The 60,948-nt window shown below is 32.8% G+C and overlaps 1 protein-coding gene across 2 annotated transcripts; it reads left to right on the top strand.

Annotated features, from left to right (window-relative positions):
• The first annotated feature begins 2,213 nt into the window (after positions 1–2,213).
• LOC123694032 lies at positions 2,214–56,576 on the top strand. 2 transcript variants are annotated; one of them, XM_045639325.1, is made up of 8 exons: positions 2,214–2,333; positions 38,983–39,128; positions 52,343–52,554; positions 53,697–53,832; positions 54,202–54,335; positions 54,722–54,961; positions 55,412–55,583; positions 55,904–56,576. In XM_045639325.1, the coding sequence occupies exons 2-8, from the start codon at positions 39,074–39,076 to the stop codon at positions 56,047–56,049; spliced, it is 1,095 nt and encodes a 364-aa protein (XP_045495281.1). In that variant the 5' UTR covers positions 2,214–2,333; positions 38,983–39,073; the 3' UTR covers positions 56,050–56,576. The 2 variants fall into 2 exon arrangements, with proteins under 2 accessions (XP_045495281.1, XP_045495282.1); XM_045639326.1 differs by lacking the exon at positions 2,214–2,333 and adding an exon at positions 2,470–2,563 and having other exon boundaries at positions 54,722–54,949.
• Positions 56,577–60,948: the final 4,372 nt, after the last annotated feature.

Here is a 60,948-nt window from a genome sequence, read left to right as displayed (position 1 = left end):
ATTAATTTTATGAAACAAATCCGTTTCCGCCAAATATAGTAAATAATTAACTTCAAAATCAATATAATCGGGGAAAAGTATAATATTTTTAAAGGTATAAAGATTCTTTTACAAATTGTTATTTTATGGATAATTTGATAAAAATTTTTGTCCCTCTAACAATATCTACTTGTTTATAGAAGTTTGATACACCTACCTTCGCCTTTAAAATAAAATTAAAATAATGTAATCCTGTAACGTCCCAATTTGGATACAATTAAACATTTGAAACAAGAACAAGGTAATGTTTAACATCATGTTGCTTTAATCGCCATTGTAGAGCAATCAGTCTTGTGTTTGACGTTATGTGGATCAAAGGTGTATGTATTGAAGTAGTTTTAATTGGATTGCGATTAAATCTTACAATAGTTCTCAAATTGGTTCGAAACTCTGTTCGATCTTGGACGATAGACTTTGCAAGAAAAGAGGATTAAGTCATTCATATGGAAAGTCAAACAGAGACATGTACCTATGTACATTGTACATGTTATGGCGGCCTTATCGCTAGGCAGCGCTCTCTTCCAGACTGCCATTGATTTAAATAAAGAGACACATTTAAAAGAGGTCAAAAACAAGGTAAAAAAAGGTCAAAAATTAACTTTAATTATTTCTAAATGACTGAATGTTAATGTTTAAAAAATACTTATAATATCGAAATACTGTATTCTTGAAAAATAGTAGAGAAAGAGTTAATCAATTTTCCGACACACTACTAAACCCCGCCCGCCCCTTTTTATGCATACTTAAAAACTTGTCACAAATATATTTATTAGATCGTTTCTTTGAAGTCTATAGACATAAGCGGCATAAATTTTCAATGCTTTGGTTGTTTAAAAAATCATTTATGACGTTGCTACAGCAATCGATACATAATAACAGTCGCTGATATTTCAATTGAAGTTTAATCTATCTTCAACAGGCCTACAATAGTGTGGTATTTTTCTATTTTATCCTTGTCCATAATAGTTTCTAATCAAGACTTTCAGACTACTGTTCTCATCATTATTTATGTATAATCATGACTCCGGGGTCTTCAATGTGCGTACATCGAACATGTGTTAGTGGTACTTATATTAATAGCATTTTTTACAATCCATACTAATATTATAAATGCGAAAGTAACTCTGTCTGTCTGTCTGTTACACAATCACGCCCAAACTACTGAACCAATTTGCATTACATTTGGTATTGAGATATTTTGATACCCGAGAAAGGACATAGGCTACCTTTTATTGCGAAATATGTACCATGGGAGAAGCCGGGGTGGACCACTAGTATCTATCTGTATAAGTAGATAACTTTATACTATATTGAATTAAAAATATCCGTAAAAAGATAATTTTTGAGCTTTTGTAAAGCCTTTACTTACTTACTTCAACGGCGTAACGATCCAAAGCGGAATAAAAAAGGATAAGTAAATCCAATGAAAGCCTTTGAATGCCAATGAAACTAAATATTAAATTCATTCAAATTTCTCTGTTTAATTTTATCCAATCTAAACTATAAATTTAAAATTACAGTCAACATAATTGCATAACTACCTATATTGTTTATCGTCTGATGCCTACCCATTCGTTAAGCGACCACCACCGCCCATGAAAGAAGTCAAATCATGCTTGACTCCTGTATATAATTACCCAAAATCTAAGTAAGCCCTAGGGAAATTATTATATTATACTATTACAATTCAATAAAACTTCCAACGTAGTATATAGTTAGCAATGACCTGCCTCGATACATCATAAGACTAATTAAAAAGTGATTAAACTCACTTAGTTTCTAACTTTATTAATGTTCCTTCTAATATTAATTACTTTTCCATACCGTTGAGTTACTATCAAAATTACTTAAAACTAAAGTAAAGCCAAATAAAACCAAACGTAATTAGAAAATCCACAAGAAATTAACGTCCTAATGTTTACGATATTGTTATAATTTACAAATCTTACAGTTAAAATAACAAAGAGAGTAAACAGGTCCCATACAAATATGAAACAATAATTATTGAAAAATGCGATAACAATAACTAATTTTTAATTAAAGTATCACAAGACGTAAAACTTACGAAATTGGGCAAAGATTATTAAAAAGACTGTAAACGCATTCAGTAGGGTGCGGGTGCACGGTCGATGCGAGGCGCGCGGGGCGGGCTCGCCGTTCAGTACATCCGTGGAACTCTCGCAAAGCGCTCGTTCCAAGCCTTCCCGAACCGTGTAGTATGTAGCATCGCTTGCTCTACAGGTGCCGGTTCTGTATATCGCATGATATATGACAGTGATTACGTCGGTGGCACGGTAGGAAACGTTTAATTAACTTTATGTATTGTTTTGTAAATTTAGCCATTTGTCATTTTTTATTGTTTGTTGTTGTGTGTCATTTACTTTTGAATTGCGCTGTTAACTTTGCTTAATTAATTTTCGAGTAACGTAGAGAAAAAGTTTTTGAAAACTTTATTTCGTAAGGGCGAATATCGCGTGTGCGCGTACTGCGCATGATCTGCGCAAGAGGAACTTTATCTTTCAAGGTACATATGTTACCTATACCTTATACAAGATTGAACTAAAATTTCCTGTGACCTAAATTTTATTTTGCGAAGCGGAGCAACTAGGAGGCGTCATATATCACAAGTAGAGGCAAAGTTTCAATGAGTTTGCGGCATATCTCTATATTTTGATATTGAAAATTGGGCGGAGTGTTTTACTGTTACGGTGTACCTCCTTATGAAGATTTATAGGCATTCGCATTTGGGGTCGAATCGAGAACTTATTCTCTTTGATGCTCAAATATAGGTACCGAATATTATCTAGAGTAGGCCTTTTCGAAATTGAGGGATTTTACTATTTTTTGTTCAATTCGATTTACAATTTGGAGGAAATTGATTAGGCTTATTATTGTCTCAATATTATTCTTTTGAAATTGTAAAGCCCATAATTAATTATTGTGTAAAATATCAGTGTGTTTTAAAACCGATTATCACATTCGCGTTTCAAAATATTACATCAATTTTTTTTGTGAGGTACAGGCAAAACAAAGGCTATCAGCTGCTTCTAAAGTCGTTCAATTTTAATGTTTACATATATTACACCACCCTAATGTAAGAGATTCTGATATAATATCTGTCCATATCTGTCAATACAAATGCTTATCAAGAAACTCATGTAATTAAAACAATTATTGATAATTATGATATTCTGTTCCTTACTCCTTTTGACCCACTTATGTAAAGGTATGTTAAGTAGATAACTTTGTATGATAATTTAATTCCCTTAGAAGTCATGACGAATTATTTTTATTGAAACAAATCCTAAGCATTTTAAACTCAGAACCGTGATGATCTGTTTTAAACAGCTGTCTGTAAACTTCTGAACGATTATCGAAGAACGAATATAATAAAATTATATAAAAGATATAGTAACAATCTTAAAATAGCTTAGTGCTTCAGCTGTGAATTTGCAGTCTGACCCAATTAAAGAGCCAAAATTGATTTAGTAACGGGTCCACCCCGTTGCTTTCGTGATCGGCATTTAGGTCAGGTTTTAGCAAAATTTATATTTAATAAATTCTGATAATTTCCCTTCATATTATATTGTTAAGGTATCTGGGCGTTACTGCTTCCTTCCATTGTTTCTCTTATGGCAGCTTTTTCATTCTGGGATTGAACAACCATTTCAAAATGCCCTAATTGCTTGTCTTTTGACATTTCATAGGTAGTATTTTTTATAATTATGTAATAGGTACTTCACGAATAGGTTTACCAAGGATTGAAAAATCACCCTTATTGCCGAACCCATTCGTACGCCTTAGTCTTGAATTAGAACTTTATCGTTTTTCTCTTAGTACCCAGTCATTAGAGACCTTTTACGAAACAAGGCCAGGCGTTACATTTCACACAATTAATGTCCTTTGTACGCAAGTATCCTTTGACCAGATTGAGATTTCATGTATATCTCGGAGGATAAAACCCGGGATTTCTTTGTGCTTTATCAGGCTGACATTAAGTGCAGGGAAAAAGACTTAGACACTAATTGCTTCCTGATTTAATTAAGGTAAGGAACTTTTTATCATTTACAAATGTATAGAGCTATGTAATATATTTCAAAATATAGTTTATCTATAGGCGGGTACCCACAGAGCGAGCAGCCTTGTGAAGCAATTGCTGCGTGATCAGTGTGGACGTGGCTCTGCCGAGGAATGAGTGTGACGTAATTTTTCATGGCATAGCTGCTTCGCGCAGGAATTGGTTTCGCAAGGCTGCTCGCTCTGTCGGACAGCGTTATGAATATAAAAGTTATGGAACATTTTTTCAAGTCATACTTATGATTAATACACGATGATAATATTATAGTCTATAATCCATATTAATATTATAAATGCGAAAGTAACTCTGTCTTTCTGTCTGTTACTCAATCACGCCTAAACTACTCAACCAATTGTCATGAAATTTGGTATGGAGATATTTTGATACCCGAGAAAGGACATAGGCCCATACATACATATTTTATCCCGGGAAAATGATGCAATCCCGGAAATCCTACGGGAACGGGAACTATAATTTTTCTCTGCAATTGAAGGCGAAGCCGCGGGCGGAAACCTAGTATATTATATTATAGTCTTTAGTATAGTGACTAGACACTAATTTTATAAATGATTGTGTGGGACAAATTATAGGTTGGTATATAACCTGAATTTATAAAGTCTACAGTTATTTACGAGTACTCATGCAGGTCTTTCCGATTGTTAAGCATTCTTACTTTATTCGGACGTCGTGATTCTGGTCCTTAATGTACTGTAATTAAAGCAGCAATTCAGTTTGAATATAAAGTCATTTATTAGGGTAAGTTCGTGTTTGTAAATTAGATTTTAGTTATTGTGCCTCAGGATATGGTATACAGGCTCTCAAGTTCTGAAGAAATTATTGAGTAAGTTATTTAAAATTTGAACTCATTTGTACGTTATAGGTATTTGCAATTACTAATAAAATTGTGGCAGATGATGTATTTAATATTTCTGTATGTGCATCTAATAGTACTAACACTCAGGTATATTAACTGGTCCAATCCTTATTTTTAATAAAAAGTAAACGATTCTGTGGAGAAACTCTACATAAATAAATACAACTAATCTTATAAATTTAATCCCGGCTCTTATTATAATGTTGTTCGAATGAATCAAACTTTTACAATAATATATTATTTTATTCATTTATTTAAACGTATTAGTAGCACTTCTACTATTTTATAACGAGTTTGAGAAGCAACGTCTCTTTAGAAAGACCGACGAAACCCTTGTAACTTCTTTTAATTCCGATAAAGTTTTCGTTACTGAATAAAACAATTCCTCAAATTACAATAAAGAGCTCATTATAGTTGATTTTCGTGCAATACCTTTTATATTGAGTTCCATTCGTGTTATCATTAATTTCACTATCATTTAATTTATCTGAGTAGATAAATTAACGTGATTACTTCGTTTAAATTAATGGATTTAAGCGCTGTGCCGGAGAGTGGTTTTGTTAAGTATTGGAATATTTCAAGCACGTTTGCTATATTTGGAAATGCTCAGTATAGTCACATTTTTTACAGATTTTCCCCAATAAACTTGGTATTAATTGTGGTTTATAGTGCTATAAGGATACTGTTCAATTATTATTATTTGTTAAAATTTTGTGTATTAAGAAGTTAATACTCACATAAAATGTAAATATATCTTAATATATATAAATCTCGTGTCACAATGTTTGTCCTCAATGGACTCCTAAACCACTTAACCGATTATAATAAAATTCGCACACCATGTGCAGTTCGATCCAACTTGAGAGATAGGATAGTGTTTTAGAGAAAGCGGGCAAAGCCGCGGGCGGTAAGCTAGTAGTTTATAAGAAATTGTGTATCTAAACTTTTATTTGTTTCCGTTGCTTTTTGCCTTGAATTTGGACAGAATAATTCATTTCCAAACAAAAAATAAGAAAAAATATATAAGTACTACTTATATTATAGCACTTATCCACCGACCATGTACCAGAATACCAAAGCCCTGTGTCACCGCAACATCGCAAGTGTGTCCCAAACCTATCATTGGACATTGTTTCCTGCCAATTATTCAGTAATAATCTAGTTGCATGCTTGTGGATGTAATTCTATCATTGATTATAGTATGATAAAATCGACTTATTATAGTATTTTCCCAATTGATTTAGTATGATAAAGTCGGCTTATTATAGTATTCTAAATATAATATATACGGTATATGCGGTAACTAACTATATTCTTTTAGATTACAATATGTCACTTAGTTCAGGATACATCGCCCATTTTTGCAAGTGACTAGTTACTATCAAGCTGATTTTCCGTTTGTAGCTTTATTTTGATGAGACACCGAATAATTTCGTGTACGAATCTCTCGATTGTGGTAGCTAACAGAGATAACAAGGATAAAATTTTTTGATTTGATGGTTCTCAAATATTTATTACGCAATTTGTAGGACAATATGTCTGTTGAATTATATAAACATTAACTAAGTGAAAACAAAAAAAATCAGCTTGTTAGTAATCATTTATGATGACCTCGTTATTATATTTTTTTAAATAGTAGTTATGAAGTTATTCGTAAGAAATATGCAAAGTTTTTATTCATTTACAAAATATTCTATCTTCGTATAACTAAGATGTTATATTAAAATTCTTTGTCCTATTGTTTATGTCTTTGTAATCAATTTCAAAAGCTGATAAATTACTCTGGTAATATTTGATTCGTTTTAACAGTGGTAAATTGTAAAAAGTCTTTATTAGATTATCCCGTGTTAAATAAATACGTGCATTTCATACCATGACTGATATAAACAAGCAGTTTGTATTTGCAATTGGACCGTTCATAAAAATAAATACATGCATAAAATGTGGACCGAATATATTAGGTACATATAAGGAATAATTTCATCAAGTATTTTTTTCAGAAGTATTAGTTGAAGCAGAGTAGATAGGCTAATTGGGAAAATAATAGAAATTTATTGTTTTAAGTTCTAGAACTTTTTAAGAAATTACCTAAACAGAAACGTGACCTAAAGATAGGTATTAAGTATCATTATTTCTATAGTAAAGGAATGGAACTGTGTAGGTTCGTATTATGCAATCTCCTTTGTAAGAGAAAACCGGTGCTATCTGATATTATTATCTACCTTATTGAAATCAACTACTTGAATCAATCCGAGGTATCATCTCCCTAGGGTTTTAAGTTTTAGAGACAGGATTATATTATGCCTTATTTGCAATAAACATGTTTACGTTTTTATAATTTTGAAGTGAAAGTTCGCGTTAAGAGCAAAATTTTAAGGCAATACCGTCACGTCATGGAGTAAGGCGATGATTTTGGTATCTTTGAATCTTGTCAAAGAAGTATCACTTATGACACGTGTGCTCGGCACATACGCTGTTTTTTATTTACTTGGCAAACAATAATACACGGACAAAAAAAAAAACATTTTATTTACTACTAGCTGTGCCCGCGACTTCGTCCGCGTGGAAAATTGACTTTGGATAGTTTTCCCACGATAAAAAGTACCCTATTAGACCTGGGTAGATAATTTTTGAAACAAAAATAAATCGCAGTAGGATGAAACCCATTAGAAAAGGAGGGGAATATGATAAAAATAAAAGGAAAAATAAATTACAGTCAATCCGAGTTCTCGAGAAAAAATGGTTTCTCGCGATTTCCGACAAAACTACAAGTCCTACGGAAAAAAGTTCAATGGCAAAATTGTAGGTAATAAAAAGATCTACAACCTTTGTATTTACAATTTTTTCACATATCCTCAAAATTTAGGTTAAAAATTGAAAAAAACCTAGTTTTTGGTTTTTTATTTTAATAAGTTTTTTTATTAAATTTTTTATTTTAAAATTTGGTGGAAACTTACTTTATTATGTCCCAAATACACTGTAATTTATTTGATTTAAAATATTTATTTTATCGCCTTATTTTGAATTGATACCAAAAAAACAACCTAATTTTCAATCGAAAACTCACCCGTCAAAATATCAGCTTTTTTCAAAAACTTGGGGAGCCTTTTGTTTATTGAAATCTCTACTTTCATATTATGGTGTAAAAAATAAACATTACCTTCTTATTCTTATTCTTAAGCACAGACGATTTTTCCGTAAGTATTACAGATAACAAAAAACTTTAAACTGTTATCGAAAGTACTTTACCTAATGAGTAAAATGGCCGTAATAAATTTTTAAAAATAAATCGAGAAATAAAAAAAAAATATCTTTAAACCCTCCCATACATTACTTGTATGAAATATGAATATCCCATATACATTTAATATGAAAGATTTTAGCTTTCTTTTTATTTTTTTGGGTTTCTGCTTTAATTACTTCGCAAATTTGAAGTGGCATTTTCCACGCTTTTCCCGGACATTTTGAAAGTAAGAAAAAAAGAAAATACGTTTAATCACAAATACTTTTACAAATTTTTGACTTATAACTAAACACTTTACATGGAAAAAAAATTAAATCTTAAAATAAAATAAATACATACAAATATCTTATTATCGTATTCGTGATTAGGTGAACTACTCAGCATTTGCCTCTCCGTATTTTCACACAGTTTCCGGATATTTTCCGGGAATTTTCCAGGCATTTCCCAGGCATTTACCGGGGATTTTCCGGATATTTTACAGGCATTTCCCAGACATTTTCCGGACATTTCCCTGGCATTTTCTGGTTATTTTCCGGGAATTTACCAGGCATTTTCCGGATATTTTCCGGTCATTATCCAGGCATTTTCCAGGCATTTTACGAACATTTCCCTGGTATTCCCCAAGCATTTTCCAGGGTTATCCGGGGCATTTTCCGAGGATATCCGAAAAATGCCTGTAAATCATCCGGAAAATCCCCGGAAAATGCCTGGAAAATGTCCGGAAAATGCCTGGAAAATATCCGGAAAATGCCTGGAAAATCCCCGGAAAATGCCCGTAAAATATCCGGAAAATGCCTGGGAAAATAACCGGAAATTCCCTGGAACGTTCCCGGAAAATTTCCGGAAAATGTCTGTAAAATATCCGGAAAATGCCTGGAAAATCCCCGGAAAATGCCTGGAATATGCCAGGGAAGAAACGTCCGGAAAATGTCTGGGAAATTCCTGGAAATATCCGGAAAATGCCTGGGAAATGCTTGGAAAATCCCCGGTAAATGCCTGGGAAATTCCCGGCAAATAAACGGAAAATGCCTGGAAAATCCCCGGAAAATGTCAGGGAAATGTCCGGAAAATGCCTGGAAAATCCCCGGAAAATGCGTGATAATGTCCGGAAAATGCCTGGAAAATCCCTGGAAAATATCCGGAAAATGCGTGAAAATGTCCGGAAAATGCATGGAAAATCCCCGGAAAATGCCTGGGAAATGCCCGGAAAATATCCGGAAAATGCGTAAAAATGTCCGGAAAAAGCGTGGAAAATGCCACTTCAAATTTGCGAAGTAATTAAAGCAGAAAACCAAAAAAAGAAAAAGAAAGCTAAAATCTTTCATATTAAATGTATATGGGATATTCATATTTCATACAGTAATGTATAAGGGTTAAAAGAAAATTTTTTTGATATTTCTCGATTAATTTTTAAAAATTTATTACGGCCATTTTACTCATTAGGTTAACTGATAAGTACTTTCGATATCAGTTTAAAGTTTTTTGTTATCTGTTATACTTACGGAAAAATCGCCTGTGCACACTGAACGATTACACCCTGTATATTTTCTCTTGTATCGGCTTTTCGGTAATATTTCAAAAGAAAAAAAATAATCTGTTGTAAGTAACGATACAACAAATATTTTACAGCATATTCAAAAGCAAAATGAGGTCCCAGAAGGGATCTCGAAGTTCGAACCTCGGCTTGGGGCTTGGGCTGCGGTCGCTTGAGTGGAGGAGGCCGGAAGGGCCCTAGTCGGACGGCGAGTAGGAGCTGACCGATCGGTCTTTATAATATAACCTTTTGCGAACGAAACGATAGCGCGATTCGATAATTCTAATTCGATACTAACGCCATCTAGTTAGGTAAAAGGAAACATTTTTGTATGGTGATAAAATATTATTATGATTTATAATAGAATATATCTGTGGGTGTGTAAAAAAAATCCAGCTAGTTTCACACTTATGTTTATAATTAATTTTGCAACATGAAAATATATTAATTACCAAGCAATAATCATACAGATAATAAATACTGAACAAAAGTCAATGTTTATTTCGTACTAACAACATGTAATTGATGAAGAAATGATAACTATCAAAAACTTACCTTTTCTATGATACAATTAAATATACATGGCATATTTTTTAAATTATCTTGCAAAAATCTGTTCAAGATTATGATTTATGAGGGTTTTGTTGGAACTTGCAATTGTCAAAACTGAGTATTACATTAAAACTTTTATGCAAAAAAATGCACATTACAATAATTAATAAGATTACAAATTTAACTAACAACAAACAATTTAATTTTATCGAGCTGATTACCTTTTGCCCCGGTTGCCTAGAAGAAATTATTGCTTAGTAATAGGTGGCCTAATAAATATACTGTATTTTTGTATAAAATCGTAATATAATTTCTTTTTTGTATAGTTTGATTAAAATTAAAGAGTTAAATAAATAAACAAAATAAAAAATTAAATTATCATTTTACAATAAGTGATTTTAATAAAATCTCATAGATGGCGCTGTTACAAAATTAACATTATACAACTTCCTTTTTAAAACTATGTTTCTCTGCCCAAGTTAACTTAAATGGCATAATTTTTATAGTGTCAATCTGGATATTGTCAAACAACATTTATATAAGCGTCATTTGATTATTAATTTCCAATAGTTAACGTGTAAATTGATTTGATTTTAACGAAATCTCATAGATGGCGCTGTTTCAAATTTGTCTTTTATACTAATAAATTCATTAAACTGATTCTCTGCCCAAATTACGTAAATGACATAGTTTTTATTGTGTTAAGCTAGATAATAGCATGGCTTACCCGAAACCAACATTTAAACATGAGTCTTTAGATTGTACGCTGTCGTAATACACGGAATACGTAAGAAAAAAAAAGGTTCACAGCTCCTCCCCCGGAGGTGGTAGCATGATAATATGTTTAAAAAAGCCTCACCCGACCTGTTAGTAATATCCATGCAAAATTTGAAGTCAATCTATGCAGTACTTTTCGAGATTAGCCCGGACAAATATACAGACAAACAGACAAACAGACAAACAGACAAAAATTCTAAAAACTATGTTTTTGGCTTCTATATCGATTATAGATCATGGATTATGTATTCTTTTAAAAAAATATTCAATGTACAGTTTTGACTTTCCTACGATTTTATTATATGTATAGATAAAATAAAATCTTAAGTGAATAATCATTTATATTTTTATTTTGTTATGAATTCAAAATATAAAATGAACTTATGAATACAGCCAATCTTGTTATTCTCCCAAAATATCATGCAAACCAAGAATTTGGTATGTATTGAATAATTATGTAACGAAATATGAAAAAGCAGAGGAGTATGTACCCTTTTATCCGCTTAAATTTACATAATACGTATGTACACGTTGGTATACTATTTGAATATTTTGCTTGTGGACCGCAAAAGTTTCGCTTTCAAAGAAAATTATGTGCACGATGTTATGTTTATGAAATATGGTGTATAACAATTTATTCTAATATATAATTATGAGGAAGGTTGAATCAATACTATATACCTTTATTACATTTAAATACACTACTACTTTTACAATAACATATAACGATAATAACGACTTAATTTTATTCTCGTGGGATACGAGACAGAGTATTTAAAAGGTACTGACAACATGTCATGAGTGGGAATCCACAAAAACTTGTAATATATAATTATGCTACGTACATTTTGATGTTTATGAGTTTAACATTTCTTAAATACCTACTATCAAAGTGCATGTCCAATCAACGTCACTATACGTATAATATACTTTCACTTAATATATTATTTTCTTATTTAAAATCTATCAATACACAAACACTTGTCTTCTAATATATTAAATCTATTTTAAAAATACTCTCTCCGTGTTTCGTTATTTGTAGATCTTTCCGTACATATTTGTCGAATAAACGTTTCACCGTAAATGCAAATCCAGATGGGAGTCGTTAGAGTGAAGAGGTCGAATTTATACCACCTGGGTGATCCTGGCTTATGTAATAAAATAAATTGTTCTATAAATCGTCATCCCATTTTTCAAAATGTTAACAAAACAAAATATGTCATAATGCTATTATTTACGTTTGCTATTAGCTATCTATATACATATTAAAATGTGTGTGTGACGAATTTCGCTTAAATCTACTCACTGTGCTTTATTTGATCATACTGTGATGATCTATCAGTGTGACCAAGAAGATTTCAGAGTTTGTACGACCAACTTCACAGGGTACCATAGACAAAGCTGGGGTGCACAGATAGTCAACTCAAAAATAACAACTTGCCATCATACTTCACACTTGTGTAAACGATCTACAGTGCTACGACAAAAGCGGCTACGGCGTAGCATCAAGTAGCGTTGATATGCACGCACGCGTCGAAGTAAAAAAATATGAGGAATGAGGGTGTTTGAAAGCCATGGAACTGAACTATAGTTTTCATTATAATTTTAATTTGGTGAAATTCTAAATGCTCACTGGCCGCAGTACCCTTAACCTATATTAAACAAGCAGATAGTTATGTAAAAGTTGATCATCCTGCCTTCATAATATTGTTATCACTCTCATTTATTTTAATGTCAAATTTTCCGTCTATAGTGCATAATTATTAGAGCCATGTTTTAAACATCTAAATTTATGGATAGATACGTAGGTGAATATTGTATAAATGTTAGTTTATTTTACAAAAAACCTCTCTTATCCCTTGAAAAAGTTACTCGACAAACAAGCCATGAAATAAGATTAAACGCAATATTGCACTATTGATTGTAACAAAGAAAAACAACTATACAAAACCACGTAGACGACTCGACTGTTGCAACAAAGTATTAGTCTAGCGACAATGTTATTATGTTTTTTCGCAAACACAACACGTACGATGTACTACAGACTTCTTCACCTGACGTATTTACAAAGAGCGTCCTTTTTGTTCCCCCATTAGGAATGGCACTTGGATAAAACGGGAATATAAAGGATGCTTACACTATTGTTTTGTACCCAAACTTGCCATAGATATATAGATAAGACAGGCCCTGTACTAAAAGCATTGATAGATATAACATTTATATTAGGGAACGCAACACAAAGAAAATATACAATTAAATAGAGGAAAGAATAAAAAACATTAATACGAGTATAAGAAGATCTTGTTATAAAGATATGTTATAGATAAAAAATGTTGTGTGGTTTTATGAAACCACGGTAAAACTTTTTTTCACACTAATAGACATTTAACTAAAAATTATCATAATTGTACGATAATTATCGTACGTATCGTGCGTCACTCGACATGCGCTACACAGACAAAAAGTTTGAGACAATGTAGTAAAAGTTTCACTTTAAAAGTTGTGTCATTGCTATAATAAAATAAAAGAAGTGCATTATAATACGAATAATTTGTACCAAAAATTTCAACTGTAATATTGAATTGGAGATCGTATTTTAGTACCAATAACAGATTAATAATCTAGACTTTTATGGAACTATCTAAATAAATATTTGTCACGCTTTTATAAATAAATTTATACAAACGTAACAATTAAACTACGATTACTTTCACAACGGAAGGACATTTCCCGGTCCTTTTGTTTCTCGCCGTCATCTCAGGCTTTATAAAGCGTCCTGGCTGTCACGCGTCTCAGTTCAGGCCTAAGGAAGCGTGCAAATCCAACGAAAAATGTTCTAGCTATTTCACAAGTATGTTGGATGAATTTTTAAGCGCGCAAAGAGCTGGCTTTGTATCTTTGATATTATACAGCCGGTGTTTAATGTACAATTTTATTCATGAGCAATTTATACGAGGTAATATTAATGTGCCACTTATAAATCGGCAAAACTATATTATCTTGTATAAATATTGAAACAGAAAATAACTTTTTTCTGAATATAATTATTTTCTTAAATTATATATGAACGGTATGTCTACATAATATATATAGTAAAAATATTTCGATAACATGACATATTTTACGAGTCGGCCAAACGGTCGAATCAATTTTAACGAATCTATTCAATGTAAAAAAAAAATTATTATCATCTGTAAAAAAATTACAAGCCAGCCTTGACAATTTGACATAAATTAAACTGCATTTTATAAGTCCCAGTAAACTGCCATATAACAAAGATACAACTGTACCACAGACTTCAAATTGAAAAACGTAACACGGCTGTAAACAGGGCTATTCGAGAGGCCCTAATGACTCCCTACGCACTCCACGCCAATTTACATCCAAAGAGAATGGCTTTGGTTTTAATTCTCATTTCCTTTAGTATTCGCCGGTTAGGGTACCTTAATTATATTGTGAAGTTATTTAACGTAAGTCGAATTAACTATGTGCCTTATTAGTTTATTTGATAGTTAGTTATGCACTTATAGACGCATTTCGTCTTAAATATTTATTTGTTACTAGCGGTCCGCCCCGGCTTTGCCCGTGGTACATATTAACGTTTTCTCTACATAAGAACCATCCTCGTACTTCAAGGAATATAATAAAAAAAGAATTATCGAAATCGGTTCCGCCGTTCTCGAGTTATGCGCTTACCAACACATTTTGGGATTCATTTTTATATTATAAAGATTTGAACAAAGTCAACTTTAATCAAGAGAAATTAGGTATTACCTCGTGTATCGAGAATAGCTTGTCAAGAAATGTAGTAATACGTATTACCTACGTTATTAATTCTCATACTTACTTACGCTTATATTTTGGAAATGCTTTATAGTAATAAGAAACAACATCAACAAATTCTGAACTCGACTTAATTTACCATAATCTATTCTATCGTTTATATTTTAAACGTTAATTAATAGTACGGGAGCTAGCACCGTTTAAAAAAAAGTCATTTTAGTATAGTTGGGTTTTTGATATACTGTTTCTCTTGCTATTTCGGTTAGAGTCCGGGCTGTCTGGCTGGCCGCAGTGGTTGCGTTTATTAGTGCGCATCTTATCTGCACAGGAAATTATTCCTAATTTAAAGTCATTTTTAACGCGTAATTTTTAATCTTTTGCCTTTAGATAGATCCATCAGACATAATTTTTTTATTGCAAGACGTTTTTTTCGTTGTAAAATAGGTGCCATACGCAATTTTTATTTCAAAATAACTAAAATGTCATCGATATAAGTGAAATTACATCAACATGAGTCCGCTTAAAAGGTAAGTAATAACTTTATTATTTATATTATATTATCCTTTTTTAATACTTATATTGAATAATTAGTAAACTAATATTTTTAATAGATGGTTTCATATTTATTACACTTTTGGGTATAAATATGAATTTGATGATATTTGTATTTTCTAGTGTTTGATTTTACGCGAGTATTATACATTTTGAAATTAAAGACTTGGGAAAATAATACAATGAATAAATCGCGTTTAAAATCCGTTAAAAAGTCTTTAATTTCTTGATGATATTTGGTTTTTATCAAGTTTACATTAACGTCCTATTTGAGGTTCGTTGGGAAAAAGGAGGCGATATGGTAGATTGTTGCAAAAAAACTGTAAATAGTAAAATGAATATTATATATAGTATAAGTAACACAGTGATTACTTATCCTTCACTGGGACTCATGTTGATGGAATTTCACTTATTTCGATGATATTTTAATTATTTTGAAATAAAAATTGCGTCTGGCACCTATTTAACAACGAAAAACACGTCTTGCAATAAAAAATGTATGTCTAATGGATCTACCTAAAGGCAAACGATTAAAAATTACGCGTCAAAAAATGACTTTAAATTAAGGATATTTTCCTGTGCAGATAAGATGCGCACTAATAAACGCAACCACTGCGGCCAGCCAGACAGCCCGGACTGTAACCGAAATAGCAAGAGGAACAGCATATCAAAGAACCAACTATACTAAAATGCTCACTTGTCAACGTTGCTACCTCCTAGAATATAATATAGAACATAAATGCCAAATACATAAATAGAAATGTCATTAATCGGGCGTATAAATAGAACCTCTAGCCATTTACCCGAGTGAAATGGAACCAACAATTTTACCTAATATATTTATACAATAAGTCCAAAACTTGGACAAGATTTCGGTCGGATAACTCTTATTTCATTCTAATTGAATTCATTTCCGTCTGGAAATTATTATTCAATCAGAATCGGTAAAGTTTACCATTCAATAGCAAAGTTGGCTCAAACGTTCCTCGTTGATTTGAATAGCTTTAAGTAATATTAAAGTTGTTACAACATTTCCACAGCATATGAATACAAATGAATACGTTCAATTACTAGCTGAAATAATATGAATAACTATAGTTTAACGATAGGTTTATTACACTAGCTTTCCGCCCGCAGCTTCGTCCGCGTATCAAAGAAAGACTTATAGTTACCGTTCCTTTGGGATTTCCGGGATATAACCTATCCTATCGTTGCTCTGCTCTCTTCTCTTCTCCAGTTCTTAAACTATCCTTGTAAAAATTTAATCCGAATCGGTTCAGAATTTAACGCGTAAAAAGAGACGGACAAATAGAAACACCTAATTGTTGGTATTACATATTAATAATTAACAAAATTTCAATAGCACTTTGTTATAAACGTAACGTTGAATTAAAAGATTACAATAAATAAACTAATGTTACACTTTAAAAACCCAGAATAGTTTATTTTTCACTATCAAACGGACTAAATGTAAAATGCTCGATTTATGCTCACAGTCTGGCGCGATAATGTTAATGACATTGCAGATGGAATTTGTGTAAATTTAAAATTTATTTTACCAGATTTAACTATTTCGTTGATATTTTTAAATTTATAATTAACACTTCTTTTTTTCAATTATTTGGTATAACCTTTTTATTCTGACATTAATTTCCGATTCCGATTTTAGTAAAATACTATAATATAACGACAATAAATATAATAAAGAGTTTGCTCCACTATTAGGTACTTTTCTTAATATTTGAAAAACTTTAATAGCTTTCTTTTATTATAATTATTGTTTAGCGTGTTCTACCAAATCGCAAAAACTGTAATAAGTGCTAATAAATCATGCTGTAATAAGACTTCAGTTTGTTACGTCCAGTTAAAGAACTAAAGAAGTATTTAACACCTATTTAAGATCCTAATAGTATGAATGAATGAATGAATACTCTTTATTGTACATACACAGAAATACAGTTTGTTACATGGTTGAGATAACTTAACTTATAAATGATTAACAATGAATGAACTTAATATGATATAGAAAAAAAACTAATAGTAATTGACAGTCAAATCCTAACTTATGTTTTAAATAGATACGAAAGTAACTCTGTCTGTGTGTCTCCTCTTCACGCCTCAACCACCGAATCGATTTGGATGAAATTAGGTACAAATAGAGTTTGAAAAAGGCATAGGATAGTCTTCAATCTGGAAATTACACGGATACGTGAATAATGAGGGATTTAATTTTTTTTTTTACTACGCGATCGGTGAAGCCACAGGTTGAAAGCTAGTATAACAAAAAGCTCAAATCACATGGAAAGCTAAATTTACCAAAAAAGCACAAATCACATGGAAAGCTCAATTTAAGAAAAAGCTCAAATCACATGGAAAGCTCAATTTTACAAAAAGCTCAAATCACATGGAAAGCTCTTCATATCACATGGAAATCTAAATTTAAAAAAAGCTCATATCACACGGAAAGCTCAATTCAACAAAAAGCTCAAATCACATGAAAAGCTCAATTTAAGAAAAAGCTCAAATCACTTTTATAAATTACGTAAGATAATATTATATAAATGATATATAAAGATGATTAACCCGCCAATTTCTCGTGGGTGGCTCAGGTGTGCAACCCAAAATTATCCCATTTGACCGTTTCCTGTATATAATTAACATTTCACAATTGGACCCCTTTCCGTACCATTCAAAATACTCAACATATTAAAATTTTAAAGTAAAAATCTCATACAATTAGAACAATTCCGGCAACGAATTCGCTGCTATATTTAGTGCGGCTTTGACGAGAATACGTGCATAATGACGTCATTGTTAGCACTTCTGTCTTTCATTACAATGAAAGCATGACAGTTTCATTTCCGCACCTTGCCTGAGTCGCATATATTATCTGGTTTAACCGCACCCCGTTATTTGAAATGTATCGGCGAGTGACACATTGACGTCATAGTTTACTTTACATTTATTCAGATTTTTTGCACTTTGAAATTTGCCCGGTAGTGTAGTTTCCTCGCGATAATACAAGGTGGTTTTTTGAGACGGTTTAGGCCAAAATCCACCAAAAATCCATCCTGTATAAAAACGTACCGTATCTAATTTTATGTTTATTTTTATTTTCGCTGCTTCAATTAGCTAAACTGTTGAGTGATAATCCATCAAATCATTTAGTAGATTCGTTTAGATTTATCATACTATGCAATGATTTTCATTTCTGATTGATTCAATATAGTTTTAATAACAACATAAATATCTGATTATAAAGCCAATTTTATAGACTTTTTCGATAGGTATTATTGGTTATTAAATTATTGATAAAGTTTAAAATGAACGATAGAAAAAAAAAACATTATTTTGCCGAGTTCATTCATTTATTACTCTCAACTATTATTTGCTAACGTCCACGTAAGCTTTCTTAATCCCAAAGCGGCTTTGAAATTGATTGCTAAATGTTATTGCACAGCGATCTCTCAACTCATCGAAGTCATAATATGGAACGATATAGGTATGTCAAGGTAATAAACGATAAACCTGTATTGTTAGAATTTTATTGTACTTTAAAATAAACTTGTTGAAGAAGATGCAGTTCACATTTAGCTATGAATTCTACAAAAAATTACTTGAGAGGAAAATTATAGAAAACTTGATAAAAACAGGACAACTCATGCCTTCTAATGGTCAGCTCAATCATCTATATTTCAGACTAAATAGTAGATAGGTACCTAACAACTTCCTGGTGATGTATTAAACATAATATCATATCATAATAATATATTGCCAGCACAATGAAAATTTTATTAGATATATAAATTTTATTGTATAGCTATTTCGTAAACTTTTTATTAAGTTAATCATCTAAAAATTTGTTTACTCGTTGCTTCGGGAAATCGGTATAAAGATTTTTCAAGTTCCTTGTTAGATTAGTACTATTTTGTGCTGAAACTCAAACGTCATTTATTCAATAAGACTTCTTTTTTAAGCACTTTGGAATCGTCATAACATATTTTTAACATTTGCCACACTGATTTGGAAAGCAGTATCCATGGGGAAGAACCAGCAAGAAACTCCATAGCTCTTTTAACTTAATAGCATGACTTAAGCATTTAAAACATCATGTAAATTCCCAGCTCCAATATATAGGGTTGTAAATTACACCGTCGCGAAGGTCACAAACGTACCATGATATTGTAGCAGTCGCTCATTAATTAAGAAGATATTCTCCAGGGAAATGTTAATTATGTAACGACATGATTAAGTAAAATCTCTATTACTTTCCTTCTCTTTTACTCGACTCATTTCAGAAATTGTCCCGACCTCTTAGTGTATAATTGTTTTCTTGAACTCTTTTGTGTATTATGGAGTTGCTAGAATTAATCCATCTATTTGTGAATAGCTTTGTGTTTCAGGTAGTTGTACAAGGGATATTATTTATCAGAATTGTGCCAGAAGGTTAGGAACACTTAACACTTTTAACGTTTTTAGAACCTCACAAAATATAAACAGTATGTAAAACTAGCCTCATTAAATTATGGGGTTCAATAGGTCATTAGTTGTTTGCTTTGTGAAAATAATTATATTATTCAAATTAAAAAAGTTATATTTTGGAATAAACATTGTTCTCTAAGGGAAAATAAAACAATTGAGTTTTCAGTCAACCTAAGAACTTAATACATCTTTGTAAATAAATTTCTGGACTGTCTGCAGAACTTGGCACACATTTAGATCTCATTTCTTTTTTTGGAAAATTAAGTCAACGATTGAACTCGGCTCAAAATTTTACATTTATGTTTTTGGTGGGATTAACTCTTACCTTATAAGTTTACTATATACATACATTTATAAAATAGTTCATACTGTAAAAAGTCTCTAAAAGTGTTACCACAGGCTCGATATAATGTACTGTACCGCTATTCTTAGCTTCGTCACGGAAAAATTTATAACATTCTAGAGGACGGATAAAAAAAATAAAGTCTCGATAAGACAACGACTCACAAAAGTGTCAAAACAAGTAGTTATATGTAAAAATAAACACGCCAAAAATAACTTCCTTTTCTGAAAAAATGTAACTGATCTACAGATAAGCTAGCTGAAAATGAAAAAGACCAAATCTACCTCAGATGTTCGAACCGTGAACGTGAAATGCGCCGTCAAAGAACTTTATTAGACACTTAATATCGTTCATCCGACATTCACCCTTGTGTACACGATACAGGTGCTTAATTACCATGCACGAAGTAAGGTAATGGATAGACAGGCGTGTTTAATGGTCTGCCGTGTGGACAAATGAGTTAGGTCGGTTATTAGTTAAAAACACTCGGCGAAGTGGCTCACTATGGGTCGTGTGATCTCGCAATTTTTCATGATACGACCTGCACTTAATCATAGATTTACCTGTGGGCTACATGGATGTAAATTTACGGTGTTCGATCTCATTTTCCGGGACTTTTCGACACATAGATGATTGTATACAGAATCGTTTATTGATGTTGATATTCTAGGTTTTATATTTAATTACTATAGAGCGTATATTTATCTAGCAATTCATTTTTATCTACGATTGCCTTTGATTTTATATTTTACATACAAGTTCTTGGACTGAAATGCCATTTCATATTAAAATAACTGGAGAATAAACTTTAGAATCTCATATGTATCTTGAAAATGTTATAATGTGTTTAGAAATATGCTCACAAATTCAATATGTTTGGTCGCAAATGCGTGAAGAATGGCCTCATTCATGCCCTGCTTCTTTCATGCATCTGTTGTAAGCAGGAAAATCTTGTATCATATTATTTTGAACTGTTTAAAATATTATTATTTATTTTATGTCGAAGATGTTTTTAATACTTTTACAACTTTCCTTGTTAACCTAAGTTATAATATATTTGTACCTATAAAGAAGATTTACACCATGAGACTTAACTAAAAAAAATGTCAAAACCACAAACTTTTTCTATAATTATAAAACTGTTTGAATACATAATATTAAATCAAATAGGTACTCTATATTGTTGTTTATGTTAAAGTATTCAAAGAAATACAACACAAATACTCCACAAGTTGGCAATATCTTAACTTCATCTCAGCGGCTGAATACTTAAGCGCAAATGAGATTATTCCGGTATAAGGATGCAAACATTTATTATACCCATTATTATGTGACAAGATTAATTTATTAACATGTCTAATTAATTAAATGAAATCTCGGAATATATAATATTACAAACAGTATTTAATATAAACTTAATCCAAAACACATCACAGTAAATTAAGGAATATTAGAAAAAGAACTTGCTACATCTATTAATATCAACAAAACCAAAAAACAGTACCCACTTAGCGATGAGACAATCCAACTTATTAACCACAGAAAATCCTTACTGGCCCAAGGAAAAAACAAAGAAAACATAAAAACAATCACAGAAGTAAGCAAACAAATCAATAAAAATATGAGGAAAGACCGTAAATAAGAGATTAGAAGTGTTAGAGAGACAAGTAATGAGAACAGGTGGCGTAAGAAAAGCTCTAAAGGAACTGAAAGAAACAGGAAAAGAGTGGGTGTCCAAACTAAGGAAAAAAGAACATACCATCACAAACAGAAAATGTATACAAGAACTAGCCACGACATTCTACAAGAAACTTTATTCTAACAAAGACGCAGGCAACCACCCCATTCTACCACCATTTCAAAGTAAAACAGCAGAAAGCATACCAGAGAGCGAACCCGATATTTTGAAGAGTGAAGTGGAAAAGGCAATAAAAAGTTTAAAAATGGAGAAAGCTCCGGGACCAGACAAAATAAGGAACGAGATGTTAAGGGGCACTATTGACGAACTAGTACCAATACTTACCAAGATGTTCAATCAAATCCTGAAATCTGGGTATGTACCAACACAATGGGAAACTTCACATATAATCCTACTACATAAGAAAGGCGCAAAGGATGACATCAGTAATTACCGGCCAATAAGCTTAATGTCGAATGTGTACAAAATTTTTGCAAAGGTCATTTTGGGCAGGATAAGCGAAAAATTAGATGAAAGCCAACCAATAGAGCAAGCAGGATTCAGAAGAAACTTTTCTACAATAATAATAATAATAATCATTTATTTGCAGACACATGAAGTCCATAGTGAATAAATTTAGGTACATATGAATCAAAAATTATCATCTAACAAACATGCATATTAATAACAATGTCAAAAATTATAATACAAAAGTTAAAATATATTATACTTCATTTCTAATTAATTAATCATTGATAAATCATGTCCAAAAACATTAAATTTAGATACATATTATAAATCGAAAAAATTACTATTTTAAAATCAATAAATTAAAATATAATAAACATTTATTTCTAATTAATTAAATAACAGTTAATAAAAATCATTTCAGTCAGACAGCCGCAGAACAAAGCACGCATTAATAACTACCTATCTAGAGCCGAGCTGTGTGTGCAGTCTCACCCATCGACCAAGCATCGGGCAGTCCCACCGGTCACTAAGTGCCCTCAACATGCCGTGGGTGCTGGTATCTGTTCTGTGCCGGAGAGAAGCGCATCTTTTGCGAATTATGGCATAAAAATCGTCCACTCTAGCATCGGCAAACATACCAGAAGCGCTACAATAACGCGGCAGCCCAACAAGCATCCTGAAGGCATTGTTATATTGCACACGCAGGGCGCTGTATGCCTTCTGTGTATACTTGACCCAAAGGCTGCAGGTGTAAAAAGTCTGACAGTAGGCTCGAAAAAGCGTCATTTTGACGTCGTAAGAACACCGTGCAAACCTACGAGCCAACATATTACTTCAATAGACCACATTCACACACTAAAACAGATAATCGAAAAGTATAACGAGTTCAACAAGACATTGTATATAGCTTTTATAGACTATGCTAAGGCATTTGATTGCATTAGTCATAAAGCAATATGGGAGAGCTTAGGAAGGCAAGGTATACCTGCTACGTATATTAACATTATTAAGAATATATATACAAACAGCAAAGCAAGAATACAATTGGAAGCCTTGGGTAAAGAATTCAGGATCAAGAGAGGAGTAAGACAGGGTGACCCAATGTCGCCTAAGTTGTTCTCAGCAGTCTTGGAGAACGTCTTTCGTAATCTGGACTGGGAGCATCTGGGCCTCAACGTAGCTGGAAGAAAACTAAACCATTTAAGATTTGCGGATGATCTTGTTCTACTGGAAGAAAATCCAAAGACACTAGGGAAGATGATCAAATCTCTAAATAAAGAGAGCTCGAAAGTGGGTTTAAAGATGAACATTACAAAAACGAAACTGATGACCAACTCAGTAATGGATCCCATCATAATCGAAGATCAACAAATAGAATATGTCGATGATTATTGCTACTTGGGTCAGATAATCTCCACTAGAGACCAAATAACCAGAGAACTAAATAAGAGGATTGCCAATGGATGGAAAAGATTTTGGTTTCTAAGGAAATTGTAAAATCAAAAGATCACAGCATGGCAATAAAACGGAAAGTCTTCAACACCTGTATCCTTCCATGCATCACCTACGGCTGCGAAACATGGTCCCTTACGAAATACCATCGAGATAAATTAGCAAAGTGCCAGAGAAGCATGGAACGGAGCTTGACAAGAACCAAAAATAATCTAAAAAAAGATCGAATAAGTAACCTGCAATTAAGAGCGAAAACAAAACTTACCGATATCCTGGAAAGAATAGACCTCCAAAAATGGAGATGGACCGGCCATATGTTGAGATCTAGACAAGAAAAATGGAGCCAAATTGTCACCAACTGGTATCCAAGGGATGGCAAGAGAAGTCGAGGACGACAACATATGCGCTGGGAAGATGAGCTTAAACTTACCGCAGGACCCAAATGGAGGAGAGTCGCCAAAGACCGGAAGCAATGGAAATTACTGGAGGAGGCCTTTGCCAGAAGGCACACTGAGTTGAGAGATATACTTTAGCGATGAAAACATTATAGCCAAAAAATAGTAGAAAAACCATTCTCACCCAGTCAAAAATAAATAAATAAATAATCCATAATATAAAGTTAAAAAACTAAAACCCAACTACGACAATAACCGGCGCTGAAAAAGTATAAAACAAGATTTCAGAATACTGAACTGAACAAAGTTGCTAATGTAGTTGCAAGTAAATGGACACAGTAGACTCAACCAAGATGCTTTCGTTGTAAATTGACAATAATGTCATACAATACTATTCTGAAGTATGCAATATTCCACTATGTAAAGATAAATTTTCATGTTTGGAAAGGCGTAGTCACACGTTACATACCTAATATACCTATCTACCGTAGCACTTCAACAACGTGTGACTACGCCTTTCCAAACATGAAAATTTATCTTTACATAGTGGAATATTGCATACTTCAGAATAGTATTGTATGACATTATTGTCAATTTACAACGAAGGCATCTTGGTTGAGTCTACTGTGTCCATTTACTTGCAACTACATTAGCAACTTTGTTCAGTTCAGTATTCTGAAATCTTTTTTTATACTTTTTCAGCGCCGGTTATTGTCGTAGTTGGGTTTTAGTTTTTTAACTTTATATTATTTGTACTATTTTGGTGTTAAAGTGTATTTGGGGGCATAATATTAACAAAAGTTAAACTGATGAACTAATAAAGAAGCTATGGACGAAAAGATGTGAATTATATGCAATCAGCCCATGAATACAGGTAAAGTCACGAGCAAATGCTAGTAATATATATATATTCAAAATGTACAAGGAAAGCGCTTTCAAATGATACCAAACACGGGATATTTATCTTAACTTTATTTTTTTACTTTGTATGTTTTGTCCGATAGAGGACGCCACATTAGATTTTGTGAAACCCCATATAGCCTATAACCAGCGGACAATTAAGACGCTTCTAATGATATGTCATTTGTCAAATTCTGATAAGTAGTTTAGACGTTACGAGGGAACAGATGAACATACATACATACATACTTACATACATACATACATACATACATAGCCTGTCAAAATCATAACCCTCCTTTTGCTTTGCCGTAGTCGGGTAAAAACAAAACGTCCATGATAACAGATTTTCACAGCGCTCTCCTTAGCGCTCTCTTATAAAAATAAAACATGTCCTTCGATAGAGGTAATATTATGAAATTTAATAACGAGAACATATAGCGTGAGATGTATATTAGATATGTGTTTTAAAATACTCTAATCTCCCGGAAGCATCAATATCTTCTAACAGTTTTGGATCCGATTATTTGCAAATACCTATAGTTGATTCTTAGTTGATAAGTTATAAATTATAATACTTTTAAAGACACTTATGAAATAGACAAGACCCTTATAAAGGACCCTTATAAAATCTCATTAGTATCTACTAGGTAATATAAAATATACTGATTACATATGATAATGATTACAAGAGTTCGACTGCTAGCTAATGTGACGTCATTTCTTTCTCATTACCATGAATTTTATTCCTTAATATGCCGGCAAGCGAGGGTCGACGAATGTTATTATTTATGGAAGATACCGCTGAATACTAAGGGTTTGAGAAACGTTATATAATATGTTATTCTTATTTATTGTACATGTGTATATGATTAATGTTTATAGTAATATAAGACACATTTGATATTAAATACCTACAGGAACTAATATATAACAGTATTTCGGAAATCACTCTTCACTATTCCTTGCTTTGGATGAATAAAATGACTATAATCACGAAATAAAGAGGATATTTATGTACTGCAGTGCAGTTTACGCACAGGAAATTGCCACATAATTATCTGAAGAGAGAAAAATAAGAAAATCTTTAAAATAAACTTTTAAATGTACATTTTAAATGGAGATAGTAAGCAGTGTGTGCAGCCTTTTCTCATCGGATGCGTGTAGGGACACGGGACATAGGGATGTCTAGACTCTAGCCTTCAAGATAATTAATATTTTCATAATTATGTTCAAACAAAATGTTTATTTAATTCAGAAACAAAACAAAAGCTCCAAACACGAAAGATAACCAACATCAAGCTTTGTGGAGAACATTTGCTGTTTTAATTATAATTGTTCGTTTTATATAACGTAAATAAGTGTGAGTTGTGACTAAAACCACGCCACAATATCAACATACTTTAAATATAAAAGTTGTGTCTATTATATGTACCTATAACACGTATGACGAACTTCACTTTTGAGAATTTTACAAACATGTCATACTATCTTTTCGTCCGCAGCTTCGCATAGTTCCTGTCGCATGTGATAGACATAATATATAGTAGGTAGGCCGATGCGTGGTCCCTGTCCTGATAGCGCAGAAAAGACCCGAAGGCCTGAATGCACGTGAAAGAACTATGCTTATAATATCTACAAACAAAATATTAACAAAATAATCTGTGGAATATTCCAGCACATGAATTGGGCCCATTTCGCACTTGAAAAGGTACAGTAAATTACGGAAAATCAGCGTGAAATAATAGCATGTCACTGAAAAAGCTGTGTTTCACGGGTTTAGTAACGTAACCTACTGAATGATCCTATCTAATATCTATCTAAAGATAATATAATGATCAATCGAATAACCGCATAACCGCCTTTCATCATTTATTAAAAATGAGCTTTAAGCATTACGAATTAAAAACCCAACTCGATTAGCAGGAAAGCAACAGGCGATAATGCTCTTATTGAATTTGGCTTTAAACTGAAGTCTATCTTGGGAATAATTGCGCGGTAGTCTCAAGTGTTTAGCTTAACAGAAGTTAATTAGTTTCTGGAACAGATGCGACGGAGTTTCACTTACAATGTATAGAAAACCAGCTCTGTGAAGCCTTAAATCAAGCGTGTTTTAATTAAAAAGGTTCGTTTTTTATTTTATTCAGGAACTTGTGAGGACTGAGGTTAGGTACATTATGCGGGCATTAATATGCATTCATCACTTCGAAATATATATTCATATTCGAAATGAAAGATATACCATTCGTTTACTAGAATTTGAATAAAAATAACATTTATAATATGGTTTTAAAAGCAATTATAACTAGTAAAATTGTTCGTTCAGCATTTAAAAGCAGGAATGGATACTAAAAGTGAGGAATAATAAAAAGTACATAGTAAATACCTACTCAAATTTTCATGTTTCTAACTAGACTTTTTTAGAAGCGCTTTTTCGAATCATCTAATTATAAATTACAAGACCCTAGCTTACCGCCCGCGGCTGCGCCCGCTTTGTCTAAAACCTAATTAACATTAAAACATTATATACTAAAACCTTCCTCTTGAATAACTCTATCTATTAAAAAAAACCGCATCAAAATCCGTTGCGTACTTTTAAAGATTTAAGTATACAAAGGGACATAGTGACAGAGAAAGCGACTTTGTTTTATACTATGTAGGTAGATAATTCATACAATTATTAACCACCACCACCTTAAGCAGTTTTCACTTTTCTTCGAAAAAAACTTTAAAGATGATGCTTTTATAAAATCATATTATCTATTAAGAAAAACCTATCGTGTAGTGTTCTATTTTCCACACATACTGCAGAAATGCTATAGTGACTCAATACTTCGTAGGCATTAGTAGGTATGTTATGAGGAAACTCTCTTTGAGTCTTGAGAATCCATTTTCTGCACAATATAGTGACAAGAAGTACTGAAAATTTAAGACTTTTTGTCTTTCATCATTGCTCTAGAGTCTAGACTCTATGTATGTCTTCTCGTACCTAGTAAAAGAAAATGAAAGTGATGCCCAGACATTATGTCGCCACACAATCTCATACGACACATGAAGGATACTATAAAATTGAAGGCTGCTTTTAAGCTCGTACAAAAGGAAGTCCAATGCGAATTGTGTGATTTATCCCGTAGTTTTATTGTCAGTGACTCAGCGGTATATCTTCGAATTCTTTTATTACGTTCAATTAATTTAAAAAAATGTTGTGTGGTTTTATGAAACCACGGTAAAAGTGAAACTTAGGCACAAAATTATCGTATTTGTACGATAATTATTTTGGTCTACTCGAAGGAGCGGTCTACTTGGTCTACTCGGTAATAGGTTTGGTCTACTCGAAGGTGCGGTCTACTTGGTCTACTCGGTAATAGGTTTGGTCTACTCGAATGTGCGGTCTACTTGGTCTACTCGGAAATTGATGTAGTCTACTCGGAAATTGGTGTGGTGAGTGGTCTACTTGGTCTACTCGGTGAAGGTACGGTCTACTTGGTCTACTCGGTGAAGGTGCGGTCTACTTGGTCTTCTCTGTGAAGGTACGGTCTACTTGTTCTACTCGGAATTTGGTGTGGTATACTTGGTCTACTCGGTAATAGGTTTGGTCTACTCGAAGGTGCGGTCTACTTGGTCTATTTGGTAATAGGTATGGTCTACTCGAAGGAGCGGTCTAATTGGTCTACTCGGTAAAAGGTTTGGTCTACTCGAATGTGCGGTCTACTTGGTCTACTCGGTAATAGGTTTGGTCTACTCGAAGGTGCTGTCTACTTGGTCTACTCGGTAATAGGTTTGGTCTACTCGAAGGTGCGGTCTACTTGGTCTATTTGGTAATAGGTATGGTCTACTCGAAGGAGCGGTCTAATTGGTCTACTCGGTAAAAGGTTTGGTCTACTCGAATGTGCGGTCTACTTGGTCTACTCGGTAATAGGTTTGGTCTACTCGAAGGTGCTGTCTACTTGGTCTACTCGGTAATAGGTTTGGTCTACTCGAAGGTGCGGTCTACTTGGTCTATTTGGTAATAGGTATGGTCTACTCGAAGGAGCGGTCTAATTGGTCTACTCGGTAATAGGTTTGGTCTACTCGAAGGTGCGGTCTACTTGGTCTACTTGGTAATCTAGGTGCGGTCTACTTGGTCTACTCGGTAATAGCCAATAGGTATGGTCTACTCGAATGTACGGTCTACTTGGTCTACTCGGTAATAGGTTTGGTCTACTCGAATGTGCGGTCTACTTGGTCTACTCGGAAATTGATGTAGTCTACTCGGAAATTGGTGTGGTCTACTTGGTCTACTCGGTGAAGGTATGGTCTACTTGGTTTATTCGGTGAGGGTGCGGTCTACTTGGTCTTCTCTGTGAAAGTGCGGTCAACTTGTTCTACTCGGAAATTGATGTAGTCTACTCGGAAATTGGTGTGGTCTACTTGGTCTACTCGGTGAAGGTACGGTCTACTTGGTCTACTCGGTGAAGGTGCGGTCTACTTGGTCTTCTCTATGAAAGTGCGATCTACTTGTTCTACTCGGAATTTGGTGTGGTATACTTGGTCTACTCGGAATTTGGTGTGGTATACTTGGTCTACTCGGTGAAGGTGCGGTCTACTTGGTCTACTCGGAAATTGATGTGGTCTACTTGGTCTATTCGATAATAGGATTGGTCTACTTGGACTAATCGGTGCGGTCTACTTGGTCTACTCGGTAATAGGTTTGGTCTACTCGAAGGTGCGGTCTACTTGGTCTACTCGGAAATTGATGTGGTCTACTTGGTCTATTCGATAATAGGATTGGTCTACTTGGACTAATCGGTGCGGTCTACTTGGTCTACTCGGTAATAGGTTTGGTCTACTCGAAGGTGTGGTCTACTTGGTCTACTTGGTAATCTAGGTATGGTCTACTCAAAGGAGCGGTCTAATTGGTCTACTCGGTCATAGGTTTGGTCTCCTCGAATGTACGGTCTACTTGGTCTACTCGGTAATAGGTTTGGTCTACTCGAATGTGCGGTCTACTCGGAAATTGATGTAGTCTACTCGGAAATTGGTGTGGTCTACTTGGTCTACTCGGTGAAGGCACGGTCTACTTGGTCTACTCGGTGAAAGTGCGGTCTACTTGGTCTTCTCTGTGAAGGTGCGGTCTACTTGTTCTACTCGGAATTTGGTGTGGTATACTTGGTCTACTCGGAATTTGGTGTGGTATACTTGGTCTACTCGGTGAAGGTGCGGTCTACTTGGTCTACTCGGAAATTGATGTGGTCTATTGGTGTGGTATACTTGGTCTACTCGGTGAAGGTGCGGTCTACTTGGTCTACTCGGAAATTGATGTGGTCTACTTGATCTATTCGATAATAGGATTGGTCTACTTGGACTAATCGGTGAAAGTGCGGTCTACTTGGTCTACTCGGTAATAGGTTTGGTCTACTCGAAGGTGCGGTCTACTTGGTCTACTCGGAAATTGATGTAGTCTACTCGGAAATTGGTGTGGTCTACTTGGTCTACTCGGTGAAGGTACGGTCTACTTGGTCTACTCGGTGAAGGTGCGGTCTACTTGGTCTTCTCTGTGAAGGTGCAGTCTACTTGGTCTACTCGGAAATTGATGTGGTCTACTTGGTCTATTCGATAATAGGATTGGTCTACTTGGTCTACTCGGTAATAGGATTAGTCTACTCGAAGGTGTGGTCTACTTGGTCGACTCGGTAATAGGTATGGTCTACTTGGACTAATCGGTGAAGGTGCGGTCTACTTGGTCTACTCGGTAATAGGTTTGGTCTACTCGAAGGTGCGGTCTACTTGGTCTACTCGGTAATAGGTATGGTCTACTCGAAGGTGCGGTCTAATTGGTCTACTCGGTAATAGGTTTGGTTTACTCGAAGGAGCGGTCTACTTCGTCTACTCGGTAATAGGTTTGGTCTACTCGAAGGTGCAGTCTACTTGGTCTACTCGGTAATAGGTATGGTCTACCTACTCGGCCTACTCGGTGAAGGTGAGGTCATGGCGACATATCCAAGGGTGTGGTTTTATGAAACCCCGGTAAAATGAAATTGTTCGAACGGTTCGGAACACTGCTTTGTGTAGCGCATGTCGCGTGCCGAGTAGGTAATACCTACTCGGTTGCCGCGATACACGCGACATGCGCTACACAGACCAAAAAGTTTGAGGCGATGTAATAAAAGTTTCACTTTAATAAAACTGTCAACAAAATCGTAAGTATCGATATTTTTGGGAATTCAATAGAAATAGCCTAAGAACCTCCATCAATTATTGAATGTGGACCCATTTTCCGAATATTGTTGTCCTCTAGAATTGTGTTATTAATGAATAGTGTAGTCACGAAACATTCAAATGATAATGCGTGGGTTTTGTTCTCTCTTGTTTGTTTCATCATGTTTATATAACAGGGATAGATAATTAGGTGTATTCATTGTCTAAAAGAATATGAGAGGTATGATGCAATCAATAAAGTTTCTCGTATGCATACGTTATTTTGATACCAGCATTCATGTAGCTTTTATATAACAAATCACAAAAAAATATATTTAATAATATTTGTTAATGGTAAGGCTGTGTAGAATGTAGGTGTCAATATAAGTTTACGAAAAATAAACACACCGATAAAAAACATACACACCTTAATCGTAGAAAAGGTGCGAGATCTATTCGATTCGATCTATCGTTTTTCCAGGTAAAAAACCTTATAAATGTTAAAAGTAATGTATTCTTGAATGGTGTGTTTATGTCAGGAACATACGAGCCAAAGTACGTCCCTCCGGTCTGATGTTTTACGAAAAATGCACAGAATTTTGATTAAAATAAACATAGTCAACCTTTTAAACGTACTCGCAGACCTTTTACACCAGTTTAAACTACGTTTAAAGCTACTACGAGGATATAATAAGCTTTAAATGAGCATGACCACAAGCTTCTACGAACTCGCTCCACTGAAATAGTGTAGAATGAAGTTATTTTTAATTTTAAACAGATTAAACCATTTAGGACTTTCAGGTTATTACATTAAAATTTATTTTAGCACGAAACGTAATTGTGTTATAATTAAAATTACAGGAAGAGATTTTGCTTTATATTTATGAAGCGTTCGAAGAAATTATTTAATAAACGTGTTTGAAATTTTTACATTGTTTTTGCAAATATAATAAATATTAATAACAACACAAATATTTTGTGTTACTGAACGTTACGAAGACGGAAAAATGTGTATTTTCTATAAAGTTTTTTCAGAATAACATTGAATTTAGTAGTTATCTTCGTTCTCAATGCGATGTCGGTTGTTTGAAAATAATCTGTATCCTACGTTTTTCGCGTACAATTGTGGAAATAATTTATTAGTTTGAGAGGTAATTATGTGAGAATGAATAGTTATACAGGTTCTTTTGTAAGATAGTTGAAGGTATACGCCTACAGGATATCAGATGACAGGACGATAATAGATAGATGTATGTTTTTATAACAATATACTCCGTAAGCAAACAGCTTCCCTCGAGACTTCCGTGTGTTTTTCTCTGAATACACATTTGTTTAGTAGATACCAGACGTATTTTTCTATTGTACTTTTTTAGTTTCAGTTTACTTTTATCTTCTTTGAAAGAAGCTTTTTAATATAGCGGGATTATAATATATATGTCAGAATACATTTATCAGTGTTGAATTTTGTATCTAATATCTATCGTGTAAAAATACGCGTGTAATATGGCATGCTTCGAGTAAGGTACTGCCTAATTTTAGTGGTCATAAGTATGTACCTACTTAAAGTTAAATAATCCATAGGAAACTATATATATGAATTCATTTCAGAAAGATGTAAAATCTAATAATAGTATAATATTATCCATTTGTATGTATCCAACAATTGTATGCCAAGGAAATTAAGAAAGAGAGTTACACGCTTTTTAAAAAACTCACGTACTTTTAACATAAAAACATTAAAAAATACTCAAAAAATAAATATATTTATACCGCTTTTAGTTTTTGTACTAAATCAAGTTGTAATGTAGACCGTAATGCTACTCTACATTTTTCACTTGAAACTATGTTTTTCATAAAACATTCATGGATTAAACTTAAAATTAAGTTTGGACTAAATAAAGAAAAATGTTGTGTGGTTTTATGAAACCACGGTAAAAGTGAAACTTTTTTTCACACTATAGACATTTAACTAAAAAAAATTTTTCGAATAATATTCCATTAAGGGTATAAAAATCGCTTTATCAATCTTAATTTTATACTTGGAAAATTGGAATGATAATGGGAAATAATAAAATTAGACGTCCTCTAACTAATATTTTTATTCAACTCTGTATTATCTGTATTCATTTTGGTCTACTCGAATGTGCGGTCTACTTGGTCTACTCGGAAATTGATGTAGACTACTCGGAAATTGGTGTGGTCTACTTGGTCTTCTCTGTGAAGGTGCGGTCTACTTGTTCTACTCGGAATTTGGTGTGGTATACTTGGTCTACTCGGAATTTGGTGTGGTATACTTGGTCTACTCGGTGAAGGTGCGGTCTACTTGGTCTACTCGGAAATTGATGTGGTCTATTGGTGTGGTATACTTGGTCTACTCGGTGAAGGTGCGGTCTACTTGGTCTACTCGGAAATTGATGTGGTCTACTTGGTCTATTCGATAATAGGATTGGTCTACTTGGACTAATCGGTGAAAGTGCGGTCTACTTGGTCTACTCGGTAATAGGTTTGGTCTACTCGAAGGTGCGGTCTACTTGGTCTACTCGGAAATTGATGTAGTCTACTCGGAAATTGGTGTGGTCTACTTGGTCTACTCGGTGAAGGTACGGTCTACTTGGTCTACTCGGTGAAGGTGCGGTCTACTTGGTCTTCTCTGTGAAGGTGCAGTCTACTTGGTCTACTCGGAAATTGATGTGGTCTACTTGGTCTATTCGATAATAGGATTGGTCTACTTGGTCTACTCGGTAATAGGATTAGTCTACTCGAAGGTGTGGTCTACTTGGTCGACTCGGTAATAGGTATGGTCTACTTGGACTAATCGGTGAAGGTGCGGTCTACTTGGTCTACTCGGTAATAGGTTTGGTCTACTCGAAGGTGCGGTCTACTTGGTCTACTCGGAAATTGATGTAGACTACTCGGAAATTGGTGTGGTCTACTTGGTCTTCTCTGTGAAGGTGCGGTCTACTTGTTCTACTCGGAATTTGGTGTGGTATACTTGGTCTACTCGGAATTTGGTGTGGTATACTTGGTCTACTCGGTGAAGGTGCGGTCTACTTGGTCTACTCGGAAATTGATGTGGTCTATTGGTGTGGTATACTTGGTCTACTCGGTGAAGGTGCGGTCTACTTGGTCTACTCGGAAATTGATGTGGTCTACTTGGTCTATTCGATAATAGGATTGGTCTACTTGGACTAATCGGTGAAAGTGCGGTCTACTTGGTCTACTCGGTAATAGGTTTGGTCTACTCGAAGGTGCGGTCTACTTGGTCTACTCGGAAATTGATGTAGTCTACTCGGAAATTGGTGTGGTCTACTTGGTCTACTCGGTGAAGGTACGGTCTACTTGGTCTACTCGGTGAAGGTGCGGTCTACTTGGTCTTCTCTGTGAAGGTGCAGTCTACTTGGTCTACTCGGAAATTGATGTGGTCTACTTGGTCTATTCGATAATAGGATTGGTCTACTTGGTCTACTCGGTAATAGGTTTGGTCTACTCGAAGGTGCGGTCTACTTGGTCTACTCGGTAATAGGTATGGTCTACTCGAAGGTGCGGTCTAATTGGTCTACTCGGTAATAGGTTTGGTTTACTCGAAGGAGCGGTCTACTTCGTCTACTCGGTAATAGGTTTGGTCTACTCGAAGGTGCAGTCTACTTGGTCTACTCGGTAATAGGTATGGTCTACCTACTCGGCCTACTCGGTGAAGGTGAGGTCATGGCGACATATCCAAGGGTGTGGTTTTATGAAACCCCGGTAAAATGAAATTGTTCGAACGGTTCGGAACACTGCTTTGTGTAGCGCATGTCGCGTGCCGAGTAGGTAATACCTACTCGGTTGCCGCGATACACGCGACATGCGCTACACAGACCAAAAAGTTTGAGGCGATGTAATAAAAGTTTCACTTTAACAAGTATAAAGTTTTATAACACTCATCGCAAAGGATAAACTTCTTTTTTAATTGTTGTAAAAGTGGTTATTTCGCAATGTTCTTGAAGATTTTATTTTAGTTCGTCTATTTTAATGTACAAACAAGATAGAGGAGAATATTTAATTCGAAAACTTCCTTGTAAAATAAGATAATAAATAGAACCAACCTTCGTTTGCCTATACATTACATAAATGATATGGTATCAGAAGCTTTTTAAATATTTACAACCCTAGAAGATATATTTAGAATATTGTAAACAATAATTGACATAAATGAAACGTTTTAAAGAAATCGAAAATCGAAAGTATTCTCAAAACTTTGAATATATACAGACGTAATAGTTACTTCCGGCGAAATTTAACAAACAATTATATCTGGGTACACCGTCAACTGACAAAATAAGGACACAAGTGATAACTGCGTTAAAAACAACCGTCTTCAAATTGCACTTGCAAAAATGCCCATAAAATAAAAACTATTGGGCCTATCCGAATAAAATTTTTATGGGACCAATTCGACACCATCCCGCATCGAACAAAAAAAGAATCACGTAAATCGGTTCAGTAACCTCGGAGTAATTGGTGTACATACATAAAAAAACATACCGGCCGAATTGATAACCTCCTCCTTTTTTTGAAGTCGGTTAAAAACAGTCACAATATTATAAATACACCAACCGTCTTGCGCTAGTCTAGCTGTTCGAACAATTCAACGCTATAAATCAACCATCCCGTTTCTGACACTAAATTCCAATAACACGTTTGTCCACGGTCAAAATCCGCTACGTTTGTTACGTTAGGAAATGAAAATCTGTTACAATACGTCCCAAAAGATACGGCCAAGTGGAAGATAATATATCGACGGTTCATTGAATAAAACGTCACATCGTTGGGCTCGAACAGCTATCACATTACACGGGATGGATGGGATAAGAAAGTTTTAACGTATCGCATTTTGAATATCGTTTATCCTGCTTAAATTATATGGAAAATAGTGATAGTAAAACGAAGCGGAATGATTGGATACAGTCATATATTCGATAGTGAAATAAGTCGGGGTATGCAAGAGCGTAATATATTCATTAATAAACGAAGGTAGGGCAGGCAGTATACAACATGATTTAGAGGAATCATATAGTGTATAACCGTATTCGTACTTGTCCGCGAAGAACTGATCAATGAAACAGATAGGGAACGCAATGGTGATTGAAATAGTTGGTGAAGTTTCCCTATAGAATAGTCATACTTAATCATTACTCAATCCTATACGGGAATACAAACACATGTTTTTACTCCAATGTATCCCTACAAATATCTTTTTATTCTAGTTCATACATCTCTATTTTATCATAGCACAATATTGTCACCGTACAATATACAAAACGAACTACAAGTGAATTTTGCATACAATTTGAGTTTTGACGACGCGAAATACAAAATTTTATTCATATTGATATTATTTTCTCACGTTACCGCCCGAGGCGCTGTATTAAAATGTTTTAAAATGAAATTCTCTTTCGCATGAGAGTAGGTGAAAAATCTCATGCTTAGTCCTCAGGTGTTGTGGGTGTCAATAGGAATACATAATTAAATTCAGTTGTATAGAAACATAGTATTATCCTGTGGAAATTTTTATTTCATTTTCATTTTCCTTTTCAAATATTTAAAGTGAAACTTTTATTACATCGTCTCAAACTTTTTGGTCTGTGTAGCGCATGTCGCGTGACGCACGATATGTACGATAATTATCGTACAAATACGATAATTTTTAGTTAACCCTTAGCTGGTATCGCTATACTTGGCCAATATAACTGGTATCAGGGGTAAAAAAAGACCCCATGAGAAAATTAAAAAAAAATTGATATAAAAACAGGTTTTTTACTTTTTAATACTCTTTTATTAATTAAGTAACTTTTAAAGTAAGCATTTAACGACAATATAGTGCTCTATAAAGTAATTAACCATACTAATTTTTCAAATCAAATTATATCTTATTTTTGGTTTAATTTTAGTGATGTTCACTTTGAGATCCATAAATTCTACAAAAACTAAAAATTTACATAAAAAATATTCTAACTTTAGTTTTCTTATATAGTCTAAATAATAAAAAAATAAACTTTTATCAAAAAACATAGAAAACAAAAAAAATGACAACTTATATGTCCAGTAACAAAATTCTTAGTAAAATTTCTAACATTTAGAACATATGATCGCTGTTCGCCAGAGGTATGACTAGCTGCTTCTTCTTCATCATCATCTCCTTCGCTGCTACTATCAGTACTTGAAGTTGAGGAGTCAGCTTCTAATACACTCTCTTCAAAACAAGTAGCTATCTCTGCTTCCTAACAATCACTTATTTTTTCATCATCACTTGAGGTTTCCGGTTCATTTTCTTCTTTTTCGTCATCTAATAATTCAGCTATTTGATCGTCAGTCAAAAAACTCAAAAAATAAAGAAAATAATTTTAGAATAAATTCAGACAAACTTACACAAATCGGGGTAGTATCGGGGGTGATTTTTGACCCCAGCAGTGTACGTACCTCGGCTCCTTGTAACAGAAAAGTAACACTTGTATGTCGTCCGTCTCACGCCCGAGATATTATGAGATTAACTAGATGAACAAGAGTATAAGTTATAACACTAAAGAGTTATGACCAAAATTTCGTTGCACTGGGGTGATTTTTGACCCCCGATACCAGCTAAGGGTTAAATGTCTATAGTGAGAAAAAAGTTTCACTTTTACCGTGGTTTCATAAAACCACACAACATTTTTTAACTTTGCGTCGTTACTAGGTATTATATTATTATGTGGTGTAGAGTAGGCACGATGCAATTTTCTATGTGAAAGCCTGCGCAAAAAAAGAAGTATGTAGTTATTATAAAAATACGAACCAGTAGTTCGTGTAATAAGCACGTTACTGAACCAACAATTAAATAATATTATTTCACTTCCACTTAACGGAAATTAGGTTGTGTTTTTAATAAAGGTTGCGTTTAGAAGCTACATACGACGACTGGCTACGATATAGACTGGACATACCTCAAACGAACGGTGGTTCTAGCTAATTAGTGCTAGTTGTTATAATATTATTGTTATTGAAATTATAGAGATATGATTTGATTATTTATAAACTACTTTAGTACAAATTACGCTCTTTATTTATTGCTTGGCAATTATTTTTTTCATGCTTTCAAGTTAAGTCATAGATTTTACATGAAAATTTATTTAATCATTTAGGTTAGGTACTTGATAATTATTTTAATTATAAGTATTTTGTGTTTAAGTTTTGTGTATATTACAAGATTTAACTCTAGAAGCAATTGAATCCAAAATACCTAATTAATTCTAGGGGATTAATCAAGATTAGAGTTTATGCTTAAAACCTGTACATGTATTTTAGTCCCTTAATTTTAATATAGATACCTATTTTACTAATCATTAAATGAAAATTAATTAGTTTAAATTTTAAACTATTAATAGCTAATGTGTATTAGTAACTAGCTGCGCTCCTCGGTTTCATCCGCGTGGCTCTGCTCCTGTTAGTCTTAGCGTGATGATTTATAGCCTAGCCTTCCTCGATAAATGGGCTATCTAATACCAAAAGAATTTTTCAAATTGGACCAGTAGTTCCCGAGATTAGCGCGTTCAAAGAAAAAAAAAAAAAATTAAATCTGTAAGAGTAAGTACATTCAAGCCACAGATAATAATCATACCATACCATCTTGTTACAGATCTATTGAGATGTGGTGATCAAAGGCAAACAATGACCAGTCTCAACTTTTGAATGTCATGTGAGAACTGCAGGAAGATACCGAAGGGGCAATGCCGCCTTTCCGCTTTTGGTCTCTACTACTTCTACTGTTTATTTTTGAAAAGGGTAAGCAATTAGGTATTTTATTAGAAACATTAATTGGATTCCGTATTTATTCCTTTTATATTTAACACAGTGTACGACAAATTTATTGTTATGATTATAACAAATTTTAACAATAAAGGAAAATTAAAAAGACAAAGTAGCTACCACAAGTATACGGAACTATGTGTGCTAGCCCAAAATAATTAATATCAATATTACATTACCCTTTATAATCACAATCAATGAGAATTATTCAAAGCCACAGGGCAATTATTATCGTTCACATCGATTTAACATTGCACGTTTATATTATATATACAGAGTATAAAATATTTCTATTTTCCAATTTCAAAAGCGTGTAGATAAAATCTTTAATACCTACGTCGCATGTGGGAAGAAATTGTGTTTAACATCTTTTTCTGTATTTTTCCAGCTTCAAGTACATAACTCACGGGCATTTAGCCCACGCGCATTTCAAACATTAACACAAAGAAGCCTATTTTTGGTTTTCATTGATAAAAGCGGGAAAATGTTTTGTTATGTTTTGTGAATGGTTCATTTCGAAGAAATGTATCAGCGCTGGGTGTTTATTAATTTTAATAGACGACGGATTAAATCTTCGTTTTACATCAATAATTTATTGATGGTAATTTGTATCAAAGGAAACTTAATATTGTGATACCTAATTGATATCTGAGGCTAGCCAATTTGAATAAAATCAATGTCTTAGTTTGAATAAATGTTTTTTGAAAATTTTTATGAAAATTGTTGTTCACTTAGTTTTGTCAATAAAACTTAAATAATTGGATTATTGTTCTTGGAAAAAACTTTGATTTAGAACATTACCTTTCATAAAAATCTTAGTAATTCATAAAAAGGAATTAATTGTATGTAATCATGGTACCTATTATGTCTACGATTTCACAAGTAATCTCAAAAAATACCGAATGAAGCTGGACATAAAAAGGACCGGGGATATTTTAAACCAGAAAATAGGAGACGAGAGGTAAATCCTACACTCGATGTATATTGAAGTAGGTACATACATACGGATCTCTTCAAATGCTAGCCTGAATTAGACCACGCAAATTGTCGAATAAATATTTATGAGAATTGCAGCAAGGCCGCGGGGAAATGCTAGTAAATAATGGAATTTAATTATGCATATTGGCGATACGTTTCCAAATGTGTAAAATTTTATTCATTCCATTCGACATTGTTTGGTAAATACTTCGTGTGTGTTTAATTCGAATGGATTTCATTGAGCCGAATAGCACGAATCTGACCGCAAAAGTGTTTCGTTTATTTAAAATTATAGTTGTTATTTGTTATATTTTTCGTGAGAGATATTTAAAACGTTGTATTAAATTATTGAAATGACAACGTGAAGCAATTATAATAATATGATAATTTCAGTTCAATTCATGATTATTGCTTTTAATTTGAGTAACGCCACTAGCAGTATAATATAATCTATATAATACGTCTAGGCTTCCGCCCGCGGCTTCGCCCGCGCAATCAAAGAAAAACCCGCATAGTTACCATTCCCGTGGGATTTTCGGGATTGCGGCATTTTCCCGGGATAAAAAGTAGCCTATGTCTTTTCTAGGGCATCAAAATATATATCTTCATACCAAATTTCACGAAAATTGGTTCAGTAGTTTAGGCGTGATTGAGTAACAGAAAGACAGACAGACAGAGTTACTTTCACATTTATGATATTAGTATGTATAGTATGTATATTAATAGCTAAGAGTCGGTGTTAGACTTATATTATATTGCTGTTGAATATTGCACGCCAATATTTTGCGAATTCTAACAGAACTGACCCCCTAGCCAAGTAGATAATTTATCTACAGCTTACGTCAATCTCATACATTCGTAGTCTATTCTATTGAACGCTACGCTAACAGAAAGCCACTTGGCTAGGGGGCTGATGTTTTATTTATCACTACTTGCATTGAACGAGAGTTCAAATTAACAAAAAAATAGTTCATTTATTTATTTTCTGTGACACAAGATTAACTTTCGATCGTACAAAATATTAAACGGAACCAATAAATGCGACTATTATAGGCATGTCGGTTGACATAAAGATAAATAAAGCGCGTGTTGTATGTATTTCCTGTTTGTATTTCAAGAGATACAAACAGGAAATACAGGTGGATGGTTAACTTTGTTTTTTATGGGATGAAATAAAATTTATAAGACTTTATTAAGCGTTGCGCTATTTTCTGAATATACTCAATTATTATGTTATGAATTAATCATAATTTATTAAAATTAAATGCGTCTATTTCCTTTCTTTCTTCGATACGAGTACTTCGCAGTTGAAATCGTGTTGTATTGCTAATGAGATTTTTCTTCTTAAAACGTCAAAGAAGAAGTTAGCATTTGTTCTATTCACGTACTGTTGGGATTGAAAAGTTAGTTGGGATACAAATTTTAAATTGGATTTGTATATTCGATGGGATCGCAGGCTCGGGAAGTTTTCTAGATAATTTATGTATAAAATAACTATTTCCTTAATTATTCATGTACGTAGTTACAGAAATACCTATCCAAGGGGTGTTTTGATAATATATTTTATTGAAGTGAAACTTATTTATTTGCGTTGAGGTAATATTTCAAGGTCGCGTCATGGCAATACCGTCACGTCATGGAGCAAGGCGACGATTTTGGTATTTTGTATCTTGTCAAAGAAGTTTCACTTCTGACACGTGTGCTCGGCAATTTTAAAAAATTATAAAGCCTTTCCTGAAGCCTAGTACTGAAGAAGATATTCTCTTTTCGTTGCAATATAAAATATATAGATAGAGTATATAAGATACTAGATTTGTGATATTTACATAAAATATCTTCAATTCTCTTGAAACGCCCTCAATTAAATATTATAATGCCAAGATCCATCCATTATAATATGTGTGGGCTGATCATTTTAAGTATGTCCCCAAGGAGAAAGTATGTTTCTGAGATTTGAATACGAAATTGAGAACTTTCTTACGATAGTTTTATGCATATTACATATTTATGGAAACCCCTTAATGGCCATTGAGACTTGTCTGGATCACTGAAAGCTCCCTTTTGATATACAATCCACGTTAATATTTAAGATTATTATTTATTTCTAAGTACTATTTATTATCATATAAATTGTAAATTTTCGTTCTTTAGTTTCTACTAGGTATATTAATTATTATGCTACTGTGTACCTATTATATAAATTTAAGAGAACAAACATACTATTAAATTTAATAAAATAACAGAAAATCTTCCCCTTAAGTGATATTGAGAAACAAGGTTCATTAATTACAATGGAAATGAAACGGACGTTCAAATCGGAAGACTTCAAACTCAAAGTGGTGAAGGTACCGCGCCTCTATCGCTCGACGAGTCATTATTTTAAATGCTATCGTGGCAATGGTAGAATACCTGAATAACAAAAAAAAAATAAGTAATAGATGTGTATTTAATACTAGCTGCTCCGCGCGGTTTCACCCCCGTGGCTCCACTCCTGTTGCCCGTAGCGTGATGAAATAATATAGCCTATAACCTTCCTCAATAAATGGGCTATCTAACACCGAAAGAATTTTTCAAATCGGACCAGTAGTTCCCGAGATTAGTGCGTTCAAACAAACAAACTCTTCAGCTTTATAATATAAGTATAGATAATTGTAATTGTTACTGTGTCAATGGTGAAATACCTGCTCTTAAATAAAGTAAAAAGACAGATGTGTCTTTAATTGTATTTTAAATGTTATACCTAATACAAATACTTAAATTATTAAGCTTATACTTCCCATGGCTGTGACCGTAAAACCCGTTCCTCGATCAGATAGTTAAGCCTCGGACGCAGGTGTATTTGGGAAGCTAAATCACTCAGTAGAAAATATATAAAAGCCCTACGAATAGGAAATTATTATCTTTCTTTATAACAAAAGACATAAATCATCAGTTACCACAACACACAAATGTAAACACGTTTCTTTAAGTTTATAAAGTATATTAAGTTACGTTTGTGTTTAAGATATGCTTTATTTAATAGATATTTTTAAAATCGTATTCTGCCACATTACAGCCTCGTTAGCGCCATTATTAATAAGACATACCTATTAAAGGCTATAAATATTCCTATCATGAATAGTCCAAAACAGAAGAAAAACTCGTTAAATATTTCCCAAAATAACATTTACTGACCATTTTTAAATCCAAACCATGTATTTCTAAAGCTTATTGACTCCAATTCAATAGAAAATCTATTAAGCAGGTAATTGAATCCCGAAATAGATATCAGCAATCGACGCCAGTAAAAGTGGATAGATCTTTAGACGTCACTTGCATAAGCTCCAGTGTGCCGGAAACCATATCGTGAAAACTAATCGAGCGGTACGAAAAAATGTGCCACGCTTCAATTTAGTACCGATTGTTGTGTATGCCGTTGTAGTTTTTGTGTTTTGATATATTGGAGTTTGTGTAATGTAAGAAATTGTTAAACATGCAACTGTTTATTCCGTGTAAAGGTGATCTTACTAGACTTAGGTACCTATAAAAAACTTTGAAAATATTATACGTATTGAAGTTGATAGAACTTACTTATTTAATGATCATTTAGTTTAAAAACATGAGAATTTTATTAATTATAAAGCCTTCTTACATGAAATGAGCGATCATTTTAAATATTTGAAATAACATAAATTGTAAATGAGCGCTAGATATATTAGACATTGTTACCTAATAATTTTCTTCGTTCCCTCTGCCAGGGACACATGTGGGTTAAATAATCCATCACCCTAATAAACAAGTTTGGTAGATGAGACATGTCTTCAAGTTTCTGTTTTTATAATGATAATATGTTACTGTCATCTCGATATTCTGTATGGAACAATGAGTAGGTAAATTTTGAATTTCAGTAGGTATGTTTAATTTTTGGCCGTACATTTTGGAGGCTACCAAATAACCGTATTTTAAATTAAAATTATGCTTCAAAACTCTTAAATATTTCCAAACATTTTCTAACAGTTCCTAGTACATAGTCAATATGAACTACATGAAAGTTTAATAAAAATGTTTAGTGTTCCCGGCATTTCCATTACAAGCAGTGCTGCCGTCGGTATGTTCGCTATCAACACAAATATTTCATATATGGTCAGTGGAAAGTAATGAAAAGTTGTATTGTCGTTAGACGATAAAATATACAGGGGAAAATGAAACGTCTTTACACTATTAGAATATATTACATGATAGAGTATGATAGATAGAGACACAAGATATTGAGAATCATTATAATACTTTTAAGAGTTATACAATTATTCAAATTACATACCCTGTGTAATAATACAACGTGTGATATACAATATATATAGAATACGTTTGGAACCTAGGCAATTATTTTTCTAGTGGCCTTGTTTATAAAATATATTTTTCATTTGTTTTTTTTCAGTTCGACTTCGTTTCTTTTCGGTATTTTCAAACAAAGTACCATTTTATTAAAAAAAATCAATACAAACGTTTTCTGTAGCTATCTATATATTCTCTTATCAAATATTATTTAAACTAATTCATAAAAATACACTCAAATACACATTCATCAAAAGTACGTAATTAACTATGACGTGTTTTGATGGAATGCAATTCAATGAAGGCAGTTTCCCGGAAAGCTGTTAGTTTTTGAAGCGAATACATAATTAATTTCGATATAGCTGCAGTGGGACTAATTCGTATCCATCTGTTACAAAGGTGCATTACAATAAATTATATTACTTATTAAGAAGGCGACACAAAATTGCTTTCTCACAAATGGAAAGAATATTCAGGTCAGAAGTAAGTGAGGCAAAAGAAATTGATATTCATGGGAAATAATGTTATTGAGTCGCGGAATTGCTTTTTATACAATTTCCCTAGAGATTGCTGCTGGCAATAATTTAGTTTAGTCATTTTTCAGTCTTAAAGTTTGTCGAGCAAGCTTCGATAGAATAGTTATATGACTTCCGATATCCCGAGGGAAGGTAAGATGTCAACTAATAAATTGATGTTTTCATAGCTAAATATTTACATACAAATGGTGAATATTGAAACGTTTGCGAAACAATAACACGAATATTACATGGAAGGCTGGTTCCAACTGCTGCTACGTTCGTTTGCAGTGTACCTGCCCAAATAAAAAGTAGCCTATAGGTAGTATTTTGTTGCTATGCTTCATACAAATCTAGACTTTGATTTAGAATGATATATATCTGACTAGATTCTTTTAGCAACAGAAAACGCAAGACATTTAGAGGACCATAGAAATGGATCATTTTGATGGAATTTTGAAAATTGGACGCGTATAAGGAAAAATCGAATTTAATAAATCTTTCATTAATCGTATCTGTCTTCGTCGTCATCCCCATTATTTTCAGGAAAAGTAAAAATCTTGCCCGAATCTCATGGGGAAGATGAAGTTGGACAAGATCTGTAAAAATGTATAAACCTAAACCTGTCAAATATATGAAACCAAGTTTTGCGACTTGGGTAAGGATAGCCGGACGGATAGAGATAACTACAACTTACTATATAGCCTACTAGACTGTAAGAACTAAGTAATTTCTATGTAACCTACTAAAGAAAAGCGAAAGTTTGTGAGAATCGATGTCTGTAACTATTTGATCTTGCTGAACTTTGGCGCAGAGACTGACTATTGTTACTATATTACAGCAATGGTTACTTTTATGTGTATGACAACTTCACTGGCGGAGCTAAAGGTATTTGTTAAATATTTAACATTTTTCTTCTTTGAACATTACTAGTTTTTCTACTTGTGACGCAAGGAATTATGAATAAGGAGATGCATTACATTATACAGATTACAGAGATAATTTGAACAGAAATTACCATTGTTTTGCGTTTTAAAAATTCCAGTGTAAAACACATTAATAATCTCTTTTGAAGTTATTTACAATCACAAACCATCGACGATAAAAAAGCACACAACAATAAGCTATAAATGCAAGCTTGTTTTTAATTTTAAATCCGCGTCAACTCAGTCAGCGACAATGAAAACAAACATCAGAGCATTTCCAAAATAATTACACGTCGCACATTCCTCGGTGACCTCTGAAATTGCGGTCTGCTCTGATTCCCTTGCATTTGTAGTGCTGATGCAATCGTTACAATACTCATTAGAAATAACATCTACTATAAGCCTACCTTTTTAATTATAGATACTTTAAACTACTACTCACGGTACTACTAGAGATAATAAAATACAGTTAATACTTACATTAATACTTACCTAATACTTACTTTAAGGTAAAGGTGGCTTACGATTGAATGTTTCGTTTTTTTGAAGTGAAAACTTCTTTAGCGGCGTTGGGTATAAAATCTTAAACTCGCGTCAGGACACGTGACCTGATCGAAAAAGCGTAAGACGGATGTTTTTTTTTTAGCCCTTATATTCCATGCATAAGACGGATACCATTCCAAAATATCAAACATGCTGAACGTTAAGGCTTTAATAGGGGCTAGCGACCTTGACGACGATTTACAAGGCGGGATCGGGAGACGACCGCGGAATTTACCGTAGTAAAAGTAGGTATAAAAATTATTAAAAAGATATTTGGATATGGAATGAAAATTTAAAACAACCATTCCCTGTGTTTCAATTTGATAAACACACTGTGAAAACACTACAATAATTGATGTTATATTGACTTAGCGTTTTGGTTTAAAGTCCAAAAATCGACCTCAGTTCATGATTTTTTTACAAAAAACCTGATTGTAAAATAAAAAAATTAAAACAACCATGCCCTTTATCATATTCGAAACTTTTATACATTTTTTTAGCAGTTTACCTAAAAATTATTTTCACAAATCACATTTTTCTGTTAAAAATTTGCAATCAGATGTAAAATGTATAAAAATATGACATAATAATATGTAGAGTTATTGATCATAATAAGAGTAACATACGTTGGTTACAATTACTACATTTATTTATTTTTATTTATTTATAACACTTCATTGTACAAAACAATATAGGAAATGTGGAACAAATTAATGAGGTACAAAAATTTTGCACAATAGGCGGCCTTATTGCTACACAGCAATCTCTGCCAGGCAACCTGGTAGGAAAGGAAATGTGAGAAGAATAAGGATAGCACAAAAGAAACAATACAAAAAGAAATAAATACATTATGGGAGTATATGAAGAAAATTACCTACAGCAGTCTTCAAGTTGACAACTAACCATCTAAAATACAAGTAAACAAATATTACGTTGAAGAAATATAAATCAGAGACTGAGAAAGCTATTTAATGAATATTAAAGATATCAATCTTTGGAAGAACAACAGATTTTATTAGATATTACTGTTTTATGACTGACAGGGACTTGTGATAAGCCACTACCGACAGAAGATACTAAAATTGACTCGATTCGGGTCTTTTATTTATTGTTAACTAGCTGACTCACGTTACTCTGCCTGCTCTCAAGAGAAATGATGATGAGAATGAATGAGTAAATTTTATTTTTATATTTTTTCTACATATTTAGTAAAAAGTACATAAACCCGAATTTAATAAGTTAAATTATTTTTCCTTTATGTTAATAAAAATATAATTTTAATTTATTTGTGCATGTATTTATAGGTTCATACATAAAATTGTGAAATGTCATTTTTAATTTAATTAATGATTAAAGTTTATTTCCATGAATTAAAACGTATTTTCCTCAATTTATACCAAGTATTAAAAGTTTAAAACTAATTTCGTGTTAAATTATTAATCCAACTAGGTATGCGCAGTTCTGTGAAACTATTCGAGGCAGCAATTTCACACGCTCACTGGTACACCGTGGCTTGCTGTGACAAGAACCCGTGTGTAGGATTATAGATGTAGTTATTTGAAATTTTATAGTTTAATTTACCTGTAAATAATTTTATTTTTACCGCAGAACGTGTAGATCTCTTGAAATAATCACATCATACCTCACATCTCTTGAAAAAAAAAACAACTTTTTGCTAGGCGAAATAAGAAAATTGAAAGAACTTAATCGCATCAAGTATAAATTGTATATCACATAATATTGTTTGTGTCTGTATTTAAATGCGTTGTTGTTCGAGCTTGTCATAAAAAAAAAGACTTTACTGCAAGCGTCCCATGCAATTAAAATAAAGGATTAACTTTGTTTATTTGTACAGTCCCCTTCAAAAGTGTTCCCTAGTCAGTGGATATTAAGTCTGTAATTTTTATTATCAACCCAAACATCTAATCAAAGAAATAATTACACATCTATCGTAACCAAAACAAAACGCCAATCATTCGCTTACCTGAATTCTATTGTTATTTTTAAAAGCATTTTTCCGCTTTTTCCTTAGTAATCCTTATAAAGCTTATCTGAAAACCGCTCGTATTTATAGTCACATCCTACGACGTAGTTGTGTATTTATAGTAACGTCTTCCGGCCGTTCGCTATTGTCGACTCGTGAAGCGTAGCGGACACCTACCGGACGTGAAATGATGTGATGTGACGTCATAATATACGTTGATAATATTACGAAATTTGCATGGATAGTGAAATGTTATAATAAACGTTTTATACTTACTAAATCTGCATTTTCCTATCAATGTAGGGATTGCTGCACAGACAAAGGCAACGCTATTTTTCTATTATTGGCACTTGGCAATAATCTTATTTTGCAATGGCTGCTTTCAAGTTCACAGACAGCTTTAATTCTATTATTGGTATATTCTTAAAGTACGTCTTACAAGGTTTTGTGTCAAATATGTTTTATTGTTAAAGTTGTCGTAAGTGATGCATTCGTTATCACAAAATCAATGTTTTAATTTATTTTAAACAACTGCATACAACAATAATACGACAATGTTAAAATGCATGCTTCATGTAAGTAGTTTTTATAACATATTCAACAATTCGTGACGCTAGCCAACCGTTTTGTCGGATGTCGTGGGTACCTAACGTAATAGTAACGTAACTTACCAATATTAAAAAGCCTAAACTACACACAAATAAAATGCAATTACTCTTTAATATACCTAATATTAATTGCAATAAGGAGTATCGTGGATATCATATTTATAATTGATTTATCTCACTATGCTATTATTATGATTTTAGAAAATCACGAGCTAGAGCTTAGGTACTTACTAGAGCTTACTGTGTTTATTATTAATTATATTTTATTATATTAATGAAAATGTAAAAAAAATATAATTTATTATGTAATTTATTCGTTTTATAAGGTATAATAAAGTAATGAAAAATAACCTTTATATTTTGTCATTACCTTATATTTCATTTTCTCTCAATCCATCCAGAACCTACTTACACAAAAAAGTTTTCCATTCGCAAGGTATTGTTCACTAATATAAGGGATTCGTTTACAAATACCGACGACTCTAACTTTCATCTTTCGCCACGGCTTGGGAATAAAAATCCCGAACACAATGGAGACATTGAATGCGTCCCCAAGGGTTTTAAATTAAATTGATAAACACAGGACCTCGTTCCACAAACAGCCAATTTCAAGTCAATTTTACCTGGGAGACTTTTTTCAATTTATCCCCGGGATGCTGTTATGATGAATCCCTTGCTCATTACAGGCGTATAGTTTGGTGAAATGTGGTTTAATTTGTGTTTAGGGACTTTTTCCACGGCGTTCGTGAATATGTTATTTAGTTAGAATCTGAGAAATAGTATGTACAAATACCTACACATTTTAAGAAGTGCTGTTTTATGATATTTTCGGTAACGTAATAGAATTAAAAATTATAAGAGCTATAAATTTATAAAGAATAGAAAAAAATTCGATAACGAGGCGGGACTCGAAATCGCCTCGATTATATGAGCTATTTATAGAAGCTTTTAATTGCAATAAGAACAAACAAAACTAAAGCTGTATTCAATGCATTCAAGAAGTTTACTAAGAATTATTTTCTTCAAAATAATCACACTGACACGATTAAAGATTTTAGATAGAGCTCTACTAATATGCTCTGCATAAATCAAATTGAAATCATTCCCATACGTACCTAATGTAAACCCAAAATTCATACCTACCTATATTTTACAAGCAAAAATTTTAATAAAAGCCAAATAAGTGAACGTACCAGCTGTTGCAAAATTGTAGCCAATGAAATGCAACCGTTTACTTTAACGGTAAATATTGATCACTATTGAAAACTATTGATGAAAACATTCCAATTTGTTTTTTGCGGTACAGTTTCTGTATTTATTTTTAACCGCGTATATCCATTTTTAATTATTACATGTGTTATTGAATACTGATATGGATTCGTTAGTTAACTCGTTGGAGCTCGCAGCTTCACTCGCGTAGTACCCAGATAATAAGTAGATAGCTTACGTAATTATCTAAACTATTTTCTATCTCTAAACTTAACTCGATTTATACAGGACCTAGTTTATAATAATATACTATACACGTTATAAAACATCATTAAAAGTCCAATAAAATTAATATTAAATTATCCATTTTTGTAATTATCATATATAGTACACTCTATATCTATTTAAATATGTATATTAAAATAATGTTTTAGCTTTGAACGCGTAATGAATAAATAAAGAGGAGTATATAAAGATAAAAGGAGTAAAATTATCATTCTGGCTTAGTAATAACGTAATAACGTAGACTAGACTTTTTATAAGGTACAAACAAAGGCAATGTTGCTCTTTCTCCTGACAAAGTTATTCAGTATTTTATACTCGTAATATAAATTGAACAAAAGAATTATTCTAACCATAACTATTACATTACCACAATATACAGGTAATAAGTTCTTGTTAGGAAGGTAATTCTTTAAAAATATTTATTGTGCTATTACTAATAATATAAAATATTATCTCCAGTTAAAAGTTTTGAAAGCTTCGCAAATGCAATGATGGTTTTGTAAATAGTTGTTTTGATATCAAATTCAATGTTCATTGTTTGGTTAGTTTTATTGAACTAACTTCGATGTAGAACTAAATTGTGGATAGTTTCATTGAGTCGATGAGAATCATTTTCATGTGGTGTACAAAGGTGTACAAATTAAAGCTTTGAAAGTGTACATAAAATTATGCAATTTGGTTTTAAAAATTGTAGTTATTGTTTGCAAGGGGCTTTGAAATATGCACATAACTCTATAAACATATTAGATACTCTTGTAAATACTACAGGTTTAATTTTAATTACAGAGTTTTTAATTAATATTTTAACGTTTGAGGAAAAGCAGTTTTATAGTGTGCATCCTAATCCTCGTGATTTCGAAGCCTTAAGAACTTGAATTAGTTTCAAATACCAGCTACCTTCATTATGAGCCACAAAACTTTTTGAATCAAAACTAGCGGGCTTCGCCTTACGCATTCCGAATTACTTTTACTTTTCTTACGGAATAAAGATCCTAATATTTTATTATACCGCCGGGAAGTAATGATATCGTAATAAATTAAATAGCGATTTCTATAATGAGTTTCCACGTGTTTATTATTAACACTTCATTATTTTTTTTATAATCAAAAGCCTAAGCAAAATAAATATAAAATAATTCGATTTATAAGCAAATAAAATTATATACGTATCACTGCTGATATTGTATCCACCTCATCATCACACACACTGATATTCACTAAATATATTTTTAATAAATAGCCACTTTTCCCTGTTTCGAATCAAATAAGAAAAAATGTAATTTCTCACTTGGTAAGGTAGAGACGTAGCTTTGTATTACTAAAATAATGATTTAAATACCTCGAATATGAGGAGTGTCTTCCCGTGACCATGCTCGCTGTGTAATTCAACACGTCGGAACAAATAGAAGTTATAAACACCAAATGGGGCGTAAAATACATTAAAAATCCTAAACATAAATATACAGTAACAACATAACAACAACTCGCGTAAAATGAAACAACAAAAAAAATATGTCTATCGAGTTGGTGTTGAGTTAAATCGTCGCAAACAAAATTCCCTTCTCTTTATAACCTGACACGAGCATAGTAAAAAGAGAGAAGTATGTTATCTTCGAACAAAGGTACATCGCGCCGTTTGTATACTCGGTTCCCACTCGGGTACTGGTAAATTGCTGTGAGCCGTCGGTGTTTGTTTATACGATTATTTAAAATATCAATGTGACGAGTGACAACCCTGCGCCTCTCGAGTTTAGGTACCCTGCGCTCCTAACCGCCGGGAGTTAGCCTACTTCTCTCTTTTTACTATGCTTAACCTCCATTGCCATAGGAACCTGTCAAGCAACAGATATCGACGTGAAGCTGGTTGCGCCAAGCTGGGTTGCGCGGGGCAGCTCAGCCACACTGCGCTGTCTTCATCAAGTTCCACCCCAACTGCTGTATAAAGTGGAGTTCCTGAGATCTGGTGCGAAGATCCTGCAGTATGTACGGGAGAGAGTACCGCCGTATACGAATTATACGTTCCAAGGTGGAAAGGTTAATGTGAGTAGGATTCTGAAATAAGTATCTAGATATAAAGAAGTGTTTAAGTCAGGTTTAATGGATAAAGGGTTTTAGTTTATTTGATGATACTTATATCAACTATTACCGTAGTGAAATGATTGATAATAAAAAGTACGATGGGAAAATAAATTAAAATCTCATTTGAAATTGACATGACGTTTTTGATAAGATATTTTCGTAGAGTCGCTCTATACTCTACCTTTTTAACTATACATTGATTTTCCTTAATAAGTTTTGTATGGCGTACGCCACGCTTTCATATTCTCTGTTTTATACATTTGAGATTACATTTTCTGAGATTACATTTTCCTCCCTAAAAATTATCGATATCATTCACACTTACCATAATGAAACAATTAATTTAACATGATAATAATTGCAAATTAAATATCTTCCATTGCTTCTAAGATGCGTTGATTCTCAATATAGCATTAAAAAGTGGCTTATATAAGCCAAATGATACACACGAATAAACACCTCTAATCAAGTGAGTTGTGAGAGCTATTGACTAAATTGAAGCTACAAGTGGAGCCCACGTCTGTCTCAAGAGTTGATCTTAATAAACGAGTCAAATGAAACGTGGGTGATCATTTTAAACAGTGCTATTAACTTTTTGTTTTGTTTTCTTATTGTTTATAATATGAAATAAATAGCTATATTTAGATTCTAAAGTATTTTTATAGAAGCTTCAGCACTGAAGCCACGAGTCGTATTATTTTATAATCTATGTTATCTACATTTCAACGATCAGTCGTTTTCGAGTAAAAGAGTTTTTAAATTACCATCCATCTTTTCGAAGAAACTTTCACGTTTTTAATAGTAAAGTTTCATCCAATATAAGTTAAAATAGCAAATAGCTTTAGCAAGCTAATTAACTTTAATTGTGTTTATACAAATAGCTTTTTGTATTTTTATTAATCACAACAGTTAAAACTAAAAAGCTTTCACATTTTCGTTCAAGACCGAGAGAGATGCTTCATAATAAATAGTCTGACAAAAACTGGACAAGAAGCATTCATTAAAAAGTAACCTACACAAATTTGCTTCCAGAGCCATTCAAACTGCGACCTTCGTTCGAGCTTTTTAGGGTTTTTTTTGTGTTGACATGAATACTCTTTCAGATGTCGCTTGTAACGGAAAACTCGATAACTATAGAGAATTTAGACCCGACCGCATCGGGGCTGTACTGGTGTGAAGTGTCCTTAGAGACTCCGATATTCACAGCAGCCTCCCCGCCCCATCAGCTGACCGTTGTGTGTAAGTTATCCATATTAATTGAGGGAAAACGTCATTTGCATTTCAATGATCTGTCTTTGACAAGTTTGGTTAGACAGGCGGCTAATTTTAGCATTATTATTCGTGGATATGAAAATCAACATACCTTGTTTACATTTATAAATCATAGTCTAATACGCATGAATATAATTTTAAGTAAGAAGTAATTCTTTTTCAAAAAATAAGTGTATCTACTACCTATATTATGTTTTTCCTTTACCCATTTTTCAAGAAATTATTTAGTACAAAATTAAGTGCTTTATGAATTCGTTAACTTGTCTTTATTTCAAAATTCAACAAATTGACATAATGCTGAACTCTATCTCGTATTATCTATTTATACTTTCACAGATTCCCAAAAGCACCCACCCATTATAACGTTCGGTAAGCCCGACGTGGTTGTCGGAGGCTTGCTCCGAGCCAATTGCACTAGTGCTCCTGCCGCCCCCGCGCCGAAACTCATCTGGTATATTGATAATGAAAAGGTAAAATACATCTCTATGATATTAAAGCTTATGTGGTGTTTTGTTAGCTATACTTACCTTGATATCTAAGTTATTATTTAATAACATAGATAGTTATTTTACTATTACGTCTCTAAACACTAGGTGTAATAAATTATCAGAAATACGTCTGTATTTTAATGCTATATGTATTCTTGAAATTAATATTGAAAAGAAAAGTTACAAAAAGATTTCGATTGCAAGGTAACATTAATTTAAACAGTTATAAACCTATACTCGTCTAGAAACATATATTAGGACTGTCTTTCCTTAGTTATAGTTTTTTCTCCGTCGTTTTGCCATCAGTCAAATCTCAGTCTGCCTAAAATACCATACATTACCACATAATAACTTAACAAACTTCCCAGGTACCCGAAGACGCGATAAAGTACTTCTCGTACCGCGTCTCCAGTTCCACTCGCACCAAGGGTGGTGGCTACAGGCACAGAAAGCATCAGCACCGCTACATAGCACCAGAGTTCAACTACACGGCCAAATACTGGGCACTCGTCAGTGAGTCCACTACGCCTTCCCCGGCCAATCTTACGAAGCATAGCAAGTGCACTTTGAAAGATGGACACGAGGAAGTTGCAAAGGTAAAATGGATGGTAAATAAATTTTACACATTAGAAATACTTTTGTGCGTGTTTTAATGTAGATTTTCGTGTAATTATTGTTTTAAGTGCTGGTGGAAAATAAAACAACAAATAACAAGTTTTTTTCATTCATTCACTGAAACTTCTAGACTGATTTTGTTGCTTACCATTTTAACATACATCGATGAAAATAATTGTAAATAGAATAAAATAACATACCATCTAATATCTCATCACGAGAATAAACTCGATATAAGTTTTCTTATTTATAACTTGACATTATAAATTTAGATTGATAAGGTCAGAATATTTCAGAGTACTTAGTGGAAACAAACAAAAAAAAAGTGGAGTAAACGCAAAAACAATTTCTTATAGCTTAAGAAAACCTACCCTAAACCACAGAATACATAATAGTAGCTAAACGCTACCTAAACTATACATATAATACGCCTTAATATTTAGATAAGCGAGAAGCCCCGCGAGCTAGCTCCGCCCCCCATATCCCTATGGGTCTCTATAGCGGAACTGCGAACACCAGCCCATGGACGCTTGCAGCTCACCTGCACCGCCACCATCCCTGATGAAGTGGGCCCGGGGGAGAAGTTCGCAGATATCAAGAAACAAACTGTAACAGGTATAGGCATTTTAGATAGTATTCAAATGGTGATTAGATAGATAGCATTAATGAACCTATTAGCAAAAAGTAGTCGTATATATCATATTTTTTTTTATTTAGTCGACATTTTGCTAATAGGTTCATCTAATTTTTGGGAATAGTTCGAAATATGCCATAAAATTATATTTCCAATTTCCAAAAGATCATTAAAATGTCAACACGTTCAAACTTACCAAGCCGCTTATGAAACTATTAGTTCGCAAAATTTTGCGAAGACACAGTAGAAAAAAGTTTGACGTAGAGAAAGCAGGCACTGAATGTGTAATACTTTTTGGCAGTTGCGGTGAACGAGCTCAGTTTGAAAAAGCCCAGAACAGAGACGAGTGTTGCGAACGGCACGTCTACGACGCTACAACATTTCAACCCACTTTGGCTTATCGGCTACGGTTTTCTGATCCATGAGCTTAGAATACCCCTTAACTAGTTTACTATTCCTTCGATGTTCTTAATCCTAATGATAGTGTTCTTATACTTTCGTCTCACTTTCAAGGTATAGGGTTGTCTATAATTTCGATTTAGATTATTTTAATAGTGATTTGAAAGTGAAATTGTGTTCAAGAATTTTAAAGTATAGATAATATATTCCATGGAGAAAGTTATAATAATTGTTTGTAGGAAATTTTTATCTTGATATATCCGAGCTTCCTTCCGGTCAATTACGCTTTTCGTTTACAGGGTTCCCTTAATTGTTTGTATTGCTTTTGAATCCAAGAAAATAATATTTCGAAAACTTAATATTTTTGTATAAATTGTACTTAATATAACAAATACCTATTTATCCTATTTACAAACTGGTTGCATAAACTTGTAAAAGTTAAATAAAAGGGTCAAGAAAATCGCCGATCATCAACAAATTATTTATTTATGATTATTATAAATAAGCCAGAAGTTGGTTGAAATATTTACACATGATTTCTGAAACATTCCTATTTATTGTATTAAAACTCATAAGACTGCATTATTTTGTTGTTTATTATTTATTTAATAAGTTAGGTACTTGTGTTATTTTAAGTTTATTTGGCTATTATAAATTAAAACACAGTATTTTATATACATAAAACACCTCTTCATTTGCATGCTTATATAATTTTTATTTTGAAACATTGACCAATGCAAAATTTAGTGTAATTTATATAGATATTTTTATATTTTAATAATATGCTTTTAAACATAATTTTCTTTTGTGTATTGTAAAGGTTGTGTCACAGTTGATATAGTTCAGGATACATCGCCCATTTTTGCAAGTGACTACCTACTATCAAGCTGATTTTCCGTTTGTAGCTTTATTTTGATGAGACACCGAATAATTTCGTGTACGAAACTCTCGATTGTGGTACAGAGATAACAAGGATAAAATTTTTTGATTTGATGGTTCTCAAATATTTATTACGCAATTTGTAGGACAATATGTCTGTTGAATTATATAAACAGTAACTAAGTGAAAACAAAAAAATCAGCTTGTTAGTAATCATTTATGATGACCTCATTATCGATACACTTTGGAAAGGGGGACTCTTTGAACCAACCATAGATTTTGTAGGACAAATATTTTTTCGAATAATTTAGGTAATTATCTTGAGATTGAACCAAAAAAAAAATTCAGTTAGTAATAAATATTTGAGAACCATCAAATCAAAAATTTTTATCCTTGTTATCTCTGTTAGCTACCACAATCGAGAGTTTCGTACACGAAATTATTGGGCGTCTCATCAAAATAAAGCTACAAACGGAAAATTAGCTTGATAGTAGTCACTTGCAAAAATGGGCGATGTATCCTGAACTAATAATGTTATATTTTTCTAACATATACCAAATATGAAATAACACGTCATACTCTTAATTATTTTTGCATTGTAATTGTATAATACTCCATACTTCTACTTACTAGAGCTTTATAAAGTACTAAACTTTCTTCTATAGAAAGAAAACTTTATGTATTATCTATTATAGAAGTGTTATCAGACCGGGCTTAATTATATTAATTTTGAAATCTTTAATTTCTGATAATAAGCAACTATTTTTATAATAGAATGTCTGTTTACTCTACTAAATGTTTAAGCTTCTGTGGAATATTAAGTAAATGAAAATACTCAATGTGCTTTCGCTGTTTTTAATTCACAAGACGCTTCACACAAACCAAAATAACGCCTCGTCTGAAAACGCTCTTATCTCACTCGCTCCTTCGAATTTACCTGCAATTAAATTATTTTCCATAAAACAATGTTTTCTTAACTAGATTATTGTGTATAAGCGATTTAATGATTAGTGTTATGCTGTGAAAATATAAAATTATTATAGTGTTTACTGGTGTGGGATTGAATTTTTGGATCCTTTGTCTTATTATGTCCTTGACCGGTTTGATTGGTAGTGACCCTGCCTTTCCAGCCACTGGTCGTGGGCTCGATTCCCACCGAGGCAAATATTTGTGTGATGAACATAGATATTTGCTCTGTGTCTGGGTGCTAATTATCTATATAAGTATTTATTTAAATGTCCCGAAATATTTATTTATTTATTTATAAAAAACAAAGATGGATAATAATGTGAATACTAAATACTGATATTGTATTTGATACATGAGTATAATGGATATGAAAATTCAATCTCATATACAGTGTTGAATGTCTTCCTGCAGCTCTATACACTGACTATTGTAGAAAATTATTTGTAATGGCAGATTCAAAAGTGACTGAGATGCAGCGCGAAGTAATATTGTCAAAATGACTATGAAAAAATATTAATAAGATAAGTGCGATGGGTCGAAATATTACATCAGATTAAACAACTAATGCTCTTTAAATGAGTCTCACAAAACATGACATAAGAAAGTTACCATCTAAAATAATATACGATGATATATTACCGAATTATTTTCGTATGTATACGTATTTCGTATGTATATGTATATGTATACATAAAAAGTGTGAAACCTTCTTCAACATAGCAACGATGTTTCTAAAATATATTCTGAATATTTTGTTAATTTACCAATCCACGAAATAATCTATGAATTCAATAGGGATATTGAATTCATAGATGATCTCCTCCTCCTCCTCCTGTTTGACTTCCACGAACAACTACACATAATATTTGTCGAATTCTAGTGTGTGCCAACAAATACCAAAGGGAACGCATGGCGTGAGGACGTTTTGACAGAGCGCTGTGTAATCAAGTCAACCGTATGAATCTGCCATTCAGCTGGTTATGCATTTGGCAATTTCTGCTAATGTATGTTTCCGTAAGTTTTTGTTACATCTTACGTAGATATAATAGGATGATAAAACAAGACAATATGTTGGAAGTTGGAGAGATTGCATGAAATGTTTTTAAAATGATTGCATTGTAGTTTGGTAAAGGGTTAAAATGATATAACAAAAAAGTAAGATAAAATCTAATGGGAGGAATAGTCTATATGCCTACTAAATTTATATCGATCGTCACACAATGAAATCGAAAAATGCAAAAAAATCTACGGAAACTACGTCATTACAATACAAATTGCCAATTGAATAACAAGCTTTGCTAACATGTGATAAGGAAAATATGTGTATAATAAAGCGAAATATATTTTAAAATAGAATGAATTGTAAAGAAAATATAATAGTGTTGATATAGATATAGTTTAAGATGTATATTAGAAATGGATGTTCTATGCCAATAATTGTTTTATGTTAAAATATAAGCTACAACGAAATAAAAAAATGTATTTTGTGAATTGTATGTTATTGTTGTTTGCAAACGTATGTCCGATCGTACGAATATCCAATATTGGTTTAGTTTCCAATGGAAAATGAGTTAATAGGGTTATATGAATCATATTCGAGCTGCTCCAATGAATGCAATGTCCGCTTGAATCCCAATGCTGATTCAGGGAATTTGATGCGAGATTAACCTACAGGTACAATAAAGTTATTGGAAATACGGAACACATCATTTTTGTACTATAACTCTATATGTAAATTATACTGATTATACTTCATTTTTATTAATTTTATTAGTTATCTGCAGATATACTTATTGAGTATTATTGAAATTTGTTAAGTTGTATTAAGTTTTACGTCATGAAAACTATGAATTATTGTAAAATTAAACTACTGATTATAATTAATAATATGTATATTAAACAATCATTGTTATTTTCTGTAATTATTTATTTATGTTAGTTATTGAATGTAAACACAATATTAATATATTATTACGAAATAACATCGCATAGCAACCTACAAAATGCGGACGTAATGAACCTAATTGAATTCCGATCAATCAATATTACTGCTAAATTTGACTTGTTACCCAATAATGAGATTATGATATTATTATAATAATATTATAAAACAATTGTTGGCAAATTCTGAAAATATTTTTGTTAAATCCTCTGGCCATTTAATTAACTATCACAGTGGTACAATATAATTCATTAAAGGCTTAATGAAGCAGTTATGTGTTTTATTTCAACATATTTTATCGATCATTAACGTTCATTTTTATATCATTCCTGATATTCAATTATGAAGAATATAAAGTTGTATGGATTTACTTAATCATTTAATTTTCTCATCACTATGAATTGAAATTAATTAATAAAATGTTTGAAATGTATTATTTTGATATCACTTTCAAATCCAAATGCCTTCCAAATTATTTTGCTATCAATTCCAATATTAATTTGAATCTAGTGAACTTTAATAGTTATTAGCTGTATCTCGTCTATATTTTGTTCGTTATAAAAAATTTACAGTACAATCGACGAAATCATTTAGTAAATTAGTACCCTTATTCATAAAGACAAGCCAAGGGTTATGCATGATAATAACGTTTATCCAAAACTCAATCCGCACCTTTCCCCTGATTTCAAGTAATACAGGCGCAAACAACTTCTAAGTAATCTGAGGTTTGGACCTAAATCAAATGTCCAATGCGGTGGATCACATTTAGGACAACATTTGGTTTTAAGATTCGTCTGAAATCGGCCGATGTTTCTCTTTGACATGTTCGAACTATAGTGGTGTAGAATGTAGAGACTATAGAGTCTATACTCTACTATATTCTTATATATTAAGTACTCTACTCTACTATATTATTTTAGAGAGTATAGATATAGATATTACACGTTTAAAATTTCATGCTTTTGATATCAATACAATAAATTGAATATCGATGTTTAATAACATTTCGTTTATTTTCACACGCTATTCATAAAACAGTTTCAATTGTATGCTAAGACCAAATATTATTGGTAAATTACGTTATTAATCCACAATCAATTGAATTTTAACCTAAATCTTTATATAGTACTTAATAAACAATGATTTTTATATAAGTG

The sequence above is a fragment of the Colias croceus genome, chromosome 8, assembly GCF_905220415.1.
Source record: "Colias croceus chromosome 8, ilColCroc2.1".
Classification (NCBI taxonomy): Eukaryota; Metazoa; Arthropoda; class Insecta; order Lepidoptera; family Pieridae; genus Colias; species Colias croceus.
The sequence above is the reverse complement of the archived record's forward strand: the minus strand, read 5'-3'. Positions and strand labels throughout refer to the sequence as shown.

What these genes read in the sequence shown, in the direction of transcription:
- LOC123694032 (XM_045639325.1), top strand. Translation starts at nt 39,074, where the DNA reads ATGCCGCCTTTCCGCTTTTGGTCTCTACTACTTCTACTGTTTATTTTT. An exon ending in TCCAAGGTGGAAAGGTTAAT is followed by an intron (nt 52,555 to 53,696) that starts GTGAGTAGGATT and finishes ATACTCTTTCAG; the next exon opens with ATGTCGCTTGTAACGGAAAA. An exon ending in TTGCAAAGGTAAAATGGATG is followed by an intron (nt 54,962 to 55,411) that starts GTAAATAAATTT and finishes CTTAATATTTAG; the next exon opens with ATAAGCGAGAAGCCCCGCGA.